At 58.5% G+C, this 69,313-nt stretch overlaps 3 protein-coding genes across 3 annotated transcripts in view; 2 read left to right on the top strand and 1 right to left on the bottom strand.

Moving 5' to 3' along the window:
• The window catches only part of GPC1 (glypican 1), a gene marked incomplete at both ends in the record, with an annotated part of 21,357 nt that extends 5,401 nt beyond the window's left edge, over nucleotides 1–15,956 (top strand). Inside the window, 8 exons of the mRNA XM_080720019.1 lie at nucleotides 11,006–11,164; nucleotides 12,611–13,002; nucleotides 13,600–13,765; nucleotides 14,574–14,704; nucleotides 14,796–14,915; nucleotides 15,021–15,154; nucleotides 15,289–15,464; nucleotides 15,724–15,956. Coding sequence (XP_080576145.1) covers nucleotides 11,006–11,164; nucleotides 12,611–13,002; nucleotides 13,600–13,765; nucleotides 14,574–14,704; nucleotides 14,796–14,915; nucleotides 15,021–15,154; nucleotides 15,289–15,464; nucleotides 15,724–15,956 — 1,511 coding nt within the window. The remainder of the gene's footprint in view (nucleotides 1–11,005; nucleotides 11,165–12,610; nucleotides 13,003–13,599; nucleotides 13,766–14,573; nucleotides 14,705–14,795; nucleotides 14,916–15,020; nucleotides 15,155–15,288; nucleotides 15,465–15,723) is intronic.
• Nucleotides 15,957–29,442: 13,486 nt separating this feature from the next.
• On the bottom strand, nucleotides 29,443–62,180 carry ANKMY1 (ankyrin repeat and MYND domain containing 1; the record flags this gene model as incomplete). The annotated part of the gene is made up of 19 exons (XM_080720063.1): nucleotides 29,443–29,489; nucleotides 30,443–30,603; nucleotides 31,225–31,294; nucleotides 35,643–35,808; nucleotides 36,048–36,161; nucleotides 43,440–43,571; nucleotides 43,922–44,029; nucleotides 45,889–46,029; nucleotides 47,000–47,140; nucleotides 48,065–48,236; nucleotides 48,907–49,361; nucleotides 50,062–50,214; nucleotides 50,283–50,441; nucleotides 50,791–51,007; nucleotides 54,110–54,582; nucleotides 55,065–55,208; nucleotides 58,013–58,205; nucleotides 61,615–61,756; nucleotides 62,123–62,180. The coding sequence occupies 19 exons, from the start codon at nucleotides 62,178–62,180 to the stop codon at nucleotides 29,443–29,445; spliced, it is 3,246 nt and encodes a 1,081-aa protein (XP_080576189.1).
• Nucleotides 62,181–67,218: 5,038 nt separating this feature from the next.
• Nucleotides 67,219–68,675, top strand: DUSP28 (dual specificity phosphatase 28; the record flags this gene model as incomplete). The annotated part of the gene is made up of 4 exons (XM_080720062.1): nucleotides 67,219–67,611; nucleotides 67,998–68,128; nucleotides 68,289–68,443; nucleotides 68,590–68,675. The coding sequence occupies 4 exons, from the start codon at nucleotides 67,219–67,221 to the stop codon at nucleotides 68,673–68,675; spliced, it is 765 nt and encodes a 254-aa protein (XP_080576188.1).
• Between the last annotated feature and the right edge of the window lie 638 nt (nucleotides 68,676–69,313).

Here is a 69,313-nt window from a genome sequence, read left to right as displayed (position 1 = left end):
CAGTCGGCCTCGCAGGTCAGCCCGTCAGCCCTGCGTGTGGCCTACAAGTGGACAGACTAGCAGGAGTTGGCTGTTGAGGGAGGCCCCTCTTCCCTCCTACCGCCCAGAGTGGGCAGGATGGGGACCGAGCACACCTTGGGGAAACTGAGTGCCAGGGAGGGCTTCCTGGGATCAGGGCAGAGCTATGGCTGGAGGCCTGCCACCTAGCTGGCCCTCGCCCCGGACCAAGCTCACCCCAATGCCCACAGGGGCAGAGGGTACCCAAGCTACCTCGGGCTGAGGGCCCTGGAGTGGGGCTGGCCCATAGGCAGGGAGCTGTGTCCAGACTGCAGGGTGTGCTCAGGCCAAAGGGTGGAGCTGGGCCCAGGACAGACTCCTGGGTGTCCGGAGGGGCCAGGGCTGGAAGGGGCCAGAGGGTGTGGGGCTGTGGACAAGGCCCAAGGCAAAGCCACAAGAGAACATGGGCAGGCTGGCCAGCTGGCTGGCTGAGAAGACAGAGGTCCCAGCCGACCACACCCAGGCAGCCCTCCCCAGGTCAGAGCCGGCCCTTCTGGTGGCCACGAGCTAGCGCCTTAGCCCTGCTGCCCGCCTGCTTGTGAGGGACAAGGGGTGCCAGTCACCCTGGAAGTCATGGGACCTTCATCCTGCCCCTGACCTCCCAGAAGGTCTAGCGAGAAATGTGGCTGGGGCTTCCAGGCCCCAATCCTGCAGCCCATGGCCAGGCAGACCCACCCACTCCTAAGCCTTGGTTATTCCCCGGCTAGACGGCTCTGCACAGCGGGTTCAGGCTGCAGTACCATGGGACAGGATGGGATGGGTTGGCCACCCTCCCTCCCAGGGACTGAGGCCCGAGACACGCAGGGCAGCTCTGAGCCCTGCAGGCAGCCCCATGTGGGTGCCACCACTGTCCTGTGACTGAGGCCACCTGTGGTCCTCTGGACTGTCTCTGTGGTGAGCCTGTGTGACGTCCAAGCGTGTCCTCAGGTGTCTGTGCCACGAGTGCCCATTGGAGGCTGCCGGGGCCCTGGGAATATATCCCACCCATCTGTGGCCATTTGCCAGGCCCTGGGGACAAGGCTGACGCCACCCTCAGCCAGGGTTGGCTCAGGCGTGTACACGTTTGCTGTTGTCATGGAGCTGGGGACACGCTGGACCACACGGGTGTTTGAAAGGGACAAGGCTCTGTCCTAATGGGCCCCACAGTGCTGCCGTGGGTGGGGCCACAGCCAGGACTTTGCTGTGTCCTGACGTCCTCCCTCCCAGTAACTTGACACCTGGGATTGGTGCAGGATTCTGAGTCAGACAACCTTCGCTTCCTGGGGTAATGGGGTCCCAGTTAGGAGCTATGATCAGGGATGTGGGGGCGCCTGGCATTTGCTGGTGCTGGGGTCAGGGGCTCCCCGAGAAGCACTCATCCGGGACTCAAGGGTGCCCTGGGAGGGTCCAGAGGATGGCCAGCTGGTGACAGGCTGGGTGTGGCAGTGTAAGCCAGGGGTCACCAAGTGGGATGCAGTGAGGGCTGCAGCCGGCTGCCAAGAGCTCCTGAGTGTGGTAGAAGGAGGCTGACCTCAACCAGCAGGCTCACCCCCACACCAGGGCCGCAGGACTGGGCTTGGCCACGTTGGCGTCACCGAAGGCATCCCGTCTCTACGTCTGTGGCACACACTTGTGGCTCCGAGCGGCGTTGGCATCACCGCCAGCTTTCCCAGGACAGCGTGTTCCTGGGAAGAGAGCGTGTCGCAGTTTGTTCTGTAACATTCCAGTGACGGGGTTTCCACCTTGGTCCTCTGTTTAGCTTTACTCAAAACCAAGTGACATTCTGGGAAGGGGCCTGCAGCCATCTCCTGTTGGTACGGGCCACGGCTCAGAGCTCAGGGGCCCTGGGCAGCAAGCCTGGGGGCACCTGGGGGTCTGCGGCCAGGAGATGCTGCCACCGCCGAGGGTCGGAGCTGAGCAGGGAGCGAGGCCCCAGCCCCTGCGTGGTAGGTCGCTAGGGATCGCAGGCCCTCTGAGCCCCGAGGTGCGGCTCCTCCTTGGGCTCCTACTGTGCGCCGGGCACTGTTTTTGGTGCTGAAACAGAGCGGCCTATGAAAGTGCTCCCCTCCTCGGTGGTGCACCAGCCGCCGAGGTTTTCTGAGATCAGCCTTGCTGGACCACAGGCCACACGTCACACAGCAGTGGGAAGAGAACCACAGGTGCACACAGCGCCTGCGTGTGAGGTTTGCAGTCGGGGGCCCACAGGGACGCAGCCCCCACCCCCGGGCTCAACTGGAAAGACCAGAGGACAGGCTGGGCCCCAGATGCAGCTGAGCCGCTGCCTGAAGCTTGCTGGCCACCCCAGGCTCAGCACACAGGCGCATCCTGTGCACCTGACAGGCCTCTTCCCTGCCCAAGGGGCCTGGCCTCCACACCAGCAGTCAGCAGCCGAGACCCAGAGTGTTGGAGCAGCAGTCCCGGAAGGACCAGAGACCTGGATGGGGCTGGAGGCGGGCTAGAGCTTTGCATCCTCGAGGGGGTCTGGGATGTCGCCCCCTACCGTGGGACTGAAGCCCTAGTGCCTCTCTAGCACCTGGGGCGGCCCTGGAAGTTGGAGCAGCTGAGGTTGTGGCCGACCCTGGAGCCATTCTGGGCAGGTGTGACTGGGGGTCCATTATGAGCCAGGGCCTCTGCACAGAGACCCCTAGAGCTGCCCTCCAGGACCCTCTGTCTGGAGGGGGCGGGGCGGACGGTCAGTGTGGAATTGAGGAAGGAGGGTACCAGAAGGGCTGCTCAGAAGAGGCGGCACCTGAACAGAGGCTGAGAGAGGGCGGGGTCTCGAGATGCTTGCCTTTGTCCTTATGGCAGTCGACACAGCTCTGAGGGAGTGGCCTGCCAGGCTAGTGGATAAAACTATACCCTTGGCCGAGGGACATGTCTTAAGGAGAGAGGCCTGCTTCCAAGTAGAGATTACCCTCGAGAGTCCAAAGCCTGGTCAGCCGGACCCCGCTAACCTGCCTGGATTAAGGGCACGTCTGCAGTCTTTTGCTGTGTGACCTTGGGCGGCTTGCTGAACCTCTCAGTGTCTGCTGTGTGTTGCGTAGGGAGCACCTGTCAGGTAGGGAGGCCTGTTCTTTTCTACAAGTCCTGGCTTCCACAAGGCCAGTGGTGGGCGGGGACCCCAGGCAGGAGGGCTCAGGCTCCAGGAGGGGGAGGTTCCTGCTGGAGGAGGACCTGCTGCTGTCACCTGGAAGTCACGTTGGCCATCCGTGTGCAGAGTCAGGCCAGGGTTTGGACAGCTCCGGCAGAGGCTCCTCCTCAGGCTCGGTTGGCCTTGATGCTGTCCCTTGGACACTGTGGGACTGGAACTGGTTCCCCTCAGCCACCTGCCGCCAGGGGACTGCCTTGGCCATATACCACCCACCCCTTACCCTGCTTCCCGTGTCCCTGATCCTGCGTCCCATGCACAGGTGGGGCCATGGTACCAGGTGTGACCCTGTCTCCACTGGGACTTAGGTGTGAATGTCCCTGAGAGGGGCTGAGGGCTTGGGGAAGGGTCCCAGGTCCACCTGCTCCCCGGACCTCCAAAGCCCACAGAGGCCAGATCCCACCTTCAGGAACACCAGGCATGCTTGGCCGGAAGCCCTGGGTGCTGGCTGGGGCTGGGGCTGGGAAGGCTCTTCCCCGTGTTAGGTTGGTAACTGTTGGGAGTGGCTGGGCCTGAGTTCCCCTGCATGGTCTTGCAAGCCCCTGCCAGTAAAGGCCACAGGGCTGGCCACACCTGGCTCCAGACAAGGCCCAGGAGGCCCTGGTTTTGCAGGAGAGGCCTTGTGTCCACACCTGGAACTGCTGCCAAGCCTGGGACTCACTCCCTTCCCTCCAGGGATGGTGGGGAAGCGCTCAGGCAGGGCAAGGAGTTGGTGGGCATGGGTCAGGAGAACTGAGAAGGCGGGCGAGCCGCTGGACCAGGGCCTGCCTTCCAGGCTAGTGCAAGGGGCTGTGGGATACAGTGTCCTGGGGAACCATGGAGCCACGCTTGACTTCACAGCCCCAAAGTCCTGCAAGGTGGAGCAGGCCAACACAGGACACCCAGTTCCACTGGAGGTGGACAGTCACCCTTGTAGCGTTGGGTGTCCCGACTGTTTTAACTCCAGAGAAGGAACACGCATATCCACGTATTTAGCTAAATACGTTTGTCCCAGTTATTTTTTGGGGGGGGAGAGGGACATTTTTGTGAAAAAATATGCATGCAGTAAAATTACCGTACCTGCCCCTGCGTGCATGGTTCCATGGTGCTGAGCACAGTCAAATGCTGTGAATTCCCACCCATCCATCCATCCAACAGAACCTGGCCTCTTGTAAAACTAAAGCTGCCGGTGCAGCTCTCCCCCAGCCCCAGCCATCCTCTGCGTCTGAGTGACTCCCCCAGGGACCTCGCCAGGCGGGGCACGGCGCTCGCCCCCTGTGACCGGCTTCCTTCCCTGAGCACGCGTTCCTGAGGCCCACCCAGCGGTGCGTGCGGCAGGGTCCCGTTTTCAGGATGAATACCGTTCCGTTCTTTGTTCATTCTGCTGCTCACAGACATCTGGTTCCACCTTTTCACCATCGCAAAAGCTGCAAACACTGTTTAAGTGTCTGCTCGGATTCCTGATCTCAGTTCTTTGAGGCTGAATCCTTCTAAAAAGTAATTCATGGTTCATCTGAAATTCAGACACCACCCGTGTGGGTAGGGTATCTGCCTCCCTCCCCCAGTGTGCCTGCAGGAAGGCGGGGCGGGGCTGCAACTCAGAAGCCCACACAGCTGCCTCTCCGGGCGGGCACAGGGGAAGCGAGCATGTGGGCACCTGCTCCAGCCTAGGAATTCCCCTGGGACAGGAATCAAGGGAGGCCGCGGTGGGAAAGTGGGGAGATGAGGGCTCTTTGGCACAGCCCCTCCTGGCCAGTGACCTTGGCGCCCGCCACTGTGGCCCCTGCGTGTCGCTGTTAGTGAAATGGGGAAGCCAGGGAGATGTTGCAGGCCTGTAGAGGGCGCCGACCCTGGCATGGCACAGAGCCCACCACGGAGCCCTGGGGGCCAGGCTTCCCCCGCACCACAGGCGGCTATACTAACGGTACCTGCTTAAGGGAGAGGCCCAAGTCTACCGTGAGGGTGGGCCTCATTCCTTGGAATGCCCCCACCGGGCAGAGATTCTCCTGTCAAACATCTGTATGTATTTATTCATTGCTCTGCCTGGCCTGGGTGTTGGGTAGAGGCAGGAGAGAGGGAGGTCAGAGCTGGGCTGGGCTTCAGCCCAGAGGGACCTGGATGCTTCCTGGGGCGGGGCAGGCGAGGAGGAGGACGCAGTAAGAGGTGACTGCTGCGGGGCACCTCACCTTCACCTGCTCTGGCCTGTGTTTAGGGAGCCTGTGCTGTGTCTGCTCCAGGTTCTGGTGCGGCCGATCTGTTTACACACCTCTACCTGGTTCGCATTCACAGGGCAGATGGTTGGGCCTTCTGCAGTTCTAGAGTGTCCTGTGTGCCCATGGTGGAGGCGGCAGGCGCCGTGCATCTCGTGCATCTCGTAGGCCTCCCCAGCTGCTCCATGGCCCCAGCGGTGGGCGGGTGGGCAGGCTAGAGGGGAGAGCCATGCAGAGCACCCCTCCCCACCTGCATTCCCACCCAGCCCCTGCCTAGCTGTTGAGGATGGGCTCAGGTGAGTACCTCTGCAGTTGGCTGGGCTGGGGATGAGAAACCAGGGCTGACCATGGCCTGGTGGGCAGAGCCTCGGGGAGCACCGCACCCCGGCGGCGAGGAGTGGCCCTGCAGCCAAGACACAAGCCCACAGGCATGGCACAAACACCTGGTGTTCTGCAGGCTGGAGGTTGCCTGGCTTCATCCGGCTGGGCCTTCTGCTCTGCCAAGAGACCCCCCACCCCAGCCCCGTGTTTGCAAGGAGGACGGCCTGCCCAGGGGTCCCAGAGCAGGGTGCAGCAGCTTAGAGGGTGGCCTTTCAAGCCTCCTTTGGTTTCTTAGGTGTGTGGCCAGTGTGGTCAGGGACCGCTGTTCCACAGCTGTCTGCCCAGCAGGCCTCTGTGTCCCCAGGTGCAGGCTGGGTGGGGGGCTGAGGGACCCAGTTGCTGCAGAGAGGCGCTGGAGTGGGGGGTGGGGCTGTGCCAGCCCAGGGCCCACGGGGAGCAGAGGGTGCTGGTGGAGAGCCGACGCCTGGTGTTCCAGGAGGGGCACGGTGACTGGACAAGCAGACAGGCCTGGGCAGGAGAGTGTGGCCAGGTAGGGTTTGGTATTTGAGAGAGGAAGCAGATGAGGGTGTTAGAGCCGGCGTGTGTGGGCTGGAGGGTGAGTGGTGGTGGGTGCTCAGACGGCAGTGAGAGCCGGTGTTCACCGGAGAGGGTCCTGGCTCTCCATCCCGCAGAGCCAGCGACCCCCATAGCCCTCCCACGAGAGGCCAGCTCCCCGAGCGCCCCGTGCGGGGCAGGAGCGAGGGTGGGCAGCGGGAGGGTCTGCCGGGGCTAGGGCGGCCCCTGCCCGCGGCTGCCAGGGCGACGAAGGCAGGCGGTGCCGACGCTGCGGGGCGGGTGCGGGAGGAGGCGCGTCCCCGCGCTGGGAGCCGCCCTCGGCGAGCGCGCCGGTGCGCTGCGGCACAGCCCTCCATCCCGACCACGCCGACGCCCGCCCGCTGCCCGCTCGGTCCTCCCGGGCTGCCAGTGGGTCCTGTGGGCCCCGGGCGCCCGCACCGGAGCCGCGCCTGCCCCGAGCCGCCGTCGCCAAGGTCCCGGGTTCCGAGCCGCGGCCCGGAGGGCGCCCCAGCTGGGAGCCAGGCTGAACGCCCCCCGCGCCCGCGCCGCCATCCCTCCCCAGCCCCCGCGTCGGGTCTCCCCTCCTTGCCGCCGCCCCCCGCACCCCCGTCCGCGGCCGCCCTCCCGCAGCTGCCCCTCCCCCGCTGCCGCGCCCACTGCGGCCAGCCCCTTCCCGCCCGCGCCGCCGCAGCCGCGCCCCCTCCCCGCCGCCCGCAGCGCGCCGCAGTGCCGCCCGCGCCTGCGCCTGCCGCGGTCCTCGGTCCCTGGCCGAGGGCGAGCGCCAGCCTGGCGGGCAGCCGCAGGTGTGGCCGAGCCTTTGTTAAGATGCCGGGGCCCACCTGGCGCTCGCTCTGGGGCCGGAGCCTGCGGCCCGGGAGATGGAACCTCCCGCCCAGCGGTGGGGCCGCTGCTGATGGACGCCCCTCGGTTCGGGTCCCTGCAGGATGGAGGCTCCTCACCGCCGAAGGGCCGCGGTGACCTGCCATTGGGTGAAGAGGGGGTGGGGAGGGGTGGGGACCAGGAGGGGTGGGCACGCTGGCAGTGCAGCCCCGAGGGGCTTGGGGGGAGGGGAGACGCGGTCCAGACGTCTGCCCCCAGCGGGTCTCACAGGCCAGCTTCCTGGGCAGACAGCAGGTGGTCAAGGGTGATACCCACGGGAAGTGGCCAGGGCGCTGGCATCTTGGGCGGGTTGGTGTGGGGTCCCCCGGAGCCTGGGCAGTGGTGGTCCCCAGGAAACCAGGGCCACTGCCAGTGCTCCTGGAAGGCTGCCGCATGCTCCATGGGGACCCTGTGGCCACTGCAGGTGGGTGGGGCCCAGGAGCAGAATGGACTGCGGAAGCCTCTGCCCACAGCCGGCACCCGCCAGGCAGAAGGGCCCTGGCAGGGCTCCGGAGCTGGGTGGGGGTGGGGGCGAGGGCCGGAGTCCTGGGGTGTTCTGGCCGGTGGCTGGAGCTGTCGGCACAGTGCGCTCCTGCAGTGGCAGGCGGGGCAGCCAGCTGTCCACCCTGAACCGCAGCGTTGTAGTAGTGGGGCAAGCCTCTCGGAGCTGCACAGGGAGTGGGCGTTCCAGTCTGCACCCGCTCTCGTGAGCACTGGAGCTTCTGGAGGAAAGCTTGGCAGGGCGCCATCACTGCGCAGTCTCCTTGGAAGGCTCCGGGGCACTGGGACAGGCGGCTGCCCAGCCGGACCTGGGTAAACGAGGTCTGTGTCTGCCATCTGGCCGATGACTGCGGTCCGGACAGGGGTCTTGGCCAAGGCCTTGGGGTGACTTGGGATGCCGGGGAGAGGGGGTGAGGCTGCAGCTTGCGGTCGCAGCCTAGAGTGGGCAGGTGGCAGGAGGGTGTGCGCCTGCCCTTCGAGGAGTCCAAGCCACAGGCTGGTGGGGAGAGGAAGGAAGCGGCCATGGGCTCTGGGTGCTGGAGGCAGTGTGGTGTCCTGAGCAGGAGCCTGGGAACCGGGAGGCTTCCGAGCTGGAGGCAGGGTCTGGGGTGGGGACAAGCCCGCAATGAATAAACAACCCCCCCAGAGGAAAAAAATCAAACCTGCAGGTGTGCGCCAGAGGGTCCCCAAGATTAGGGAAGGGGAGTTACAGAAGGATAAAGACGACTAGCAAATTCAGCCAAGGGGTCAGGAAAGAAGGGGACATTTGCTGGCCCAGCAGGGGAGGGTGATGGCGACGCCTCCCCTGGGGCTGGAGTGGAAGGGGACTGCTGGTGGGCTCACCCCTAAGATGGAAAACACCTGCCTCAGGGTTCTGAGGGGGGCAGGGGCCAGGCAGGGAGGGGATGGGGCAGCAGAGTTGATGGAGCCTGCCTTTCGGACGTTCGACACCAACCTGCAGGCCCAGGTCTGAGCTGGGCAAGGGCTCAGCGGACAGAAGCCGAGCCTTGAGCTCCAGCAGGGAGCTCTGCCATGCAGGCAGCCTCGGGGCAGCCTGGCCCAGCCTGCCCGGGGCCCTCAGGCCGGCGCCCGGGTTCTGGCTCCGTGTCTTCACTCCCGTGTTCGTCCGAGGAGGGAGGGAGGGACGGGGGCTGTGCTGGGGCGGCCGGAACAGCGCAGGTCACCCGGGCTGGCTGGGCGAGGCGGCCAGGCAGGGCCAGGGGCTGCTGGGGGCGCAGGAGGAGGAGCCCCACCCAGGTCCTGTGGGGAGTGCCCGTATTGCTCTGGTGTCTGTCCTCACTTCTCCGTCTCCTCCGAGCCTTTTTCTGTGGTCTTCGAGGTAGAGGGGCTGGGGGTGGGCCCAGAGGGAGGGGCTCAGTGGGCAGAGCCAGCAGGGCACTGCCCACCACGGCCTCCTAGTGCCGTAGTCACCACACCTCCAGCCCGAGGATGCGCGGCCTGCGCACCTGCTGCCCGTGGTCTGCCAGCCTGGCCTTGGGCCCTGGTCACAGCTGAGCCCAGGCTATTGCCTAAAGCCCCACGCTGACGCCTGCAGCCTCCTCCCAGGGCTGTTCCCTAGCTCACTGCCCAGCCCAGCCTACAGTGTGGGCCCTCACCCAGGAAGCCCCCCACCCCCGCTACAGAAGGGCCATGTCCTTGGCCGGCATGGGACAGAAGGAACCGAAGACCTCCTTCAGGAGGCGCCCCTATCACCAACAGCTAGCTCTCAGGGGCTCGTCCTGGCGGAATGGCCTTGACCACGGCTTGGGGAAGATGAGGGGGACCTGCCCCCTCTGAATCCTGCTCCTGCTGGCTGATGGATGCTCTCATGCCCAGCCCTCCTGCCTCCAGAGGCCTTTCCTCCCAGGCAGGAAGGGGAAGGTGGGGGTACCCCTTGTCTTTTCTACCTGGCTGTGAGGCCCCCAGAGCAGGCTAGACCTAGCCAGCTCCGCCTGGCTCCTAGGGCACAGAGCCCCTTGGGGAGGCTTGGGGGGCAGGGAACGGGGCTGCTCAGGTGGACTTCCTATTGGGGGTGGCCAGCAGGTACCTCCCTCACCTGCAGCCTCCCTGGTACACCTCACACAGCAGCCCCCTTTCTTTTGAGCCCCTCTATGGGCCCTGGGGCACTGAGGCTGTGAGGTGGAGGCTCCCTCCTGAATGGCCTGGGATGAGCATCCTAGCCTCCTCGGAACAGTGAGAGGAAAAGCCCCAGCTTGAGACTTGAGAAAGCAGGAGCGCCCTGGGGCAGGGCCCGGCAGACCCTACACGCCCTCATGTGGCCCCCCCAGTGGCTGCCCAGAGCTCTGGCCTGCCTGTCCACAGCCAAGGCTCATGACCCATGGCAGCAGGTCCCTGAGTCTCATCTCCCAGCAGAGCAGCGCCCACCAGATGGCTGCCCCTCTGGCTCAGAGCCCTCTACTCCGGGAGATGGACATCCGTCAGCCTCTTGCCCTGGAGCTCCAGGCCCCAGAGGTCAAGCTCGTCCCTCCCTGTCTTCCCACACCCCGGGCTGCCAGCTCCAGGCTCTCACTGCAGTTGTGAGCACTGGACCTCACCAGCTCTGGGCCCCTGTGCAGCAGCTCATTCTAAGGACTGTCCTGGCCACCCTGCGAACCTCCTTCTACCCCAGCTCCTGTCCCGCCAGGACCCCTGCCTCCTCCTCTCCTCCAAGCCTGGCCAGGAGGCACCAGGGGCAGTCCCTCCCCCAGGCTTAGGCTGGGACAGAGTGGCTAGGACCTGCAGGGGCGTGAACGCAGGTAGCTTGGTCCCTCGCTAGACCAAGAGACCTAATCTATGAAAGCCTCGGCTTCCTTATGTATAACACACACCCGTCCCTGGTATTAAATTCCCTAGTGTGTGCTCACAGGGCTCTGTGCTGTGCATTCTGGGGTTGAGCTACACCCAGCGCCTGCCCACATCCTGGGAAGGCCAGCTTGTCTCGGGTGCCTCCGCCAAGTCCTGCATGGAGCCCCCACAAGCAGAGCCCCACCTGGGACTGAAAATAGAGGAGAGGGCCCAGCAAGGACCCCGAGGGGCAGTGGCTAGTGTCCAGCAGGGCCGAGGCCTTGGGCAAAGTTCTGCGGTCCCTGCTTGTGGCTCTTGTCTGCCCCAGAGCCTCCCGTCACTCCTCCAAGGTTCCAGTGGGTGCCTGGCTTTGGCCAGTGCAGAGCTGTCCTCACAGGGCGCCCAGCTGTTGGTGGGATGGTGTGGGGAGACAGAGGCCTGGACTCCTCCTCCCTCCCCAGCTCTGCTCTGGGCGCCAGGGCTCCCCAGCCTTACCTCTGCGTCTGCCCAGGGCCCTTCATCTGAGCTGGGGCAGCCTCCCGGCCCCTCCTCACGCCTGCCCTCCCCACAGGTGAGCACTTGCGGATCTGCCCCCAGGGCTACACCTGCTGTACCAGCGAGATGGAGGAGAACCTGGCCAACCGCAGCCGCGCCGAGCTGGAGACAGCGCTCCGGGACAGCACCCGCGCCCTGCAGACCATGCTGGCTGCCCAGCTGCGAGGCATCGACGGTGAGCATGGGCTGGGGGCGGGCCTCGGGCCTCCGCAGAGGGTGAGGCTGGAACGTGACTGGCCGGAGCAGAAGCCTGCCCTCCCACTCAGGCTTGAGCAGGGGCCAAGTGAGTCCCCGAGTGGTCCGTATCCCCCCGTGAGTGGAGCCTTTGAGGAACAACAGGGCTGCCCTCGGGGGCTCCTTGTGCCTGGCAGGGCCCCTCAGCACCTGCAGAGGGCCAGCTCTGCACCCACATCTTGCCTGTCTCCATCCAGGGCGCCCTTGGAGGCTGGGTACCCCAGGCTGCCATCCTTGTAGCCAGTGAGTCCTGGAGGCCGCCCCTCGGCCTTTTGCAACCGGGAGCAGGAATAGCTGGAGCAGGGACCCCTGTGGGCCTCTGGAGGCTGTGGGCATCACTCTTCCGCCCCTCACTGAACCCAGGCCCAGAGCGGCAGCCCTAAGCAGCCAGTGGCAGTGTGACATGACCCCCCAGGCACCTCCAGCAGGACAAGGTGTCCCCCAGTGATCTCTGAGCTGAGGTAGCTGGGCAGAGGTGCTGTCCCTGCAGCCGAAGGACAAGAACTGTGAGCCTGGCACTCTGGGGCCAGCCGCAGCGGCTTCCTCTGGCTGCGCAGTGGGTCTCCCTTTCATGACCTGCCCCTCCCTGTGCACTGCAGCGTGGCCTCCCAGGTTCCCTGGGATGTCTCCCATCGCCGGGACAGGCACCCTGAGGAGCCACATGCCTGCTGGGCCTCAGCTCAGGGGTCGTGACACGGAGCAGCTGCAGCCCCGGCACCTGGCATGGGGGGAGAGGTGGCCCCAGCTCTGGGGAGAGTCTGCACAGTTAGGGATGGTAAAGTCTCACTTCTGTCCAGGCCCCATCCCAGGCACATGGGGCACAAGGGCATTTCCCTAAGCTACAGCACATGCTCACAGCTGTCTCCAAGTCCCCAGAAGGCGCCTACCTGAGGCTCTGGGCTGCAGGGGTGTGCCAAGCCTGGGCAGGGAGGGAGAGAGGCCGCCACACCGGAAGCACGGGGTGGGGCATAGAGGGCAGATAAGAAAGTAGGGTCGCTCTGGCCCCTCCTGCCGTGGGGCTCACCCACCTGCAGCCCTCTGGGAGTCCCCAGTGGGTCACCAAGTCCGAGAGAATTCACTGCTCAAGGCTCAGCTTGAAAATGGCCACTGGAGCCACAGCGGAGGCCTGAGGGCTCGGGGCCTGTGATCACCAAGAGAGGACCCCGCCTGGGCCTTGTGCCCCATCAGGAGGGCAAGGTCTGAGGAGCCCTGTGGTGGAGGCCCGTGGGACCCAGGCAGTCTTTGCAGCTGGGTGTCCAGCCCTGATGAGCACATGAGCTGGGCCCTAAGGAGCAGCAGGCTCCCTGCCCAGCCAGCTTCCAGGTGGTTGGGGGGATGGACAGGCAGCAGGAGTCCTGCAGGCCTCACGCCCCTCCCCTGTGTGCAGACCACTTCCAGAGCCTGCTGAACGACTCGGAGCGCGTGCTGCAGGACGCCTTCCCCGGCGCCTTCGGGGACCTGTACACGCAGAACACCCGGGTCTTCCGGGACCTGTACGCCGAGCTGCGCCTCTACTACCGCGGGGCCAACCTGCACCTGGAGGAGACGCTGGCTGAGTTCTGGGCCCGGCTGCTCGAGCGCCTCTTCAGGCAGCTGCACCCACAGCTGCAGCTGCCCGACGAGTACCTGGACTGCCTGGGCAAGCAGGCTGACACCCTGCGGCCCTTCGGGGAGGCCCCGCGTGAGCTACGCCTGCGGGCCACCCGCGCCTTCGTGGCAGCTCGCGCCTTCGTGCAGGGCCTGGGTGTGGCCGGCGACGTGGTCCGGAAGGTGGCCCAGGTGCGCACGCAGCCCCGAGCTCTGCCCCAGGGGCTCCTCGTCCCACTGTCCCCAAGCCTCCTGGTCCAGCCCCACAGCTGCCGTTCTTCCGCATCAGCCACAGCCAGTGGCACGTACCTGCCGCCATGACCCCGCCCCCGCCATGACACACACACACACACACCCCGCAGAGGGCCTGCGGCTGGATGCCAGGGCTGGCTGTGGGGCTCAGGGCAGATAGGAGATTCGAGAAAACGATGTGCATAGGGCCTGAGCAGTCTGGGACTCCTCAGGCCTGGCCAGCCAGTGGAGCCTCTGCATGGGACAGCATCTGCCTGGCCCACGGGGGAGGTTGCAGGCGGACCCGGATGTGAGCTGTCCCCTCCAGCCAGGCTCCCTGACAGGTTACCATCCCGTCCTGAGCCTCAGCTTCCTTCCCTGTGTGATCGCGGCATTCCCATTGCCAGGCGAGCAGAGAGCCCAGGACAGTCCTGGTCACCAGAGTGGCCAGCTAGGTCCGTCAGGGTCCCAGTGCTCGTGGGCGCAGAGCCAAGACCCCTCGTGTCGGGCTGAGGCACGGCAGCCTGCCGGCGTGCTCACAGGGCCTTCGCTCCCCAGGTGCCCCTGGGCCCCGAGTGCTCTCGGGCCGTCATGAAGCTGGTCTACTGTGCACACTGCCTGGGGGTCCCCGGCGCCCGGCCCTGCCCCGACTACTGCAGAAACGTGCTCAAGGGCTGCCTGGCCAACCAGGCGGACCTGGACGCCGAGTGGAGGAACCTCCTAGGTGAGCCCTCTCCTGGCCTGGGGACCTGGACCGGGGCCGCCTGGGGGCTGTGGGCTTGAGGGCAGATTCCTTTTCCACATCCCATGGGTCTGTGAGTCCTGTCCTGCCTCACCGAGCAAGCGCTTCAACACGCATACGTGCCACGTGTGTGGTATAAAGTGGGACAGCACATGTATGAGCTAACATGTATGCACTAGCAGGTGGGAGCCAGCACGAGAAGCATACATAGGCACCTCACAGTGGGCCAGTGTCCTTGCACACTGAGCTGGGTGTGCATGCCCGCACACATGTAGATGTGCATGTCTGCTGATGTGAGGTGGGTTAGTGTGCTTCATGTGAGTATTCTGTGCCGATATCATGGGCCAACATATTTGTGTTTATGTACATGTGATGGCATGATATGAACCAACAAGAAAACATACCAGCATGTATAAAATGTACACATAGCATGTGCTAGTGTGCACATGTGAACACACTCAAGGTAGCATGTACATGCTGGCATGGGGCAAGCCGGTGTATGTGTACAGATGTGCACAGCCTGACATGTACTGGGCCAGCCAGCATGTCAGTGCCGTGTGAGCTAATGTGGACACACCCGAGGCTAAGCGGGCCGGCAGATTACGCCCCTGTGTGTCCATGTGAGCCTGTGCCCCTGGGCATGTGTGAGGTGGGCACCGTGCTCGCAGGTGCTGCAAGCCGCACACCTAAGAGCAAGCCAGACCCCAGTGCCCTGGGGTCCCCGGCCTGGTGCTGCCAAGGCCGTGCTGTTAACCTGCACCCGGGGCTGTGTGCGCATTGCCGCCCGCAGACTCCATGGTGCTCATCACTGACAAGTTCTGGGGCCCGTCGGGTGCGGAGAGCGTCATCGGCAGCGTGCACACGTGGCTGGCAGAGGCCATCGGCACCCTCCAGGACAACAGGGACGCGCTCACGGCCAAGGTGCGGGCGGGAGGGCTGGAGAAGCATGGGGTGGGGCGCCTAGACTCGCCCACCCGGCCCAACACGCCAAGGTCCTGCGGTGCCTCCCCAGGTCATCCAGGGCTGTGGGAACCCCAGGGTCAACCCCCAGGGTTCTGGGCCTGAGGAGAAGCGGCGCCGGGGCAAGCTGGCACTGCAGGAGAAGCCCCCCACGGGCACGCTGGAGAAGCTGGTGAGTGGCCTTCAGCCGGCCGCGGCAGCACCTGGGAGCAGGGTAGGGGCAGGACGGGCAGTGCAGGCAGGCTGCTGAGTGCCTGTGCCAACTGCTGCCCGCCAGGTCTCTGAGGCCAAGGCCCAGCTCCGTGACGTGCAGGACTTCTGGACCAGCCTCCCAGGGACTCTGTGCAGCGAGAAGATGGCCGTGAGCTCGGCCAGTGACGACCGCTGCTGGAACGGGCTGGCCAAGGGCCGGTGAGTGGCCGGGCGGGCAGCCACGCCGAGGTGGAGGCCCACCGGTGTCTGGACTTGGGGGTGGGGCGTGTCTCTCAAGGGCAGGCCCCCTTGCCAGCCAGTCAGTGACCTGGGCTCGGCCCGCCCTGCCCCAGGTACCTGCCCGAGGTGATGGGCGATGGCCTGGCCAATCAGATCAACAACCCTGAAGTGGAGGTGGACATCACCAAGCCCGACATGACCATCCGGCAGCAGATCATGCAGCTGAAGATCATGACCAACCGGCTGCGGGGTGCCCACAGCGGCAATGACGTGGACTTCCAGGATGCCAGTGAGGGCCCGCCCAGGCCGGGGTGGGGGCTCCGGGGTGCTGACGGCGTGGGGGTCAGCAAGGGTGCTGCTGCTGGGGGGTGGGTGCCCAACTCCGTGTCCAGGCAGGGATGGGAGGGCCAGTGCAAGCGGAGCCGTCTACAGGCTTCCTGCAGGCCAGGCTGCCGTGGCCAGGGTGCCTGGATGCAACTCCCTCAGACAAAGATGCTCAGGTCCCCCAGTGGGTGGGAATGGCTGCTGGAGCCTCTTCTCTTCCCCAGGTGACGAGGGCAGTGGCTCAGGCAGCGGCGGCGGCTGCCTGGACGACGTCTGCGGCCGGAGAGTCGGCAGGAAGAGCTCCAGCTCTCACACGCCCTCGACCCATGCCCTCCCAGGCCTGTCAGAGCGGGAGGGGCAGAAGGCCTCGGCCGCCAGCCTCCCCCAGCCCCGAGCTCTGCTCCTGCTCCTGCTCCTCACCCTGGTCCTCGCAGCAGCCAGGCCTCGGTGGCGGTAACTGCCCACCGCCCCCAGGACCGAGGCCAAGGACTGACTTTGTCCAGATGCGAACAGACCATATTGATCTCCCCTGGGCCTGCAAAGGCTGGGGCAGAACCGGACAGTGGCTCTGTGTGCTGGGTTGACTGCGTGGGGCCCTGGCCCCTGGCCTGGCCTTCCCTGTCACCCTGGCTTTTAATTTTGTATGAGGGTCCTCAGGTCAGCTGGGAGCCAGTGTCCCCAAAAGCCATTGTACTTCAGGGACCTCAGGGGCACCTCTGGCTGCCCGCCCCCTCCCCCTGCACCACCACAGCAGCAGCCTCCCAGGTCCACGGAGGAGGCTGCCTTTAGCAATGCCCCGCGAGCCCGTGCCTTCCTCCCACCTCTCCCTCTGGGGACTCCCCTCTGGCTTCAGACGCAGAAAGCAAGGCCCAACCTCAGCCCCCAGAAGCCGGCAAGGGCTGTGGTGGGGTCCCTGCCAGGCTTCAGCAGGGCCTTTGAGTTTATGCATGTACCTTCCATCTCATGGTGGCTCTGGCTGAGGCCAGGGCTCACCCCAGGGCCCTCGGAGCCCCAGCAGACATGGTCCTCATGGAGGACCTCTTTTGGCATGCCACGCGAGACAAGGTGGCGGCCAGCAGCTGCGGCAGTCGGTATACCCTGTTGTGCTTTTGTTTGGGGCTGGGGTGCTGTTCCCAGTCCACAGGCAAGCAGGGAGGGGCTCTATAGATGGGAACTGCCCCTCACACGCAGGCCCTTTTGGGGCCCAGGTCTGCATGAAGACCCCCACTTTGGGGGAGCAGCCAGCCACTGCTACCCCATCCCGCGCAGACAGGGTGATGCCATGCGTAGGTGCCTGAGGTCATCACCTGGCCTCAGGGTTGCTGCTTGGCTGAACCTTCAGCTCAGGGCACTACAGCCCAGGGGGACACCAGGCCCTTTCCTGCTCTGGCCAGGCACCACCTGTCCCTGCACCCAGTGGCATCTCTGTCCCCCTGAAGCGCTGGAGGGGCTGGGGCCCAGCTTGGAACCCCATACCCTTCCCTGGCCCTGGGACCTGGGTGTGCCCAGCTCACAGAGGCTGACTCAGGGCTCCTCCAAGGCCTGGGATGGTCCTCCCTCCTGGGCCCAGTTTCTAGCAGGCCCTGGGGAGGGGGCTGGCATCCTGTGGGGGAGGAGCCCGAGGGCCAAGGTTGCCAAGCCACCATGGCCAGGGACAGCCCCCCAGAACCAGAAGACTGCTTACTGCGCCCTGTCACTGCGCTAGAGAGGCTTCTACCAGCACCATGGACTGAGGTCTGGCCGCTGGTCAGGCCCCACACGGCCAGGTGTTCTTTGAAATTGCTCCCTGGGGTTGGGCCCAGGTGCTCAGTGCCCTCACACTGTGGCAGCCTTGCTGGTACCACGCAGGCTGGGGTGGCTGAAGCCAGGCCCAACTCAGAGACAGCGAGTGCCCTGCCCCTGCAGGGCACACGACGGCTGGGGCCGCACTGTGCCAGCCCACACATCTCTCTGGACTGGGCGGCCTTGAGCAGTCACTGGTTGGCAGTGGGCAAGACTGCTGTGCCCCCCATGAAGCCCCGCTGCTCAGTGCCAGCGGGCGATGTGTGTTCTTTTGAGTCCTTGTATGAATAAAAGGCTGGAGACCTAGAGCAGGGTGAAGCCTCCTGCTACTGCCCAGAGCCTGCCTCTGTAGCCCTGGTGGAGACTGCCTGTGTGTGTGCGTGTGTGAGCTCAGGAGCCCAGCCGTGCACAGCAGGTATGGATCTGGCACGTAGTGAAGCCAGGAGGGGCGTGAGCCTCACTGCCAGCTGCAGGTGCCCACTGAGCGGGCTCCTGAACATGTCAGTGTCCAGGTCCTGCCCTGAGTGGACCCCTCTGTCCATGACTGAGCATCCTGTGGGGTGCACAGGCGGACAGCCCAGTACACAGAGGCTCAGGTATCTCCCGCAGACCCTGCCTACCCTCTACCTCCCCTGTCCAGAGCCTCTCTGGGTTCACAGAGCACAGCCCTCCCACCCCTAGGAAGTCTGGTTCCTGCCAGGATGCCTGAGTACAGGGACCAGCACTGTCTAGTGGGAGGCCCAGTGCTGTCCCTGGTTCCTCTACACTCCCCGGCAGAGCATCCTGTGTAACCCCTAAGGGTGCGGCCCACCCTGCCCTGAGGAGGGCCCTGTTCCTGTGGGCTTGCACAAAGCCTGGCTCCTGGGCCAACACAGCGGCGCTTAGAGACACTCTATCTTCCAAGTTCGTGCTTTGAATGGGCTGCTTTATCTGGGAGTTGCAGCCTGCACTGGTCTGCCTGGCAGACGTTTCAGTGTTTCTATCATGGACTCCAGAGTGCCAAAGCCCGGCCTGTGTGAGCATCGGTACAGCCCAAGCAGGCCCAGACCCTCGGGGAAGATGCCTCACATGGACGGCTCCCGAGGGGAGGCTCCTCCAAGGCACGGCTTTCCACCACAGGCCTCACTAGGGACACCCGAGTGGCCAGGCCACTGGTGACAAGTGTGCCTCCGCCCACCTGCCCCTCTGCGCTCAGTGGGTGAGGGGAAGTTCTCTCCCAGGCAGCCTCGGGGCTCGGCAAGGCCCCACGAGGACGGCGGTGCCCCCGGAGGCTCACTGGTGGCTGAAGACTGGCTTTGTCTTGTCCATTGGCGTCAGGGGCTTGGACTTCTGGGAACTCGCCTTGCTCTGATGCTTCTGCAAGTTCTTTTTGGGCTGGGACAATTCCACCTTCACTGTTAAAGGAGAGAGGACACAGATGAGCCGGCAGCGGAGCTGTGCAGCCTCCCCTGGGGCAACATGCCCTGTGCCAGGCCCTGGGCTGCTCTCCTCCCCAGGAAGCCGTGCACGTGACCAGCCCATGGGAGGAGCAGAGAGCAGCCCACTCCTCGGCAGCCTTAGCTCCCACAACAGCCACAGACGGGCCAGTGTCTGCAGGACACATATGTGCAAGCACCCCTATAACTTGCACGGACAGCACAGGTACGCCCTGTGCACATGCACACACAAGCTCATGCCACATGTGCACATTCTTGCCCATATCATGCATGTGCACACGTGCTCACCCATCCATACCTGCACACACACATCTCACACACAGACTCAGACACACTCATGTGCTCACACATGGACACATACTGCTCGCACCAAGTGGCTCTAAGTTTTCTTTATACCTGGGAAGAAGGCCCCCTGCAGAGAAGCGCCACTTGTGTTCAGTGCCTTTCGCTAGGCATGGTCAGAGTCCCACCTCTTCCTCATCCTGTGTCCCTGCTGAAGGGCTCCCACCCCTGCTGGTAACTGAAGGCAGGTGCTAAGACAAATGCCAGCCCTCCAAGGGGCAAAGCCTGGGAGAAGCGGCTTGGGCGCGTGGGTAGGGCACTGAGACGCGGCGACAGGCTGCTGGCGCTTGCGCAGGGGACAAGCCAGCGTTCCCTACTGGCCTCACAAGGCGCCCTGGCTGTGTGGAGGGGAGCCGGGTAGCCCTTGCCAAGGACACCTCTCTGCGCATACACAGACCTCTCCCTTGATCCAGGGCCGCCTGGGTCCGCTCACAAAGCGAGACCAGCAAATCTAATACTCCCTGCTTTCATGCAACTTTCCTGCTCATTTCCTGAAGTAAATGAGCAGGACCTCGCCTGGTTCCCAACACAAGCCTGCTCCTATATCCAGACGGGAAAAACACAAAATGAGTCAGCCAAAGATTCACAGTATGTCTCAAAACAGGCCGCATGCACCAGGCAATCAGACAACTTGCTCTGATGTCAGAATTACAAGGAAATTTCCAGGAAATGTCTGGTTTGAACAGATTACTACACAGCGACTGCTAAGATGAACCCATCAACGTTCTAGCAAAAACCAGTTTTTCACACAGTTACTACTTATCTGTAGTTACGGAAGAACTAAACCTCATGGACTAAAAATAACACTGAAACCCTGAGAGGCCACAGTGACTGTAGAAGTCCTCCAGGTGGGTGTGATGGTGCTCCCAGACAGGAGGTGAGCCACAGAAGAGTTCCTGTTGCCCAGGAGGGGCCAAGAGCTCGTGCTGCGGGCGGCGGGGAGGCGGGCATCTCCCATGAAGAACTGTGTGGTGGCAACAGATAGTGAGCCACTGCGAAAGTCCCCGCAGTGTCCACTCACGGTGGGACAGTGTGAGATTCAGAGATGGACAGAGCCGCAAAGCTCCAGTGAGAGGAGCCCAGAACCTTAAAATACAACATGTCAAAGCCGTCCACTCCCCAGATCCAGACCCAGGAACTTCAGGTGAGGGGCAAACCGAAATGGTCCAGAGAGTAAGAGTTTGTGTTAGGAGACATAGACACCATGGAGCAGTCTTTGTGGGAGCATACAGATATGTGAATTGTGCACGTCCACAAAAGGTGAAAAGACAGGCACACGCCTAGGAAGTTTATCAAAGAGATAATGGCTGAAAGCTACCGGAATTTGATTTGGTATAGATAGAAACGTTTGGATTCACAAAGCTTAAAAGCTTCCGATTGCCAGGCGTGGTGGGGCTTGTCATCCCTGATCTCTGCCAGGCGTGGTAGTGCACGCTTGTGATCCCCGCGCTTGGGAGGCGGAGACAGGAGGAGTGCGCAGGTTCAAAGTCAGCTGCGCTGGCTTAAGAGACCCTGTTTCCAACTAAAAATATAAAATAGGTCTGGGAGTGTAGCCCGGGGGTAGAAGGGCTTCCAGGAACCCCAGTACCACGACACACACACACACAAAAAAAAGCTTCCAATCAAGACTAACTCAGAGAATATCCTGAGACACATTATAATCGAACTCAAAAGTAAAAAACAAAGATGGGATCTAAAATTCAGAAAGAAGAGGGGCTAGGAGAAAAGGGCGACTAGAACGCAGCACATCTCGGTAGCTGTGACGAAAGAAAGAACAAGACACATCACATACACGGAACCTTCATAAGGCTATCATGAGGGTCTCCAACAGAAACCTTATGAAGGAGGAGGATGATACGTTCAGTGCCCTAAAAAAGAAAACAAGGATACTTTATCTGACAAAGCCATTATTCAGAAATCAGTGAGAGATACTTTCAGGCATAAAACAGCTGTAGGAGCTCATCAATACTACATCTGTTTTACAAGGAATATTCAAGGGAGTTATTCAAGTTGAAATGATACTAAGTAATAGGTGGAAACCTGCAACTATACTACCCATAGGAAAAGGCAAATGTTAGTCACATTCAGAATACTACAATACTTAATGCTGGTATATAAATCACTTTTAATACTAGAACAAAAAGAAAAATATTAAAAACATAACTACAATAATTCCTTAATTGATACACAATATAAAAAGATAAAGTATAAAAAAAATAGGGCTGGGGTGCAGCTTGGAGGTAGAATGCCCCTGGCTTCCATCCCCAATACCACAAAAACAAAAAAAGATAAAGTGTGACTTCAATAGTATAAAATGTTGGGGTAAGGAATTAAAGTGCAGAATGTTTATATGCAGTTGAAAAGTTCTCAGTTTAAAACAACTTTATAACTTTAAGATGTTTTATTATTTGTTATTAATAAATGGAAGCCTCATAATAACCACAACTAGATACAAAGAAGGTAGAGATATAAACATACTACTTCAACAAATCATAAAAAGAGGAAGAACAAAGAAACTAAAAATATAAAACACCCATCAAACTTGTAATAGTAAAAAATTCTTGCCTATCAATAATAACTTTAAATGTTAAGTGGATTAAGTTATCCAATCAAATGATACAGAAAGAATGTCTTTTAAAAATAGAGACCCGCCAGGTGTGGTGGCGCACGCTTGTAATCCCTGCGCTTGGGAGGCTGAGACAGGAGGATCGCACAGGTTCAAAGCCAGCCTCAGCTACTTAGTGAAGCTCTGAGCAACTTAGTGAGACCCTGTCTCAAAATAAAGAATAAAAAATAGGGCATGGGGTGTGGCTCAGAGGTCAAAGGCCCCTGGGTTCCATCCCCAGACCCACAAAAATTAAAAGGATATAACAATTGGGAAAAAAAAAAAAAAAATATATATATATATATATATATATATATATATATATATATATATACCCTAAATACATAGAGAAGATAAAAATAGATCTTAAGGGCGATGTGGACAGCAGGGAGGTTCAGGTGGACACTCTGGCACGTGCTCGCAACCCGGCCACTCAGTAGGCTAAGGGAGACAGTCCCGAGTCTGAGGCCACCTGAGGAGCCCATCTCAGAGTGCTTGCCTCGCACGAGTGAGGCTCTGGGTTCAAACCCCAGGACCACACAAAAGAAAATAAGAAAGATTCAATACCACACATGCAACAATAAATAGATGCACAAACAAAAATATGTTTTTTCAGGAAACTTGAATAATACTAAAGAGAAAATGGACCTAGCCAATATGTGCAGAGCATTTCATCTGACCTCTGAAGACACATTCCCTAAAGCACACACAGAACGTTCTCCAGGATAGGTCAGATGCTGGGCCACAAAACAAGTCTTAAATGTAAGATTGAATTCCTATCAGGTATCTTTTCTCACCACAATGGTAGGAAACTTGAAACCAGTAACATGTGGATTGAAAAATCTACAAATATGTGGGAACTAACACACTCTCTAGTAACTAATGGGTCAAAGAAGAAATTAAAATGGAATTTGCCGGATGTGGTGGTGCACGCTTGTAATCCTCGTGCTTGGGAGGCGGAGACAGGAGGATCATGCAGGTTGGAAGCCAGCCACGCTGGCTTAAGAGACCCTGTTTCCAAACAAAAATATAAAATGGGTCTGGGAGTGTAGCCCGGAGGTAGAAGGGTTTCCAGGACCCCAGTACCACACACACCAAAAAAAAAAAAAAAACTAAAAGGGAATTTAAAAGTATATTGAGACAAATTAAAATGCAAGCCCAACCTCTAGGAGCTAAAGAACAACAACAAAACAAGCACAAGATAGCACGAAGAAGAGATGGCAGCGGCGCGAGAGAGAAAACAGACCAGGACGAACGAAAAGAGCCACAAAAGCAGCCGATTTGAGGAGACAAGCAACACCGGGACGGCGGCACACGCCTGAGACCCGCCTCTTGGGAGGCCGCGCAGGGCGACGGCACACTCGATGCCAGCTGCCGGCCAACGGTAACTTAGCCAGGCCCTGTTTCAAAATAAGAGAGGAGTGGGCTGTATGTCAGAGGTAGAACACCCTGGGTTCAGACCCAGTATGGAAGAGAGGCAGAGAAGAAGGACTAACAAAGCTTTGGTTAGAGAGGATGCAAATCAAAGTACACAGGGAAGGGGCGGCATTGCCATCGGTACACGCAGGAATACAAAGGAGCCACATGAACACGCGTGCTCAGGGACTACGGCGGACAATTTCACACCAACAAATCGGACAACCTGGAGAGGCCATTAGCGCCTAGGGACAGAGGGCGCATGCGCTCAAGACCCATGGAAAGGCAGGTGTGGGAGGCCGGCCACAGAACACCCAGAACCTCTGCCAGAGAGCGAAGACCTCACACACACGTGCACGTACGTGCTCCATAGCACAGAACCCCAAACCACCAATAAGTGCACAAAGAATGCTCGCCTCCATGTCCATTTGTCATTAAGGAAGCACATACAGAAACTTGCCAAAGGATTGCTCAGTGGCCAGTCTTACAACGGAAAGCAACTCTGCAGCCCATGTGGGGACCCAGACGAGGTCGCGGCACAGCAGAGGCGGCATCTCCAGCTACGTCCTGAGGCCCGGGGCAGGATGGCACCGTGCGCCTGCCCTGAGAGGTGGCAGCTCGGCTCCTTTTTGGTTTTGGCTTTGGTTTTAGCTTAACTTGCAGTGTCCCACCAGGCTGGACCCGGGCATGGTGAGACCCTGAAGCTAATGCCTGCATTTGCGTTAAGAAAAAGAACGGCCGGGCGTGGTGGGCACGCTGGTCATCCCCGCGCTTGGGGGGCGGAGACAGGAGGATTGCGCAGGTTCGAAGCCAGCCGCGTGCACTGGCTTAGGAGACCCTGTTTCCAAATAAAAATGTAAAAATAGGTCTGGGAGCGTAGCCCGGAGGTAGAAGGGCTTCCAGGAACCTCAGTACCACCACCAAAAGGAAAAAAAAAAGAAAAAGAACGTGAACCACAAGCCGACTTAGTGGGAAGGGACGCAGGTGCCGGTGCGGCAGCTTCTCAGTTTCACAGTCAAAGGAAGCCAGGGCCTGGGGCAGGCAGTGCTAGGAGGAAGAAGGAGGGGGCAGGTGCCGCCCCCGGGCTCCCGGGAGCAGCCTCGGCCTGCACGACGCTCTCTCCCCCCCACCCCTCTCCCCAGAGAACACGGGAGGCCTGGGCTTCCACGGGGAACCCTGACACGTAAAGATTCCTCTATCTCCATCACAACCTTTCAGGCCAGAACCCAAGCCCCCTCTCCCTCGCTACGAGCCCCTCTCCTCCCGAGGCTCGCTGACGGCCACCTGCCACCCTCCAGAACAGCAGTGCCCTCTCTGGAGAGGCCAGGTACAGAGGGCGACCCATCTCTCCCGCTCCACGGCCACCTCTGGACCCCGTCTCCCAGGCCTTGTCCTCTCCCAGGACCTGAGGACGAGGCTCTTGTTGGCTCCCTGGTCTAGGGCCCTCTTAGCCTGCCTCCTCCAGAGTCCATCCATCTCAGGCACCACCAGCCAGCGGCCCTGCCCGCAGCCCCTCCTCCAGCTCCCACACCCGTGGCCTGGCCTGAGCCACTGCGTCCCTTCCTGGCCGCCCTCCCCAGGCCTCCGGGACACTTCTCTCTCAACTAACCTAGATCTGTCTGTCTGTCTCTCTGTCTCTCTCTCTCTCCACCCCTGCTAATCTGGCTACCCTGCAGCCTCTGCACCTTGCCACCCTCCCCATCCCCTTCCCATTTCGGGGGGCCCATGCTGGGCAGGCCACTTCTTATCCAGAAGGAAGGGACAAGGCAGCTTGGGCTGGTGCTGAGGACCCCAGAGTCCAGGTGGGTGGGTGGCTGAGGAGGGGGCTGGGGCTCAGGAAAGGCGGGCCAGGGGACCAGAGGAAGGGGCTAGCCTCAGACCTGCCCTCTGCAAACTACCCCTCAACAGCTGTGGGCTGAGCTGCCCCCACTGGGCGCAGCCCCCACAGACTACATTCTGCAAGTGGCCTGGAGGCTCCCCAGGGTTCTAGTGGTGGGAGGGGAGACATCAAGAAAGCAGGCGAGGGAGGGAAGAGGCCGGGTGCAGAGCCTCTGAGCTGTGGGAAGCCCCATTCTGCAGCAGGCCTCCAGCCACAGCCACACCTGGGGAGGTGCCCTGCCAAGGGTAGGCTAGGGCTTGTGGGGGGTCTCCTTCCAGACAGTGGCCTCTGGGGCCGCAGGCATCTCACCGTGAGCATCTCAGGAGCCCTGGGAAGCTGTCCAGGGATGGGCCATGGGGCAGTGCAGCAACATCCCGGAGGGTCTTGGGCACAGGAGGCAGGGCTGTGATCACAGCAGGCTCAGGGAGGCCCTTCCTGGCCTTTGGGTGTACTCCCTTGCTGCCCAGAGGAGAACTCCAGGGGCCTCAGGCCAGCCAGCCTGCCGCCCTACCTCCATCCCCACCCCGCCCACGTGGGCCAGGCCTCCCCCCTCCCTCCTGAGTCTGGGGGAGGGGCAGGACAGTGGTCTCCAAGTCTGCAGGGAGCATCCTTCATCCTGGTCCCCAGGCAACCGGGCTAGAGGTAAGAAGCCAGAAACAAAGCCAGCTGTCAGAGTGGCGGGTCCTGGGGCCGCTCAGGAGGCACTGGCGTGGCAGAGCCTCTGGCAGTGGCTCAGAGGTGCTCCCCACAGAGCCCTGTTGCAGAGCCCTGGGCTGCAGGCCAAACCTGGAGAGCGGGAGAGCAGCGCAGGGCGGGCGGGAGTGCTCCAGGGCCAGCGAGGCCTACGTATATCCATGTACCCTTCCTGACCTGGGAGCACCAGGCCCAGAGCAGAGGCAGCTGGAGCCTGGAGGAAGACTGGCCAGAGAGGCCACTGGTCTCTGATCCAGAAGATTCCTTCCCTCCACCTGCCCCCTGCAGGCCCCGCCCTGATCCAGAAGATTCCCTCCCTCCACCAGGCCCCGCCTAGCCCACCTGCAGTGCCTGAGGATGCTGCCCAGGAAGGGGGACGCTGCCCAGGAGGGGGGATGTGGCCAGCGGGCTGCCAAGGGAAGGGAGGAGGAAGGCGGGGCCACTCCGAGCTGCGGCAGCTCAGAGGGTAGGTGACTACAGGAGGCACCAACAGCGGCTTCGCACCCCAGAGTACAGGGCGTGGTGGAGCCCAGGCCGGACAGCAGCGAGCGGACGAGTGGGGCAGCAGGGAGGCCTCGGGCCCGGCCACGGCTGGTGGACGGGCGCCGGAGAAGCACAGAACAGGGAGGGCGGAAGGGGCACCGTGGCAGAAGGTTCTGGAAGTGGCTCCAGCGGGCTGTGCTTTGAAGGCAGAGCCAACCCACTACCGCACGGGGGGGGGGGGACACGCAAAGCTAGAGAGGAGCCAGAGACGCCCCTGGGAAAGGACATCGCGCGGCAAGCCAGACAGAGGGCCTACCAGGGCGCAGGGAGACATTTTCCAACTTGACAAATGATCCACACTTCATCTGAAAACAAGTAACAGCCGCGAGCAACAGCAGGAGGGGAGGGCGAGGGTTGTCTGTCCAGCAGAGGGGAGGGTGAGGGTTGTCTGTCCAGCAGAGGGGAGGGCGAGGGTTGTCTGTCCAGCAGAGGGGAGGGTGCGGGCGGGCCTGTCCAGCAGGAGGGGAGGGCGAGGGCGGGCCTGTCCAGCAGGAGGGGAGGGCGAGGGTGGACCTGTCCGGCGGGGAGGTGAGGGCTGCAGGTTGGGACCGCAGGGCCTAGGAGCAGCCGGCCACGGCTCTCAGAAGAGGCGCGCGTGCCCACCACCAGGCCAGCTGGTGCTGCTCATTCTTTATGCAAAAATCAATTCCAGTCTGCTTAGAAAACTACAGGTAAAACAATGCATTACAATATTTGTAACAAGCTGGGCATGGTGGCTCACGCTTGTAATCCCAACAAGCCGGTAATTGTATTCTCAGCCCAGGAGGCTGAGACTAGAGGATCACGGTTCGCAAACAACCTCAGCTACTTAGTGAGACCCTCTGCAACTCAGTGAGACCCGGTTTCAAAATAAAGAATAAAAAATAGGGCTGGTAGTGCAGCTTGGAGGTAGAATGCCTCTGGGTTCCATCTCCAGTACCGGGGGCGGGGGGGGGCGGGAGTAACAACCCGGGTGTGGTGGCATACACTTGTGATCCCAGCATTCGGGAGGCTGAGACAGTAGGATCTTGGTTTGAGGACAGCCTCAGCTACTTAGTGAGGCCCTTTGCAACTCAGTGAAACCCTGTTTCAAAATAATCAAAAGTAGGGCTGGGGGTGTCACTCGGAGGTAGAATGCCCCTGAGTTCCATCCCCAGTATGGCAAAAAATAAAAATGAAAAATAATTGTAAGGTCTGAGTAAAGGCTGTCCCTGTTTATAGACTCCCACCTGGGGACTGCTCACTCCACGGCCAGCAGAGCTGACACATTGTAACGCCTCCACATAGCAGCAGCCTGGGCTGCCAGAAGTTTCTTTCCACACAGAAAAGGGCTTCCTATGCTTTAGCATTCTTCCCTGTCAGGAAGCGGGATTGTCTCCAGGGAAAGGAGGCGAGAGGAAGACATGGCCGTCACGTCAGTGTACAGAGATGTCTACACTCACATAGACGTCACTGCTGACAGGACGCAGGGCAGGACCTTCCCAGGAGCGCTCAGCACAGGACTGAAGCCAGCACGCTCTCACCAGCAAGTGTAGCTCGCTGGAGGTTAACTGAGGGATTCCAGGCCAAGGATCTGCTTGACCGTCCCACAGAACTGAGCCATGGAGTGGCTGGAGTGAGGCCTGTGGGCACCGGGCAGATGCTTGGGTCAGCACACAGCCTAGTGACCTTGCACCCCAGGAGTGATGGGACCTGCAGGGCATCAGGGGAGTGGACGTCACAAGACTGACCACACAGCCAGGATCAGAGGTCAGTGGAGGGGTGTGAGAATGTGCACACATGTGCAAGCCATGCCAGGGATGCTCACGTACATGTGCAGGTCCCCACAAAGTGGGAAAGAGCGCTCCTGCCTCCCCACCGCCACGTTCAAAGGGCGTGCTCCGCCTCAGGGCCCACGGCTTCCTGGCCCTCCTGCCCAGTCTCCTCCAAGCAGGAAGCACACGCTCCGTGTGTGATCAGAATGATAGTGTGGCATGCAGGGGCGCCTCCACTTTCAGCTCACACACCTGTGTCAGGCCTGCGTGCCACGGCCTGGGACTCACATGTGGGACTGGAGGACCCCGAGGCTGGCAATGACCATTTCTGGTGTCGGGACAACTGGCGTCTCCATTTGCCTTTTTCTTATATTTGACTTATAGAATGAAATATGACTTCAAAATGAGCACCTACTACATGCTTCATTACTAACTGCGGGGTGGAATTGGGGGCGCACATACCCACACAGCCACTGACACAGGCAGTGGTGCCCCACCCTGAGCCCCTCACCAGCCAAGTGCCAGGCTGGCAACTCGGGTGCAGAGGGCTGGAGATCAACCTCTGCCGGGAGCCCCGGAAAAGCCCCCACAGGCCGAGCTCCAGGGAGGATGGCTCCTTCCTCTGCCCAGGCACCACCCTCTCCCCTTAAATTCAGCCCTGCCTGAGACATCCCCAGGGAGCCTCCGCCTGGGGAGCCACTGGAGTCAGGTAACACCAAGGCTGCCGCAGCCTGGCCAGCAGGAGGCCATCCCCGTTGGGTCCTCGCCTGCGTAGCTCCAACTCCTTCAGCCTGACCCCCTTTCCTGCTGCTTCTCCCTCCAGCCCCACCCTCAGCCACTCTGCTCTCGGCAGCACAACACCTGGATCCCCAAAACTCACCTCCTTGCTCTGAGGACACGCCTCTCCCCATCCTGTCTACCCCCAGGCCTCCAGGTGGAGCAGGTGCCACCTCGCCCCTTCAAAATGAAGGCCGGCTAAACCTCCCACACCCTCGTCTACACTGCATGGCTCCAGTCCTCTCCCGCTCCCCAACCACAGAGATTTCCAAGTATACCATACACACGCAGAACACCCCTGGCACACGGGCACACACTCAGCAAGCACGCGGCATGAGCAGACACCCTGGACCCTGCATGGAGCCTGAGCCCAGGGAAAGGCCTGGGACACTGGGAACGCCCTTGAGCGGGCTCCCGGGAACACGGTCCTGGCCCTCTGCCCTGTCCACCCTGGACTCTTCCCATCCCCAAGGACAAGGAGCAGCTCCAGCCAGGCCCCGTGGGAGGCCAACGAGGCGGCAGACCGGCACCCACACACAGCCTGGTCCTGAGCCTCCCGCAGGTGGCCAAGCGGGCACAGACTGGTGAACACACCATGCCTTTATTGTGAAGTCAGAAGACGCCACGGCCATGCTGCTCCAACGTGCAGGCTTCCTGCGGTTGGCACGGAGGCCCGGCAGCTGGAGCTGGCCCAGGGCAGTGAGCCGGGCGGGCCCGCCCCCACTGCGCGCCGCTCCTCACTCGGAAGTGTCCTCCCTCCAGTACTCTTCCTCCAGCTGGGGCACTGGAGGAGGGAGAGGCAAGGGGAGGTGGGTGGCTGCCTGGCCAGGGCAGAGCCTCCAGCGCCAGGTAAGGGCCGCAGACTTAAGAGCTGGCTCACTCGGCATGGCCTCTCCCCCCCACACCCCCAGGCCCCGGAGGTCAGGCCTGCAACCACGCACCCCTCGGCTCCAGTCAGCGCTGCAGGCGCCATCTGCTACCAGGTCTAGTGTTCTGTGGTCATCCTCACGATGGGCCCCCAGCCTCAGGCCCCGTCCTGGGTCTGCAAGCTGAGGGGCCCTGGGCAGATTCCAGGTGCACCCCCATTGCAGGGGCCTGTCACTAAGAGCCCAGCTCACAGAGGGTGAATCAGAGACGCACAGCAAATGGCTCCAGGACAGGTCTGAGGGCAGGGTGTCCCCAGGGAAGGGCAAGGCCCTGGGAGGAACACACACACACACACGAACACACAAGCAATGCATGCACGCATGCACATGCTTGCATAAGTGTCCACGCACACACACATGAACACACGCACACACATACACACTTGTGTGCACACACACTGTGCCCTCCCAGCGCCAGGCCTGGGGTGGCATCTCCCCCCCAGGCCCCCTGCTGCTGCTCAGTGGCCAGGGGAGGAGGGGCTGAGAGCAGGCTGCTTCTAGAGGCAGGCACCAGGCCACACAGGCGGGGCGTCCAAGAGCGGGCTGGAAGGAAGCTTCCAGAAGGCCGAGGCCAGGTGCCCTGTGGTCCACGGGGACCCATGACAGCGACCCCAGGTGTCCCAGCCCTCAGACATCCTGTCACCGCTCTGCAGAGGCCCAGGAAGCGGGGCTGGGCTGGCTCCTACCCACCTGGCCTGCCCCCCACTGGGCCAGCTGGCAGTTCTGGGAAAGCACCCTGCACCCCAAGGGCTCTCGGGTCCAAGGGCCACCCGCAGGTGCCTCGCTCCCTGGCTTCCCGGGGTGGACCTACCCATGGCGACCAGGTCGCTGCACTCCTTCCTGTGGAACTCAGACCAGGCCTTGGTCTTGCAGTATTTGCTGCAGGTCAGGATCCCGTAGCAGCGGGTGCAGGGCGAGAGGCGGACGCCAATGGAGCGGCCGCACTGGCTGCAGAACTTGAAGAAGGGGAGGCTGCGACAGAGGGGCGCGGTCGGCGGCCACCCGCAGTCAGCGACCGGGCCCTCCACGGGGCCGCTGCCTGCCGCACCTGCTGGAGCTCCCCACCACACAGACGGCCGCCTCCCGCAGACGAAGGCCTGAACCTGGGGAGGACGGCAGCTCGGCGCTAGCTAGGCCCGGAAGCTGCTCTGTGCTGCCCTGAAGAGCCGGGCCAGCGGCCAGTGGGCACCCGCTGGGGGCTGTCACATGGCCACAAGCTTGGGGTCCAAGGAGGCTCGCTAGCACACAGATCTGAGGGCCTGTGTTTGGGGTCAGAAGGAAAGCGCCAACCTCCTGCGCCCCAGTCACCTGCCTGCCCCTTCGCCTGGCCCCTGGCCCCCTCCCTCACAGAGGCTGCGCCTGTGGAGAGAGTGCCAGCATGTGAGAGCAGCTGAGCCTGGGCTCCAGCCTGCTGTGCCAGGGGAGGCAGCTGCCCCTGCAGGACCAGAGCCCTCTGCGGCCTGCCAGGCAGCCATCTTGCCTGGAACCAAGGCAGGGAGCAGGGTGAGCAGGGCTGCCTAGCCCCCGGGGCAGAGGAAACGGAGGTTCCGGGACAGGCAGCAGGGCCCACGGAGGACGGCCCCGCCCACTCACTGCTCCTTGGTGGTCGTCTTGGCCAGGGTAGCGACCCTCTTTTTCAGCCTGTGGGTGGGAGCCAGCTCCGCTGCAGAGAGAGGCCCACGTCAGGGCACTCCGAGCTCTCCACCCTGTCGTGCCCACCTATCTGTAGCCTCCTGCAGGGCCTGCACCACCACAAGCACATGCTCCCCACTGTCACACCATCCCTGGCCGCCAGGCAGCGAGAAGGCTCTCCTGGCCCACCTAGCGGCACCCTACTTTTCTCTAAGGACCTATTCCTCTCCCCTCCCGGGCTGGTAGTGGCTTCTTGTTTGCTTAATGACCAGCAGAACTCACACTGTGGCTCCTAACGCTGCCTCTTGAGAGGGCCGCCTGGCAAGACAGTGGTTTGGACAGAGCTCTCCCCGGCCGGCCTGCCCTGAGCACACCCACTGTGGTTCTGCCGGTTGCTGCTTGCTCCAGGGGCTTGATCCTGCCCCAAAGACTGACCCAACTATCCAGGGCTCCATGAAAGGAGGTCAGGTCTAGGATGTGCTCTGGCCACAAGAGGACTCTTTTGAGCCACCTCTCCCAGCTTTCTCCAGCAGCAGGCCAGATTGTAATTTAGCCTATCTGTCCGACATGGAGGCCAGCCTTCGTTCTCCCACCGGCCCTCACAAACTTAGTGGCTGAGGGACCATCGGGCCGGAACTTCTCCACGCTCAGGTGCAGTGACGTCTCTTCCCAGGCATAGATTCAGAGCATGCTCTCCAGGCACCTCTCGAGCCACGGTTCTGAAGGTGGTGGTGAAGAGGATGACGCACCCCTCTCGGGGACACCCCACTTTAGGAGCTGAGCACCCGCCTGGGGCAGCAGTCCCAGGGCTCCTCAGATTGCCTCTCCAACACAGAGCTATGCCACACCAACAGGGACCATGGTGACCAGAGCCCAGGATTCTCAGCGGCACTGAGCTCAGGGTTGAATTTCTGTCCCACAAATGGGGGCTGAGTATAGATTGGAGCCTCGCCCCCAGCCAGATGGGGGACATGCTGAGGCTGGAAGCCGGCTCAGTAATGGGAGTGGCCGACACACGTCTCTCCTAGAAAGACAGCCTCCTCCTAGGGGTTTCACGACTGCACCAGTATGGAGTGGAATTTCTGCCTTCTGAGCCAGGAGGGTGAAGAGGGGGAGTGGGTCTTGTTTTAAAACCATACACCACGCACACACGCTCACTCTCGCTCTCGCTCTCTCTCTGTCCTGATTTGGTCACTTTTCTTGAATAAACACCCTTAAATAGTTGGGTGTTTGTTTTTATAATTTTCGACTGTCTCTCTGGGGACTGGGTCTGCAGACCACCACCTGCAGTTGTGCCAACGATAAACTCCCCATGTTACTTTATATGACGGCACCTCAGTCTAATAGGACAAGAGAGAAGCATGCGTCTGTCCCGTCGCGTGTGGCCGCCTTTCCTGGTGCTCTGTGTGTGGACTTGAACTTCTGCCTGGACTCGCCTGCTTTCACTCAAAACTCTCATTTGGATTTTTTACAAGGTGGTCTGTTTTTAGGAATGAATGAATTTTCTCAGATTTTTTTTTTTTTTAATCTGGGCTTCATTTCTATTTTTCTTCTTTCTTTTTGTGGTACTGTGGATGGAACCTAGGGGCATTCTACCTCCAAGCTACACCCCCAGCCCTATTATTTATTCTTAACTTTGAAACAGGGTCTCACTGAGTTGCAAAGGGCCTCACCAAGTAGCTGAGGCTGTCCGCAAACCGCGATCCTCTAGTCTCAGCCTCCCGAATGCTGGGATTACAAGCGTGCGCCACCACGCCCGGCTTGGGCTTCATTTCCTAGAGACAGTTTTGCTGGGTATGAGAATCCTGGTAAAGCATCCTTTGATGAGAAGCCCACTGTTACCCTCACTGGGCTTCCGTGGTGTATAACAAATCATTCTTCTCCTCCTCTCCTCGAGACTTCCTCCTGGTCCTTGGCGTCCTGGCATTTTATGAGGATGCGTCTGTGGATATCTGCATTCATTCTTCTTGAAATCTGATGCCTTCTCAGAGGTACTGATCCACACTTTGAGCACACTTGCGAGCGAGGTTTCAGGCCAGCGTTTCTTTGAATACGTTCCTGGTGCTCTCTCTCCCTTTCTCTGTGGTAACCCCACTCCATAGCTCCCCACATTCCCCGAGCCTGTCCATCCTCCGCTCTGCTCTCCCATCTGTTACTCAGGATTGTGCCGGTCCTGCTGTCTTTAGATTTGCCATTTTCTCTTTTCTGCCTCAGCTGGACTTGGAGATTGTGCTGATTTTGAAGTCCAGAATTTCCTCTGTTCTTTTGTGATCCTTTCTATCTCTTTGTTGACAGTCTGAACTTGACAAGACGTCACCGTCATACCCTTTCTTTGCTTCTTTAGTTCCCTGACCATGTTTAGGATGGCTACATCGAAATTTTTCCCTGTTAAATCTGACATTTGGTCCCTCTGACTGGCAGTTTCTGTGACTTGTCTGTCCCCAACCCTGGGGTATGTGTGATATTTTCCTATTTCTTTGCATGTCTTTGCATGTCCCATAATTAATTGCATATTGAAAGCTGTGTGTGTGTAAGTGTGTATGTGTGTGTGTGTGCGCGCATGTGTGTGTGTATGTGTGTGTGTGTGCGCATGTGTGTGTGTGTGTGTGTAATGTTGCTAGAAATTATAGCCAGCCATTCTACCCCTGAGCTACATTCCCAAACCTTTTTTTATTTTTTATTTTGAAAAAAGTCTCGCTAAGTTGCTGAAGTTGACCTCAAACTGTGATTCTCCTGTCTCAGCCTCCCAAATACTAGGATTACAGGCATGTCCCAACATGCCCAGCAGAAAAACTACATTGTAGATAATATACATTATATATAAAAACTGCACTGTATGTATATTATCTACAATGTAGTTGTATAACGGAGCTATGTGCAGTGTAGATGACATACACTATCTACAATGTCAGCATTTTAGATACACAGTTCCCTTTAGACGTTAATCAGCTGCTGCAGTGAGCAGCCCCAGGTCTGGCCTCCCTCCCCCGCGCTGCTGCTGTCCTTTGTCTTCTTGGGCCAGTGGGCTGGTTTTGTGAAGTCTCGGTCCCCATCCCACAGCACAAAGCGCCTGATGTTGACCCTATGGTCACCGGGGTTGACCGTGGCAGGCACAGACCCATCTCACAGTGTCTGTGACCATCCCCACATGTGAGCTCTGCTAGTGTGGGCAGATTGCTCCGCTGGTTTCAAAAAATGTTTGAGAACATACGTTGCCCTCAGACTAATCCAGTCACTTAGAGGTCTTCATTGTCCAGTCCATGGCCTCACTGGATCTGCCAACTCCAACTGCCTCTCCCCAATAGGCCTGAACTTGCCAGTGCTCTGCTCAGAACTGTGCAGGGTGGCCCTCCTCTGGGCAAACTTGGAGCCGAGGCCCTAGAGTGGTGTGGCCGATGGGAGGCATCCCTGTGAGGGCTGCCCTTGCTCAGGGCCCACTCCCTGGCGGGACGGAGGGGAGGCTCAGGCTTTCTCCCTCACCTCCTGGGCCTGGGTCTGCTGCCTCTGAGCTGGGGCAGGATGATGAGAGCCCCGCATCCTCGGTGGCACCACACCTGTGGCAGAGCCCGTGTGCTACACACAGGGGCTGTGTGAGCAGAGGCCCACTCCAGCACACAGGCCGGGACACAGACTCAGAGCAGTACGTGTATGAAACAGGGATGGGAGGCCATGCCTGTGCTGGGGGAAGGGAGTGTGTGGACGGGCAGGATGGAGGCAGAGGGGCCCCCAGGTTGGTGGCCCTGTGTCTGGTACAGGATGGCCACGTTGGCATGGCTGGGTGGTGAGTGTGGATGTACGGTTGATATACAGGAGCAGGTCCTGGGGGATGGAACAGGGTGTCAGTATGTGGGAACAGGTGGCTCTGGGGGACTGATGTGAGCGTGGTCGGGGTATGTGTGGGCTGGGATGGGAGCAGGTGGGCTTGGGGATGGCTCCACACAGGGTGGGTGCAGGGCTGTCAGCATGTGATGGGGGCGTGTGGTTGGCAGCAACTGTGGGTGTCTAGATGCAGGGTGTGAGTGGGCAGGGGGGCAGACATCATGAGCATGTGAAGACCAGTGGCTTCATGGGGAGGGCTGCAGGCTCTGTGAGGTGGACACTGGGGGCAGCTGGCTGGGTGAGTGGACTGGGAGAGGGTTGGCATGTGTATAGTGGCAGATGTGCTGCTTTTGTTGTGTGAATTGGGGCACATGCGTGTGGGCGTGGGTGGGGTGGGCAAGGTGTTGGGGGCCGGGGGGGTGGGTAAGCGTAGGTGGCTGATGGCGGTAGTGTCTGCAGGTGCCTGGGGTGTCTGTGGGTGCGGTGGTCTGAAGGCCTGCGAGGGCAGCCCATGTGGTGCGTGCGGGGAGGGTGTGGAGAGGCGGGGCGCGTGGGCCTACCTCTCTTGCTCAGGTAGAGCACCCGAGCGTCCCACTGGCGCTCCTTGGCGAGGACGGCGTTGCGCAGCTGCAGCCCCATGTACTCCAGAAGCTTCTTCCGGGCCAGGAAGGTCTCCCGCTCCGAGGGCAGCAGCGCGTGGAAGGGGCAGTGGGCAATCTTCCGGTCCTGGAGCACACGGGAGGTGACCGTAGCTCCTGGGCTGCCTCCCCACCCGCTGGGACAGCGGGCTGCCCGGTGACTGGATGAGCGGGCCGCCCCTCTGTCCTGGGTGCCTGAAGACACAGCCTCCCTGCCTCCCTCCCTCCCTCCCTCCCTCTCACACACACACACGCACACACACACACACATGCACACACACATGTGACCGCAGCGCCGCCCCGGGCCCTGCCCAGGACACAGCGCACCTGGTAGAATTTGAAGTAGCCGTAGTCCACAGCCGTGCCCACTGCCACCTTGTCACCCTGTGTGAGCGTCACGGGGCTCAGGATGTCGGCCCCGTGGCTGAGGAGCCGGTCTATCTGTGGAGGACAGAGCCCAGCGCCCCGTGAGGCCATGAGGAGGGACTGGCTCCCACCGGCCGTGTGCATGCAGATCATGAGGCCCACGGCTGCCAGGCCCGGCGACACACTCCCAAGATGGCCTGACAGCCGCCACGGACACCACCCCAGGAGCAGTGCAGGGGCACCCAGAAGGGCTGCAGCACCTGCATTCCGCACGGACGCCACCTGCCAGGTGTTCAGGAGAGCCAGAGATAGGGTAGACAGGGTGACCTCGGGGACCAGAGTGAGGGTCAGCCTTGCCCGGGAGCCCCCAGACCACAGCCGCCCTTCTGAGGCCTGGGCTGGGAGGGGTCTGAAGTGGATGCCAGGAGGGCCTCATTCCTCCTCATATCTCAGAGGGAGTGCCCAGGGAGACAGCGGATGCAGTGTGTGTGTGTGTGTGTGTGTGTGTAGCAAGCACAAGGCCCTGGGTTCTATCCTTGCACAGGAGGAGGAGGAGGAAGAGGAAGAGGAGGAGAAGGAGGAGGAAGAGGGGGAGGAGGGGGAGGAGGAGGAGGAGAGCAAAGCGTGGTCAGCAGGCAGCACTGATGGGCAGGTGCCGGAGCCAGCCGGCAAAAGCACAGGTTCCAAAGAGAGGAGTGAGGATGAAAGAATTCAATTCTAAGAATTTAATTCAAAGAATTTTAATTCTAGCATGGAAGGATCACCAGTCCACTCCCGGGTCGATATCTCTACTGGCCGATCCTGGGTTTATTTCTCTTGTGGTATTTATACAGTTTCAGGTCAATCACTACCCTCGTGCTATCACCACCTGATCTTCTCTCAGACCTTAATTACTTTGAACCCTCCATAACCCCAAACCTTGTTGACTTTGGGCGAAGGACAGTTAGCTGAGTGAAGGACAGTCAGAAGTATTCTTTTAGTAAAGATAAGAGAAGACCTTAATGGCTCCCCACAGACAGGTCGGTGGGCAGTGGAATAGCCCTTGCACCCCACACCGCCTTGACTAGCAGAGGACACTGGGCCTCCCTTGGTCCCGGCCCTGGGATGTCACTGGGCAGTGGGGCCTGGCAGTGGCACTGGCTGCTCCTCGCTCAGGGCCCGTCTCTTAGCACCATAGCTACACTGCCCTGCTCCTTCACACCCACGGCCCGGCATCCCAGGAGCAGCTCCTGGCAAAATCCCTGGCAACCTCACATCCCCACCCCCGCATCTGTGGCTCCTCCCGGCCCGCCTACAGGACCTGGCCTCAGGAAGCCAGCGGGGGCATCCATGACCCCAGAAAACATGTGGCCCAGCATTGACTTGCAGCCCTCAACCCCTCCCCTGCAGTCACCACCCACCGCTGCCCGTCCCTCACCGGGATGTCCCCTCCCTGGGGCTCTTGCTGCCCTGGGTGGCCACGGCATCCATGAGAACCAAGAACACAGCTACTGTTCCCAAACTGGCTGCTCTGTCAGCAAGCCAAGCGGCCCAGCTACCATGCTGGCACTGGCCAACTCCACCCCGGCAGGGCCAGCCCCTCGTGAACCTTCTTCAGCCGCCACGGCAGCCAGCAGCTGGCTTCTGACAGGGACATGGAACCCACAGGCCCTGCCATCCCCGGACCCAGCTGGCAACCGGCCCTGTCCTCCATGCCTCTTTATTTTTTTTATATTTATTTATTTACTTATGATACTGGGGATGGAGCCCAGGGGCATTCTATCTCTGAGCTACACCCCAGTCCTATTTTTCAGTCTTTTTATTTTTCGAAACAGCTAAGTAGTTGAGGCTGTCCGTGAACTATGATCCTCAGGTCTCAGCCTCCCGAATGTTGTGATTACAGGCGTGCACCACCACGCCTGGCTTATTTATTTATTTATTTATTTATTTATTTATTTATTTATTTTGCAGTACTGGGGATAGAACTCAGGGGCATTCTACCTCCTAGCTACACCACCAAACTATTTTTTATTCTTTATTTTTTTATGTGTGTGAGGTACTGGGGGTGGAACCCAGGGGCTTTTCTACCTCCAGGCTATACTCCCAGACCTATTTTATACTTTATTTGGGAACAGGGTCTCACTAAGTTGCTGAGAGCCTCACCCAGTAGTTGAGGCTGGCTTCAAATCTGTGTTATTCTCCTGTCTCAGCCTCCCAAGCTCTGGGATTACAAGTGTGCACCACCACATCTGGCTTTATTCTTTATTATTAATATTTTTTTTATTTGACGGTACTGGGGTTCCTGGAAAACCTTCTACCTCCGGGCTACACTCACAGACCTATTTTATATTTTTATTTGGAAACAGGGTCTCTTAAACCAGCGAAGCTGGCTTTGAACCAGCGTGATCCTCCTGTCTCCACCTCCCAAGCGCGGGGATTACAAGAGTGCACACAACGCCCAGCTTATTCTTTATTTTTTTTAAAACAGGTCTCATTGAGTTGCAGAGGGCCTTGCTAAGTAGCTGAGGCTGTCTGTGAACCATGATCCTCCAGTCCCAGCCTCCCAAATGCTGGATTACAAGTGTGCACCACCACACCCAGCTTCCACACCTCTTTAATTGTTGGAACACTCCAGAAACAGGTCCTGCCTGAGGGCTTGGCCTCCAGGGCCACCAGACCACCACCTCGTGCCTCCCAGGGAGAAGGCTAGGACGTCTCCTGTGGAAGGAAGTAGCCAGCCCAGGCGGAGCCACCCCAAGGCATGCGCGGAAGAGCCACAGCCCAATCCACCCCGGCTCCCTCTGCTGGATCCAGGGGAGTCTGAAGCCCTGTATCAGAGCAGACCCTGCCCAGAGGGCTGGCTGGACGTGTCCATGAGAAAAGCCTTGTCCTCCGTGGCTACAGAAGAGTCCCAGTGAGGCGGGACGTCCTATGTGCCTGGCCGGTGAGGAGTGTGTTCCAAGTGGCTGTCCAGAAGCCAGCACAGCCCTGTGGTGGTCACGGGATACAGAGGCAGGAGCAGATAGCATGATTCCCTGTCCCCTTAAGGAGGCTGGTCCTGGGCAGCCTCACTGTCCCTCAGAGAAGGAGCAAGTCTTAGGTTTTCATTTCCATGGCATCTCTAGAAAACCCACCATCACAGCAAGGTGGTGGCCTGGGGTCCTGACCCAGTACTCCCTCTCGGGCCCAGCTCCCACAGTGAGCACAGGGCTGTGGCCAGGAATGACAGCCCATGAGGAAAGAGAGAAGGGATGTCACATGCCAAGGCCCTGTGTGATGGAATGAGTGGTGTCCCCCAACCACGGTACCACGAACATGACTTTATTTGGAAATAGGTCTTTGCAAATAATCGAGTTGAGATGAAAACATTCCGGGGCTCCCTAAGCCAGCATGACTGCTATCTGTAATAAAAGGGACATTTGAGATTAGAGACAGACGGGTAGAGAGAGACACCAAGTAGGACGAGGCAGAGCTTGGCAGGGCCCCAAGGCCTCCAGGCCCCAGGAAGCCAGCCTGCCCACACCCGCATCTTGAAGCTCAGACTCTGGGTTCTCATTCAAGAACCAGTTGTGTCGTATGTCACTGAAATAGCAGGCTTTGTGTATCCGGGACAGCAGGAAGAGGCAGGAGACAGGTGTCCCCAGGCCCAGCCGCCGAGGCCTCTAGCAAGAAGGCCTGTCACCAGGCCTTATCTATTCAGAGGTTTGTTTTCAGAATATCCAGACCAAATCTAGACAAGCCACACTCAGAAACTTGGAGGTAAAAACATTACAAGGAAATAATCCCAATGTCCCCACCAGCAGGGTGTTGGAATCCTGCACGTCAGAACCAAACCAGGAGAACATTTCAGAGTGTGATAGTCAGTAAAAGGTTCCGAGGCCCTTTATTTTTTTTTCTTTTGCTGTACTGGGGGTTAAACCCAGAGGCATTCTACCTCTGAGCTACACCCCCAGCCCTATTTTTTTATTCTTTATTTTGAAACATCTCACTGAGTTGCAAAGGGCCTCACTAAGTAGTAGCTGAGGCTGTCTGCGAACCATGATCCTCCTTTTTCAGCCTCCCAAATGCTGGGATTACAAGCATGCGCCACCACGCCCAGCCAAGACCATTATCTTAACCTGAAAGAATAACAGAGAAAAAGCAGAGAAAAAGACTTCTGCAGCAGGCTACTGAAAACAATGTGAAAATCCTAACTAAAACTATAAACACGGGTGTATTCATTTCAAGTCACTCCTCCATGCCAGTCTGGTATGGAGTTATATTTCTATTTTCTGTATTTCTATCTTTCTAATAAACTTCTTTAAATCTTAAATTTATTTAAAAATAAATAAATAAATAAATAAATAAAACTATAAACACAGCCCTGAAGCTTCATCAATCAGGTTTGGTGCTGACTTCCTGGGTACAATGCCAGACACACACACACACACACACACACACACACACACACACACACGGGCAAATGGGAATTTGTGAAAATTTAAAACCATGTGCATCAAAAGACTGCTAACAGAGCGAACGCCACAGAGTGGGGGAAACGTGTGCAAGCCGCATATCTGGTCAGGGATGATATTCAGAACATACCGAGAACTCATAATACACAACAGCAGCAACAACAACAAAACCAGACTGGAAAACAGGCAAATGACTTGAAGAAATGCTTCTCCAACACAGACACACACATGGCTGATCAGCTCAGGGAGAGATGTTCAGCCTCGCCAGCCACCAGGGAAACGTGAGCCCCGATGGGAAGCTGCCCCAACCCCGGCCAGTCGGCGGCCACTGTCAAGACACCAGCAAGCGCTGGCGGGGCTGTGGAGAGCCTGGGACCGCGCACACTGCGTGGTGGTGGGGTGAAATGGTGCAACTGCTGCAGAAAATGGTGTGCTGTGCAGATACCAGCTACAGCCACGCCCTCTCGGCATCTGCATGCAAATTATTCATGCAGTCCATAGGCAAAATCTCAACGTGAGAAATAGCCCCGAGAGAAGGTGTGGTCGCTGGCTGAAAGTACACTCCACTTTTAGATATTCTTTCATAACTATTATTCTTTTAGTATTCTTTTAACTCTCCACTTGAATTGCTCCGGTGGTGTAAGATCAGGACTGTGAGAGAAACTGAGTCCGTGGAAAATAAAATTTCTGGTAATTTGTCCAAACCTCTAAATGTCATTGGCTTTGTTCAAATGGTAATAAAACCTAGTTAGAAATTAGATGCCGTGGTGGCATTCCAGTCAGTAATTACAAACGCAGATTTCCCCTCAATCTCTGACCTTCAACCTAATCACTAACTAACCTAGAGGGGGAGGCGACCCGATGCCTCTATTTACCCCTCTCTTTGTGATCCTGCCCAGATACGGGAAGACAAACGTTGGGTGTGACATCAAAGCAACCCAGTTTATGAGCAACTAATACTGCCAATACAATGGAGCCGAAGGCTAGGAAGATTCTTGACCTTTACACCCAGTATGAGCCCTGCCCGAGATGGGAGGGGCGCCACGTGGCCCAGGAAAGGATATTGCAAAGGGTCTGAGAAAGGAATATGGATTATTTATAAGATGAATAGGTCTCTAATAAGTTTATCGTTTGAGGAAAAGTGCTTCACAGCTAAGGAAGTATATCTGACAACTAAATCTAAACACTACATGGTATTTTTGGTGTTTGTCTGCCAAACTGTGTTGTGAGTTTGCTTAAGCTTTCAGATTTTAGAAGGTAAGACGGCAACACCTGAGAAAACTCTATCACATCCACCTGAATCACCACATCTCCCCATGCCTGCCATATGGACTGAGCCCTAAAGATGGAAAGTTCCAAAAAAGTTAAAGAAGATTCCCCAAGAGACCTCCAAGCCTTGGGCGTGCCCGTTTCTTCTGGGAGATTGCATTTTGGAACTGCCTGTCTGCAAGATCTGGGAGAAGATCCGGAGTTAATCTTTTGAAAGCCGAAAGCCCAGACTAGTTTTTTACCTTTGTTTACATGTTATTCACTATTGTTTTACAGTGATTGCATTCCCCTCCTTTTCTCTTATTATTAACTTCACTGGTGAAGGGTATATATTTTTCTGGGTTCTTGTAATAAAGTGTCATTAGCTCAAGAAGCTCTTGTCCATGACAGGTTCTTTCCAAGAAGCGCCGCAAATAGGAACTTAAAGAAATTTATTTCCTAGAAGGGAAAGAATCGCTGCAGATAAGAGGCTGCAGTACGTCACCCTATCCTCCCCCATCTTTTCTGAGATCCTCGATTGCGAGTGGGATCATCCCAGTCCCGACTGAGCCGGTTTGCGGCAGTGCTGGGTCTTCGAAAGATTACACACTGCTGTACGATCAAGCAATCTGGGCACATAACCCAAAGAATTGAAAGCAGGGACTCCACGGGGTATGGTGGTGCATGCTTGTCATCCAGGACTTGGGAAGAGGACCCTCGGGACCGTGGGCCTGGGGGTGGCGGATATGGAGTCCTTGGATTGTTCCTTCCCAAGGTTTCTGTGAGTTTTAAAAAATTACAGCCAGTAGAGCTGGGCGTGGTGGCGCACGCTTGTAATCCCCGCACTTGGGAGGCTGAGACAGGTTCAAAGCCAGCCTCAGCTCCTTAGTGAGGCTCCCAGCAACTTAGTGAGACCCTGTTTCCAAATAAAGTATAAAATAGGTCTGGGAGTATAGCCTGAAGGTAGAAAGCCCCTGGGTTCCACCCTCAGTACCACACACACACAAAAAATTACAGTGAGTAAATCGATATAAGAAATCAATACGTCGGGTCCAGGAGAGAACTCAGGCCACGGGGCACTGATGTGTCACGATGCACAGCAGGGATCCGGCGGCATGCCAAGGCAGGGAGTTGTGAGCTCCAGGACTCCCAGGACAGAGCCAGATAAACAAGAGAGACGGCCTCCCTCGCTGAGGCTGCTGGGAGTAGACGTCGCACCTGGGCTGGGCACCACTACTGCCCGAGTCCAGGACAGGACAGTAATAATTCCCCCAGAGTGCTAGCAACACCCAGCCCAAGGGGCAGGCGGCTCCTCCACTCCACAGCGCGGCCTCACCCATCCCAGCCTCTGTGTGCGCAGGACTGCATCCCCTCCGCGTGTCTGTCTGCCCCAGGGCCTGCTCTATTCAGGTGGGCTTAGGGACTGTCCAGACTTCCCAGGTCCCGAAAGCCTGGGAAGTAGGACCCTGCACCCAGCCCAGGCCCAGAGACTGGGCCTGCCCTCCAAGCACCAGGTCCTTATTTATTTGACTTTAGCCAGGACGGGGTCTCGGGTGGCCCAGCCTGCCCCACCCCCACCCTACCCTTCACGTCCCTGCCCCAGGCCCATCTACCCTTCCTGCCCCACTCCACGTACCCCAGGCCCAGGCCCCTGGCCCCTCGGCCTTCTCACCAGTGCGATCTTATTGTCCGTGCTCCTCTGATGCTCGTAGGCCAGGTCAGAGACAACACATAGCGCGCTGCCCAGGCCTCTGGTCAGGGGCAGGTTGGGGTCAGCTCCATGGGCCAGGAGCTCCTTCACGATCTAGACAGACACAGGCCCTCAGTGGCCTCATGCCACCTCCCCTTACGCTGGCCTCCCTGTGGCCACCCCGCACACTCTGCCATCCCACACAGGACCTTGCTGGCCAAAGGGTCTCTGGGCCTGGCTCAGCCGGGCTCCCGTCCTCTGTGGGACAGGCCCTGTGTGCCCTCTCTCCGAGCCCCTTCTCTTATCTTAGCCTGGGACGATGTCGCACAGGGCCTGTGGGCACGTGGAGCACTTGGGAGCAGGGATGTTTTGTTGGAAACCCGCTGCCACTGCAGAGCCAGCCCGCCACAGCAGGTGCTGGGGGCACTTAACTGGGGACGGCCCTGGAGGGGGAGTACGCTCACCAGGTCGTTCCCGCTGGCGATGGACAGGGAGAGCGGGGAGTGGCCACTCCACAGCGCGTTGGTGTTCGCTCTGTGGGAGAGGAGGAGCCGGACTACATTCCTGGCACACTGCGGGGAGGTGGAAGCGTGTCGGGTTAGAGCAGCGCCCACTGCAGGGCACCGGACAGCGGGCACCACAGTGGAGGCTGCTCCACGCTCTCACCCACACAGCAGCTGCGGGCAGGGACTGTGCCACCTCGGCTGGCGGGAGGTGTGGGTAGCTGCTGGACCCCAGACTGAGACGTTTCCTAAACATCGCTCCTTTCCAGAGGGAGAGCCGAGGGACTCGGGTGTGCGCAGCCATGAAAGTTTGTTTCCAAAGGACAGGGAGGCCGGCCCGTGAGGACGGTAGCAAGGCCAATGCTGACAGGGAGGCCGCCCGTGAGGAGGGTAGCAAGGCCAATGCTGACAGGGAGGCCGGCCCGTGAGGACGGTAGCAAGGCCAATGCTGACAGGGAGGCCGGCCCGTGAGGAGGGTAGCAAGGCCAATGCTGACAGGGAGGCCGCCCGTGAGGACGGTAGCAAGGCCAATGCTGACAGCGCAACAGAGGAACCTTCCTTCGGGGCGTGGTGCTGCCGGCCGGCCCCTGACCTGCTGGACCGTGCCGGACGCTGGCCAAGCTCCAGCCCAGGCCCGCCCACTCCGCTGCCCTCTGCTTCCCCCAGGGCTCCCCTCTATTTCCTCCACTGTGGCAGCTTCTCCTCTCGAGCTGCCACTTGGAGTGTGCTGCTGAGACTACCCCTGGATGTGGCCAGCCCAGGGTGGGGACCCAGCCTCCATAGCTACGCCCCCGCCCCACAGCCCCACTGGCCAATGAGGCGCCCCTGGAGCCACAGGGGGGTCTTGGGGAAGTTCTCTTCCTCCTTCCTCTCCCTGCTGCGATGCCCTCACTGCTGCCATCGCCTGGGTGGTCTCTGACCGATGCTAGGGCCACAGTTCATGTCCCCTGACTTCGTAGGCCCAAAGTCTTTCCAGACCCAGAGCCTGGGGAAGGACACACTGCAGGTGTGGGCCAGCACGGTGTGCAAAGCCTGGCCTGGCAGTGGGATCCTGGGACCTGCATCCTCGCCTCCCCGGCCCTCTAGGAGACCAGGCCAGCCTGGCCTGTGCTGCCCAGCTCCCGCCCTGCATCAGTGTCTGCCCCACACGGGGACCCTCACACCCCCTCGCCTGCACGCTGGGACCACTTAGCTGCCGCCTGTGCAGAGGCAAGCTGCCCGCCCTGCCACACGGGCCTGGGCGGGTAAACTGAGGCACGGCCCTGCACCACTTCCCACATCTGCCTGGCCGCTCGGCCTCCCTCGCTGGGCACTAATCCCGGGCTGGGGACACTGCCCTGGGCTCTGGACACTGGGGCTGCTTGGAGGCTCCTGGTCAGAGACAACATGGAGGTACAGGCACGGCAGCACAGGGCAGTCCCGGCTCAGGACCGAGGTCCCAGCCCGCCTGGGTCCTGTGGGCAGACTGACCTCACAACAGCACAGCCAAGGCCACACACGGCGCAGCCACAAATGCTGGCCGGGGCCCTTCCACACCTGAGCTCTGAACAATGCCCACCGCCCTTTTAATCTGTTATATTGTATTCCCTTTGGAAAAGGCAAATGTGGCCCATTCCGCTGACCGTGAGCCCCACTGAGGCAGGACTGCAGTTCAGACGGACTGGGGAGGGGCTGGCATGTCCAGGGCCTGTCACCTGCCAGAGCTGCTGTTCTGCCCAGAGCCAACACACACATGCAAGCACACACGCGCATACACGCTGTGCCCAAGCATCACACACACTACTGACTCACGTGCACGCTCATACAGATGTGCTCCCAGGACACGCACGCAGCACACGGCTCCGACACAGGACCCCAGAGGCTCTGGGCACAGGCCTCCCTCGCTCACTCCGGGCCCGGCACCGGAGGGGCAGGCCGCGGACACTCACCTTCTTGTTGTCCTCCCGCTCACAGGCCACGTGCAGAGGGGTCCTGCCGCCCTCCTCGGTGACGTAGGAGCGCACGGTGTAGTAGGTGCTGGGCGGGCCAGGCTCATTGTTGAGCTTCAGGCTGGAGGGCAGCGTGTCCAGCTGTGTGAGAGCAGGGGCTCGAGAGCTGTCCCCTCCGCTCGGAGACCCTCGGCCCTAGCCAGCCAGGTGGGCCGGAGCCCACACCCCTGTGCCAGAGAACGCTTGCTTCCTTCAGGCAGGGGGTCTGCAGATTCACCCCAGAGCCCTCTTAGCACCCTGCTTTCTGCAGGAGTGAGGGCCACCGTGCACCCTCCATCAGGGGCTCCCCCGAGCCCTGCTCCCCATCACCCAGCATGCCCCAGGGGCTGCAGGAGACTGTAGGGGGTTCAGGGGCCGGCATGCCCAGGGCCTGTCACCTGCCAGAGCTGCTGTTTCTGCCCAGAGCAACACACATGCACGCACACACACACGTGCACGCACACACACACGTGCATGCACACCTTGCCCAAGCACTGTGCGTGCGTAATGGCCCCTGTTCTGGGTTTAGCTCTGCAGAGGAAGTAAACTGTGGGCTGACAGTGCATGGCTGGGGTCTTTTAGACCCTAGAGGGGCTCTAAAAGCAGCAGACAGCCTTGGGATGTGGCCTTACAGCTGGAGGATGTCACAGCATAGTGTGAACGGTGGGTAGGAGCCCACCTGGACCCCCATACCTCAGCACGGCTGTGCCCAAGCCCCACCTCCAGCCTCCCAGAGGCTGCTGCAGCGGGGCACTGTGGGAAGCCACGCCAAGGCATCACACTGTCCTGCAGTGCGGGGACTCACAGCCCCTGAAGGGGTGTCCACCCAACCAGCCTGCGGCCCTGGAGACCGGGACCCAAGCCCTTGGTGCTGCCTACCAAGTTGTCCGGGTGTGTGCACTGACTGCTGATAAAAGGGGCCGGGCCTGGCTGGTCACCTCTGCCCAAGGACAGGGACGCAAACTAAGGGTAGACGCACATCCCTGACTCCTGGAGCTCAGAGCCTGCTCAGGGCTAGGTCACCCGATCTGGGCCCCCTCCCCCAACCCCGGCACCAGGCAGCTAGCTGTACCTTGCAGGGCTTGTATACGTCATCCTGGTCAGCCGCCCTGGCGTCCACACAGGTGACGGCGTGGAGCAGCAGCTCTGTGATCCTGACACCCTCCTCCCCAGGAATGGCAGCTGCGATGTGCAGTGGGGTCAGGGCCTTCATCTGCAGAGGAAGTGGCAGCAGGGGTGAGGCTGAGTCCTGGAGCCAGGCGGGTGGAGGGAGGGCGACGGGAGACGGTGCCGCCCTGGCCACAGGCCCAAAGCAATGACACTGCAGACTTCCGAACCAGAGCTACAGGAAGGTTCCCTTCAGAAGCCATCTGCCTTCTGCAGTTCATTCTGGTAACCTGGCACTAGTATAATGGGCAAAAGCCCAGCCTCACTACCTACAGAAGAAACGCAGCGTTCAACCATGCCAGGGCACCACAACTACCACGGGGAGGGCAGCTCTGGGGGCCCAGGCCGCGGGAACAAGGGGACCAGCCAGCTGGGGACACTCAATGGACTCAAGGTGGTCCTGGGACAGCAGACTTGTACCTGCTGCAGCCAGCGAGACCACCCGGTGTGCCGCAGGAGTGTGTGCAGCTCCAGCAGGCTTACCCATGGTGCCTTGGTCTCAGCAAAGATGCCAGCAAGGTCAGATACCCATCTACCAGACGGGCAAAGGAATGGCTACCCAAGCCCAGACAGACACACAGACACTTTGTACTGCTGGTATGCAAACTCCCCGAGCCATATGGCCGTGTGAGACCAAGCGAAGCCTGGAGTGGCCGGCACGCGGCAGGGCAGCCCAGGCCTCGCACCCACGGCCTCCTCCCAGGGTCTGAGCACCGCCGAAGCTCTCAACCCGGGACTTTTATTTTAATTTTTCAAGTTTGGTGCACACAATCTTAGCACCCTGTCATTGACACCTCCCAGACCCAGCAGTCGTTTGCAAGGAGGGCCAGCTCCCTGCCACGTGCAAGCCAGCGCATCCGGTGCTCTGACCTGGCCCTGAGGAGCTGCGGGCTTGAGTGCAGAGGGGCCTGGGCTTCTGCAGCTGTCCTGAGCCCACACACTGGCCCCTCCCCAGCCGCCAGGCTCCTACCTGCAGGGGGTACTGGATATCAGTCCTGGCTCCCTTCTCCAGCAGCAGCCTCACCCCGTCCACATCCCCAGCCTTCACAGCAAAGAACAGGGCCTGCATGGGCACGCTGCACAGGTTGGGGTCAGCACCTCGGCGCAGCAGCAGCTGGATGGTCAGCCACCGGCTCCTTTGTCTGCAGGGACCAGCGAGACACAGTCACGAGGTGAGTAGGTGCCCGGTGGTCACGGCACAGGTTGCCTGGGCGGGCGGGGCAGATGCTCCCTGAGTGGAGGACGCTCTGGAGGGTACTGACCCAGAGACACCCCAAGCCCCGACATTCATCATGCTTTCTGAAAATAGCCAAAGTCAATGCCCTCCCAAGACCCCGGTCCCTACTCGGCAGCCCAGCAATGCCGCCACCGGCAAGCCATCCTCGCTTGGGAGACCCCGCTGTTGCCCACTATGCTGAAGAGTGGGGCAGGTCACTTAGCCCTGCTGGGGCCACTCCTGAGACAGGGTAAAGTGGGGTCCGCTGCTCCTGGGGTGACAGCACCCAGGCCTGTGTCTGGCAGGAAAGTGCATACCGCAGCCCACATCCTTCAGCACACACAGACACACACACAGCACATACATGTACACAAATGCACATATAATCCATGCAGGCCCACATACTACACACATGAACATTACACATACATGCAGGCACGCAGACACCACACCACACACATACACACATCACACACACACAGGAACACACCACGTACTCCGTCGCTAACCCTGCAGCTTCATCAGGCGCTGGCGGAGCGCCCCCTTGCGGTCTGCAGGAGCAGCCCCCTCCCCCAGCCCGCACAGCGGCCACTCACTCCGCAAGGGTCTGCGCCATCTTCCGCATGGTGCCCTTGTCCACGCGGGGGGGGATCTGCAGCAGGCTGTAGGCCTGCGCGCTCTTCTCCAGGATGTCTCTCGAGAGCCGGATGGAGTAGTTGTGCAGGCAGAGGTTGGACTCGAAGTTCGTCTCGTTGCTGCCCAGGGTGCACCTGTCCAGGTTCTCCAGCGCGTCCTCCAGCCCTCTGTCCACGCCCGCGAGGCTGCCCTTCGTGGAGAGGGACTCCTCCTTCTGCAGGCTGCTCCTGGAGCTCAGGGGCTCCGGGGGCCGGGCGCCCTGGGCCAAGCCGTCCTCCTGGCTGCCCACGCTGGGCAGCAGTGACGTCCGCTCCTCGAGGCTATGGACAGATGGGGCTGCCTCGTAGGTGGAGTCCATATACATCCCCGCGGACAACAGCGAAATCTTTGGGGCCACTGGGGGCTTAGGAGGCTCCTGTGCAAAGTACCAGGAAAGAGAAAGTCGTTATCAGAAGAAAGAGGAAATGGAAACACGCGTTCAAAAGCAGTTTCCAATGGGGACCGACACCCGTGGCCTGAGGCACACGCCAAGCACCAGAGCCAGAGGACCGACACACATCCGCACCGCACTTCCCCACAACCTCAGCGAAGGCCGAGACCCCTGAGGCCAAGCTGGCCACAGCCCGGGGCTCCTGAGCTCGCAGATGGGCTGTCCAGAACAAGCCGCACGCTGCTTGTGAGGAGGAGGGACCCGGGGCAGATGCCTCGCTCCGGTGCTCTAGACCAACTACTAGCAGAAAGGATGTTTTTAAATGCTTGAGACCAACAAAATACATTACCAAGACTGACTGAACTTGTTTTAGGGTTTTTTGTTTTTGTTTTTTTGTGGGTCCGGGGATGGAACCCAAGGGCATTCTACCTCTGAGCTACAACCCCTGCCCTATTTTTTATTCTTCATTTTGAAACCGGGTCTCACTGAGTTGCAAAGGGCCTAAGTAGCTGAGGCTGTCCATGAACCGCGATCCTCCGGTCTCAGCCTCCCGAATACTGGGATTACAAGCGTGCACCACCACACCCGGCTTGTTTTAGGTTTTTACTGTGGCTACTCCCAAGACGCAAATTATGGATGCAGCTCATGCCAAGACCTATATTTCTGTATTTCTGCCAAATGGCACTGCTCCCGGGCTGCTTTCTTTCATGCCACAATTCTCAAAGTGCGGCCCCTGGACCCACAGCATCAGCGCCTCCAGGAACCTGTCAGAGCACAGGCTGGTGGGCACGCCTCGAGCATTTTGGTGATGTGCTATCACCAGCCGTGCCCCTGGCTCCTAAGAGACACATGTCCCTGCGCAGCCATGGCATCCACAGAGAGTGGAGAGGGGCTTCCGGGGCTGACCTGGGGCACAGTCCTCTCGGCCACGTTGGGCTTGAAGGACCCGCTGGGGTAGTAGAGGATGACGCTCATGCTGAGCGGCGTGAGGCCCTCGTCCGTGCGCTTGTTCACGTCGGCCCCGTGGTCCAGGAGGAGGTTGACAATGTCATTGTGACAGTGGACCTGGAGGGAGACGAGGCCAGCATGTGAGGCCAGCAAGTGCCCCCAACGAAGGGCCGGGAGGCTGCCCCGGAGCTTGCCATCTGTGTGAGGCCACGCCAGCCCGGGCAGGTGCAGGCGCCGCTGAGCTCAGTGAGGGGACAGTCAGGATGTGACAGGAGGATCAACGCCCCAGGCCCTGCTCCCCACCCCGTGACCTGGGGCTGTGCCAGGTGAGGAGCAGGTGTGGTCCCATGGCGCGCTCCGTGGGCCTCCGCAGAGGAGGCCATTCGGCCCACCATGAGAGTACGTGACGGGGCCCTCTCAGGTCAGCACCCCACCTCCACATCCACCAGATGGGGCAGCGGCTTACCACAGCCGCAGCCAGCACAGTGTAGCCCTTCACATCAGCCACATCGGCGTAGGCAAGGTTGTCTTGCAGGATCCCGTAAATCCAGTCATGGTCCCCTTCCTCAGCCTTCAGGATCATATCCTTGGAGAGCTGCTCCTTGGGCCCGCAGCGTGCAAAGGCGCTGCGGCGCCCCTCCATGATGGCACCCATGTTCCAGCTGGTGTGAGCCTTCTTGTTCCTGGCAAAACAACAGGCCTCTGTGGTGTTACCCCAGGCTCTGAGCTGCCTGAGACCTTCCATGAGCGGGGCCGGAGCAGCCTCCCTGCCCAGTGCCCCCTGGGCTCTGCCTGCAGTCTGTGTCTTGGGTGCCCTAAGTCCCAGCGGCTGGGTTTCCAGCCAGTCACGACCAGGCTGAAGGACACAGTGGTGGTAACCTGTTATTTGGGGTAAGGATGCCTGTCCTAGCAAAAATGTGCCTGCTGCAAGGGAACCCTGTGCAACTCTAATTCATTCCGGTCACTTGTGTCCGCTGGGCAACAGTAACTCAAAGCAGGGGCCTCAGGTAGGTAGGAGGTCGGCGCACATATGGGTCCAGTGCTCAGCACCAAGCCCCCACAACCTACCCTCTGCTCATTTGCTTTCATGTTTGAGTAGACATACACCACACAACACAACACTGAAGCCTCCTGCACACACAGAACTAAATCCCTTTTGCAGTCAAGAACCCATGGATTAGCCAGGCATGGTGGCGCACACTTGTAATCCCAGCACTTTGGAGGCTGAGACAGGAGGATCACACAGATTTGAAGCCAGCCTCAGCTACTTAGTGAGGCTCTCAGCAACTTAGTGAGACCCTGTTTCCAAATAAAGTATAAAATAGGTCTGGGAGTGTAGCCTGGAGGTAGAAAAGCCCCTGGGTTCCACCCTCAGTACCACACACAAACAAAAAAAGAACCCATGGATTTATGAAAACTTCTGTACCCAACAGTTTTCAATGATTAGGGGCTCAGTTACTGTTTTCACAGTAAATAAATGGAATTGGAGCTTAAAGGTTGATCACACGGCCACATGGGTGGATGGATGGATGGATGGATGGATGATTAGAAGAGATGGATGGTTGTATGGATGGATGGAATGATAGTTGCATGGATGGATGGATGTATAGTTGGTTGCATGGATGTGTGGCTGAGTGGGTGAATGCTTGGATGGAAGAATGGATGCAGAGACAGAATAATGGATGAAGGGACTGACAGGTGGGTCCATGGAAGTACGGTGGAATTGATGAATTCTGGAGGATGGACGGGTCAATAACTAATGGATGGATGGATGGATAGATGCAGTCATAGATGGATGAATAGTTGCATGAACGAAATAATGGTTGCATAGATGAATGGATGGATGGTTCGATGGAAACATCATCAGTGGGTGTAGGTAGTTTGATGGATTAATCATTGTATGGGTGGAATGATCATTACATGGATAGATAGACACTTGAATGAATAGGCACTTGGATGGCTGGTAGAAAGGACTCACAGATGGACAGAAAAATGGGTGAATGGACGGTTGGACAGATGGATGATGCTTTGGATCAGTGGATGGAGGGAGGGACGGAAGGATGGAGGGAGGGATGGATGGAGGGAGGAAGGGAGGGATGGAGGGAGGGATGGAGGGAGGGATGGATGGAGGGAGGAAGGGAGGGATGGAGGGAGGGATGGAGGAAGGGATGGAGGGGTGGAGGGAGGGATGGAGCGATGAAGGAATGGATGGAGGGAGGGAGAGAGGGATGGAGGGAGGAATGGAGGGGTGGAAGGAGGGATGGAGCAATGGAGGAATGGAGGGAGGGAGGGAGGGAGGGATGGAGGGATGGAGGGATGGAGGGATGGAGGGAGGAAGGTAGAAAGGAAAGGGAGTTGTTTAATGAAATAATGGTTGCATGGATGGATGCATGTATAGATGGTTGGATGGATGAATGGATGGATGCAGAGATGGATACTTGTATGTATTGATAGACAGTAAAGCAGCCATTTATTGTCATGAAATATATGTGTGTGTTCAGTTTAGAGATTCGGGTGGCAATGTTTAGAAAAAGGATTAAAAGGTTCTTGAGTATTTTTACTTAAAATATTAAGTAATTTAGCCAGGCATGATGGCGCACGCTTGTAATCCCTACGCTTGGGAGGCTGAGACAGGAGGATCGCACAGGTTCAAAGCCAGCCTCAGCTGGCTTAAGAGATACTGTTTCCAAATAAAATATAAGCCAGGCAGTGGTAGTGCACACTTGTATCCCCGCGCTTGGGAGACTGAGACAGGAGGATTGCGCAGGTTTAAAGTCAACCTTAGCTACATAGTGAGGCTCTCAGCAACTTAGCGAGACCCTATTTCCAAATTAAATATAAAATAGGTCTGGGAGTGTAACCCGGAGGTAGAAGGCCTCTGGGTTCCATCCCCAGTACCACCAAAAAATAAAATAAAATATAAAAAAGGCCTGGTGTAGCCCAGAGGTAGAAGGCCCCGGGTCTTATCCCCAATACCACCAAATATATATATATATATATATATATATATATATATATATATATAGATATAGATATAGATATATAGATATATATGTAGTAGTTTTACTTCAGTGGGTGCTATCTTCCCTGTGGTAGGAGGGCTCTTGGAGACTAAAGAGCAGCTTTGTGTTCACTGCCCTTGGAAAGGCCAGGGGTCTGGTCAGCCTGCAGGCCTCTTATTACCCTGCACTCCACCGCTGGCCTTTGGCCCGAACCTGCTTTAACATGTGGTAATAACAACAAATCCTGTCTCTCCATATTGAGCCTGGACAGGGACTTGGTCCACAGAACACATAATCATGGCCATGAGCCTGGGTTCAGAGCACACTACCTCTGATCTACAGAAGAAAGGTACACAGGCCCAAACCAAGATTTTTTTTCTCTCAGCTCACAAGTTCATCCTAAGCCACATTCTCTTCCAGTGTCCCACACAGATTCAGGACTACCCACGTGCCAAGCAAGCTCCAGCCACTCCTTTCCCAGAGAGGGGCAAGTGGGATCCTGGAATCCCCGTTCCCCTGCTCAGCCGGAAATGGACCCACAGCTCTCCTTGGCTCCCGGCACTCAGGAAGCCTGTCCAGGCTGACAAGCATGCACGTTCTCTTCACCTCATTCTCGGGTTGCATCAGTCACTTAAGAGGGGCACGCCTACCTTCACCTGCTGAACAGTGCTGAGAATTATCTGGGCCTTGGCAACATCCCAGGCTGGAAGACCTCAGCATCCCAGCCAGAGGGAACACCTACCCAGTGAGGGGCCCAGCATGAGGAAAAAGGAGACTGGTCACCTGAACTTGTAAGTTTGCTTCTGGATTTTGACCAATAAAGGCGTCTCATTTGTTATAAACCAGGGCTCTCCATCCTCCACGAATGGTGGGACTTCGTTGATGAAGACGCGGGCGTCCAGCTCTCTGCGGAAGGAGTCCGTCATGGGCAGGTGGTCGTTGTCGGTGGAGTAGGTGTGCATCTCCGGGGGAAGCGTCAAGTCATCATCCAGGAGAAGCCGCTTGTACTCGTAGAAGAAGGGGTCCTGCTCCTCGGGCGGGCCCCGCTCCGTTTTCTCCCCCTCTAGGAGGCTGAGCCTCTTGCGGGAGCGCGTGAGGAAGGCCGAGAACTCAGGGTAGTTGAGCAGAGAGAAGCTGCTGGGAGTCTCCGTGCACAGCTTGAGGAGGTGCTCACGGAACCACAGCCCAACATCCTGGCTGCCATCCGGGTAGGTCTCTATGCCCGGCCCGAACCGCTCGTCCGCCCTATACAGCCCCTACGAGGAAAGCCCCCAGGGCCGAGGGAGACCTCTCAGTAGACTGAATCAGACATTCAACACACGGTCAACACTCGGGGTCAGATGTGCCAGGCAGTGGGCCAGACAGGAGAGCAGGTGCTTCGTATCGAGCTTCCCTGGACACCTGGACTCAGGACGGCCAGAGGGGCAGGGGCCCAGACGAGGGGAGGTCTCCCTGAGAAGAAGGCAGGGACATGACCCTAGGCTTGGGGGTGAAGGCCACAGGGTAGCTTCACTCCAGGAGTCTTCCACAGATAGACATAGGTGGCCCACCCCTCACCTGGACACAGGTGGCCCCACCCCTCACTGGACATCCATGGCCCCACCCCTCACCTGGACACCCATGGTCCTGCCCCTCACCTGGACACCCATGGCCCCGCCCCTCACCTGGACACCCATGGCCCCGCCCCTCACCTGGACACCCATGGCCCCGCCCCTCACCTGGATGCAGGTTCCCCTACCTGGAAGAGCTTTGTCTTCATGTACATGGTCCCATAGCCTTCTCGGTGGCTGAGGTAAAACATGCCCGTGAAACTGGAGCCATCTGGCCACACGTAGGTGCCCCAGCCATGGCAGTGGTCATGGTAAAACTGCCCGTGGTAAGACTGTGAGGCGGAGAGGTGAGTAAGGTGCTGCCCTCAGTGCCCAGACACCACAGGCTGCTCTGAGTTGGCCTCCACCCCTGGCCAGCTGTGAAGGGGCCACGGCCCAAGCTGGGCTCCTGCAAGTCCAGGTGGCCACACACGATCAGCGTGGGGCATGCCAGGCAGGCAGCGGTGCCCACCTCTGTTCAGGAGGGGTCTGGGTGGCAATGCTACACCAGGAGGTGGGCCTACCTGTCCCTATACTGACAGGCAGGGCCACCTGGTGCGGGCAAGACCCCTCCGCACTCAGGAGCCCTGGCCCCAGTCAGGTCACAGGTACCAGCTAGTTGGGCAGGGCAGCGCGGGGTGGGAGGGTGTGAGCCCTGGCTGGGAACAGGGTGGCACTGATTTATGACACCTCGCTCCTGGCACTCATGGGGAGGGGCCCCACAGTGTCAGGGCTGTTGAAACAGGACACTCTCCACTGCTGGAGGGCAGGTGCCTCCCCCCTTTCAGAAGCGGCTGGGCCAGGGCTCTGGGGTGACCAACCCACACACAGCAGACTGCCCCCTCTGCCCACAGCAAACTGTCTTCCCTGCAGAGATGAGCCCCCCGTGACCCACTCAGCCCTAAGCCAGGCCCACATTCTGCTGGGACTCCCTTCCAGCACTGTGTGCAACGCCTCAGGGGCTGGCCAGTGGGGGAAGGGTCAGTCCTCCCCATGGAGGTGGACGGTCTCATGGGGTCATTAGAACCCCCTGATCCAGCCCTGACTGAGGCTCCACTACCCCTAAACTCTTAGGCCCTTCTGAGTTTCAGCTGCATCGACTGGGTTCTGATGGTGTCTCTAGGCAGAGCAGCAGTGGGCTGAGGCCGCCCTTGGCTCAGGCGTATCTGATCTGGGGACACTGCAGCAGCCACCCAGAGTCCACAGGAGCAGAACAATCCTAAGTGGTGAATCATGAGTGGACTCAGCCCCTCACGCGTCCGCTCACGAGAGACCTCCACGTCAGCCTCAGCCTCAGAGCACAAGCTGGCAGGAGCGCATCTGTGCCTTGCTCTGCACCCCTGGGCCCTCAGAACCGACACTGTGCGTGCTGTTTCAGAAAGACTGTACGGAGCTCACGCCCGCCTGGGGCGGCCCTCCTGGCCTCCTCTGGCGAACAAGCTGCCACTGTTGGACAGACGTCCAGCCGTCCCGCACCAGGGTCATGAAGCGGCCCCCTACCTGATGCTCACCTGCAGTGCCCTCCCTTCCCAGGGACTGTGAAACGTGAGCCCTGCAGGAAGGCGCCCAAGTGAAAAAGAATGCAGCAGGACTTAAGTGCAGCGCCATAGCAATGTGCATCTCAGCCTGACCTCGTCACCAGGCCTCTGCCTGGGCAGGGGTGCACACGCCCAGACTGGGAGAACTTCGGAATACTGCATGGACGGGGAGGCGACCCGAGCCCCCAGACACAGCGCAGGCCCCAGCTCTGCCACCCTCTCAGCGTGCACAAGCAGCTTTGGCTGTGGTGTCCGTCTGGGGCCCTGAGCCCAGCAAGTCTCCCCCGAGGTCCAGGGTGCGGCTCTGCACAGGTTCAAGAGCACCTTCATCTTATCTTAGGGATATAGGCTGCCGGATCCCAGTACTTGGGAGGTGTAGACAGGAGAATCATAGGGTCAAGGCCAGCCTCAGCTACCTTGTGAGGCCCTCTGCAACTTAGTGAGACCCTGTTTTAAAATAAGGAATAAGAGATGGGGCTGGGGGTGTAGTTGGGAGGTAGAATGTCCCTGGGTTCAATCCCCAGTACTACAAAAAAAGAAAAAAAATGTGGGCTGCTAGCTGTTTATTTGCTTATTTATTTATTTATTGTGTGTGTGGTACTGGGGGTGGAACCCAGGGGCTTTTCTATCTCTGGGCTATACTCCCAGACCTTTTTTATATTTTATTTGGAAACAGGGTCTCACTAAGTTGCTGAGGCTGGCTTCGAACCTGTGCGATCCTCCTGTCTCAGCCTCTCAAACGCTGGGATTACAAGTATGCACTACCACGCCCAGCTTAGCTGTTTAGTCTTACACAAGACAACTTTACCATAGCAGAGACACAAGTCACTGCAGTAATCCCAATTTTAAAATGTTTGCCAGCCGGGCATGGTGGTACACATTTGTAATCCTAATACTTGGGAGGCTGAGACAAGAGAATCAAAGGTTTGAAGTCAGCCTCAGCTACTTAGTGAGGCCCTTCACAATTTAGTGAGACCCTGTTTCAAAATAAAGAATAAAAAATCAGGCCAGGCGTGGTGGCGCACACTTGTAATCCCAGCATTTGGGAGGCTGACTGGAGGATCGCGGTTTGTGGACAGCCTCAGGTACTTAGTGAGGCCCTCCGCAACTCAGTGAGACCCTGTTTCAAAATAAAGAATAAAAAGAATTGGGCAGAGGTGTAGCTCGGAGGTCAAATGCCTCTGGGTTCCATCCCCAGACCTGAAAAAAAAAAAAAAATCGGGGTAGGGATTTTTGTAGCGCAGAAGTAGAGTGCCCCTGGGTTAAATTCCCAGCAAAACACACACACGCGCGCGCGCGCGCACACACACACACACACACACACACACACACACACACACAAATTTTCCTAGACTAAGACTTCATCTTGAGTCACAGGTTGGCAAACCTCACTCTGTGGGCCCCAGGAAGCTACGCACAGCCTCCAGGAGTCCGTGGTGACTTTCCCCTGGTCATTCTCAGGTAGGACAGGGGTTGGTCTACATTCTTCCTGTTGATGGGTCCAGGCCCCGGACCCCAGCCCCCGGGGCAGGAGTGGGAGCAGCGCTGAAGGCACCTACCTCACCTGTGGGCCAAGAGAACTCTCCGTACCCAAGCTTCACATTGAGCCCGAACTGCCCTCGGTACACACAGCCGTCCTGCCACTCCTGCACACCGTGGACCAGCTGCACATAGGCCTCCTTCAGGTCCTGCCCCCTCAGGGGGCCCTCGGACTCCTCTTCCTCCTCCTCCCCAAAGGTCAGAGGCCCATCCCTGGGGAGACAGAGAGAGGAGGGAGGGCAACAACCGCTACAGCATCCAAAGAGTGACTGCGCGCCCAGCACCGTCCACCATCTCAACTCACCCTCAACACAGCCTGAGGCAGGTGCTCATGCCACGGGCAGGGACACCGAGACCTGGAGGGCTCAGTGACTGCCCAGGGCTATGCATACCCGGGGCTGATGCCACTGGCTCCACAACTGGGACCGGGTGGCCTGCTGCCCAGCAGAAGTGGCCACGGCAGGGTCTCCTCTCTCAAGGCATGTCAGCCACAGGCTGGGCAGGACACAGACGCTCAGCCTCCACTTATCAGCCCAGGGAAGGCCCGAGAACAGTAGGACGGACAGGGTTGGACAGGTGGACAGAGGCAGGATGGGTGCTGGACAGAAACCACCTCCAGGGTTAGAGCTGCAGGAGAGGGATTTTCCAGGAGGCAGAGCACTGGGGATTGAACCTCTGAGCTATACCTTTGAAACAGGGTCCTGCAGAGTCTCTGGATCTGGCCTCAAACCTGTGATTTTCCTGTCTCAGTGTCCCAAGTACTGGGATCACAGGCATGCACCACCAGGCCTGGCAGCCCTTTTTATTTTTTTATTTTACGGCAGGGCCTAGCTAAGTTGCCATGGGCTGCCCTTGAGTTTGTGATCCTCCTGTTTCAGCCTCCTGAGTCACTGAGATTACAGGTGTACACCAATGGGCTAGAATTAACAGATGAATTTTGCGGTACACAATCATATGTGTGTACAAGGTGGATCTGCTTCTTTTCTGTTCTTGCTATATAAAGCTACACATCAGCCGGGAGAGATGGCACACGCTTGTAATCCCCATGTTTGGGAGGCTGAGACAGGAGCATTGCACAGGTTCAAATCCAGCCTCGGCCACTTAGTGAGGCTCTCAGCAATTTAGTGAGACCCTGATTCCAAATAAAATATAAAATAGGTCTTGGAGTATAGCCCGGAGGTAGGAAGCCTCTGGGTTCCACCCCCAGTACCACCAAAAAAAAAAAAAAAAAAAAAGGCTACACATTTGTTGGACGTGGTGGCACCTGCTTGTAATCACAGTACTTGGAAGGCCAACAGAATCATCGCAGGTTCAATGCTAGCCTCAGCAACTTGGTGAGACTCTGTTCCAAAAATAAAAGAATAATCCAGGCGTGGTGGTGCACACTTGTATTCCCAGCATTCGGGAGGCTGAGACAGGAGGATCACGGTTCATGGACAGCCTCAATTACTACTTAGTGAGGCCCTTTGCAACTCAGTGAGACCCTGTTTCAAAATAAAGAATAAAAAATAGGGCTGGGGGTGTAGCTCAGAGATAGAATGTCCCTGGGTTCCATCCCAGTATCACACACAAAAAAAAAAAAATTAAAAGGGATGGGGGTGTAGCCCAGAGGTTGGATTCCCCAGAGTTCAATCTCTAGTACCAAAAGAAAGGGACAAGCCCTAACTTAGACATGGATTCCAACCCTGCACACAAGCCCCTCTCTGTCTTCCTCTCCATTCTCTGAGGGATGCAGTGCACTGATATCTCTGAGACAGAGCCCATCCCAGAGTCCACCGGGCTGCCAGCACTTGGCCTGGGAATTCTGACTCTGACCCCTCTCCCAGCCAGCCCTCCAATGCTAGTCTTGGGCCATGGAGCTCAGCCTGGCATCTGCTCGACAAAGAAGGGCCCCAGCTGCTGAGAACAGTCTCTGGCATGTTGTTGCAGGTATAGAGAGAGAAGCCAGGGAGACGGACACCCAAACGCAACAGGATAGAGGCACATGTGGCTTTTTATAGCTTGTTTGCCTGTTCTTACGGCCCTAAACTCCAGTACTGCAGATGTGACCTTACTGGAGATACAATCTTTACAGAGGTAATTTTGTGTACGGTGCTGGGGATTAAACCCAGGGGCATTCAACTTCTGAGCTCTACTCCAAGCACTATTTTATTTTTTTATTTTTATTTTGAAACAGGGTTTCACTAAGTTTCAAAGGGCCTCACAAGTAGCTGAGGCTGGCCAGGAACCTGCAATCCTCCTGTCTCGGCCTCTGAATACTAGGATAACAGGCATGCACCACCATGCCCGGCTGGCGATCTTTATTTACTATTTAATTTCTTTTTTGTCATACTGGGGATGGAATGCAGAAGTGTTCTAACTCCAGACTATGCCCCCAGGCCTAAGCCTGCGTGCATGCACGTGTGTGTGTGTGTGTGTGTGTGTGTGTGTGTGTGTGTTTTACTGGGCATGGAACCCAGGAGCGTTCTATCTCTGAGGTACACACCCAGCCCATTTTTTATTCTATTTATTTATTTATTTATTTTTGCATTACTGGGGATGGAACCCAGGGGCATTCTACCTCCAAGCTACACCCTCAGCCCTATTTTTTTTTATTATTCTTTATTTTGAAACAGGGCCTCACAGAGTCGCAAAGGGCCTCACTAAGTAATAGCTGAGGCTGTCCACAAACCGCGATCCTCCTGTCTCAGCCTCCCAAATGCTGGGGTTACAAGTGTGCCCACCACGCTTGGCTCTGCCTTATCTCTTTTACTTGGAAGCAGGGTCCTGCTGAGTTGCTGAGGCTGGCTTCATGCCTATGATGCTCCCGTCTCAGCCTCCCAAGCACTGGGATTACAGGCGCGCACACCACACCCGGCTCTTGTTTGTCCTTTTCGGCAAAGAAAGACTCAAAAAGTAGCTGAGGACGAGTTCTGGAGGTGGTCGACGGCACAGTTAGTCCTACATATGAACTGCCGGGCTGTCGCAGTGGGAATTAGCTGGGGAAAACACAAGGCTCCAGAGATCTAGACACACACTGGGGTGAGAGCTTGAAATGTTGAAAAATTTCACTACCAATAACTACTGGAAAATCTCATGTGACTTGCACTGGTATTTCTATTAGACAGTGTTGTCTAGGCCGCAGAGTTCCAAACTTATTGGCTTACCCCCCTTTTCAGGAAAAAGAAATTCCTCAGAACCCTCCTGAGGCACTTCTGCCACCCCGTCCTCTTTATTCAATGCCTCTCAGCTGCACCCAAGGCTACTACTGCCCCCTGGGTTCTCCAAACAGCCCCCCTTATGGCCAACTTTGGAAATGAAAATAAAATCAAAATCAGTCCAGTGTAACAAAAAACATTGCCAAGTGTTACCAATAGGTTGACTGCTAGCAGAGAAAAAACCTAGTGGGAGTGGGAGTGTGTGTGTGTGTGTGTGTGTGTGTGTGTGTGTGTGTGTTGGGGATTTATTTAAGTCAGGGGCCTTCTACCTCTGAGCTACCCTCCCCCACCCGGACCTTTTTATTTTTTTTATTTTGAAACATTAAGTTGCAGGTGTGGGGGCCCACTAAGTTGGTGAGGATGGCCACAAACCTACACTCCTCCCGTCTCAGCTTCCTAAATACTGGGGTTACAGCCATGCCTACCACACCCAGCTCATTGGGGACTTTTTAACGGCCATGTCCACAGCAAATGAGAAACGCATTCTAAAAGCCTTGGCAATGGCCGCTACAGAGGTCATCTCCAGAGTGAGGTCAGTAGGCAGGCTCCAGTCCAGTGACTGGTGTCCTCATAAGAAGGAGTCTGGACACAGCAAGGCTCAGGCAGGGGGAGGATGTGACCAGACAGGGGGAGGCCATGGAAGTCAAGAAGGAAGAAGCCACCTGCCGCACCGTGACCTGGGACTTCAGGCCTCCAAAGAGACAACAAACCTTTTGTTTGAGCGTCCCAGGCTGCAGTGCCTCGGTACAGTATGAGCTACTTAGCATGCCTGTATCTCTTTAACATGGGACAGGTATTACTTGTTTAATAAAAATAATATTAACAATGGAGAAATATAACCTGTAAGGGGAATAGGAGTAATAGAAATTATGAGACTTTTTCTCTCGAAAGAAATGGGAATGATTTTGAGGACAGTCAAGGAAATCCCAGTACCAGTCAGCTGTAAGGCCCAATACAGGGGCACTAGACAGCCCCCCCGGCTCTGCCACATCGGGTGCGGGGCCTAGGTAGGTTCCTGGCCCCCTCAGCACTCAGCTTCTTCCTCTGTAAAGTATGGACGGTGTCAGCCTGCTGGGCGCCTATAACAAAGTGCCACAGGCTTGGGGCAGGGAGGATCCTGCACAGACACTGACCACGCCTTGCTGTGACCGTACATGGCAGAGAGAGAGGGTGAGGAGAAAGGGGGCTCTGGTCCCGCTTCCTCTTGGGACAGGACACTAATCCATCATGGGGCCCCATCCTCATGACCTCATCGAAGCCTACTCACCTCCAAAGGACCCCAACCCAGATGCCACCCACCCTGGGGTTAGAGGTTCACTCTGTGAACTCTGAGGTAGACAGCTGCTAGTCGGTAACAGGGGCGAGCACAGCGGGACTGCAGGTGGATTTCAGGGAGGCGCCAGGCAAGGCCGAGGGCAGCACGGGACCCAGAGCGGGCCTGGTATTCACAGCACAGCAGGGAAGGCGCTGCGCCCGCCGCAGGGGAGCCGTCCCCTCCAACGCTAGGCGAAGGGCATTCAAAGTCACTTCCTCTGCTGTTGCTGATAGAACGCTGAGGCGCTTCTATCTTTCTAGAGGCTAGTTTTCTGGGAGGAGTAAAACAACCTTGGGCGAATTTTTAAGGCCCGCCTGAACTGCACAGCCCAGCCCACTCTGGGCCCCTGGGCCCGGGCCGGGCCTCCCTGCCAGAGGGCCCCCGTGCACCTTTCGGTGAAGTAGGTGTACGTGTAGCTGTCCAGGGATCCCCGGCCCTCGGCGGGGGACTGGTCACTCTGCCCGTCCAGCGTGGCTCGGAGCTGTAAGCCTCCAAGGCTTTGTAGTCCGTGTCTCCTACTCAAACCTGGAAGAAACCGGGGGACCACAATTCGCGCTCAGGCTCTTCCCGAGGGCAGGGGCACCTGGGGATCCGCCCACAGCCCCTCGGGGGACCTCGGGGGAATCAAGCACCCCAGCCTCGGACCCCGTCTCCCGGCTGAGAAACCAACAACCAGGCTCCGAGAGCTCCCACTCGACCGCACTCAGGCCGCCAGGAGGGGTCACCCAGCTTAGACCGGGTTGCCCAGAGCTTCGGGTTTCCTAGGAGACGGCCCCTCCCGCGCCACGCCCCCCCGCTCCACCCTGGTCCCGCTTACACACCAAGCCGCTCACGACTCCAACCAATCCCCTTGCCCTCTCAGCCCAGCCCCACCCCCGGCATCTGGCCACGCCCCCTCCCCCGCTCTGGCCCTCCACCAATCCCCTTGCCCTCTCAGCCCAGCCCCACCCCCGGCATCTGGCCACGCCCCCACCCCGCTCTGGCCCTCCACCAATCCCCGCGCCCTCTCAGTTTAGGCCCCGACCCCCACCCCGACTCCGCCCCATGTTCTCGCCCTCCACCAATCCCCGCACCCTCTCAGCCCAGCCCCACCCCCGGCATCTGGCCACGCCTCCTCCCCGCTCTCGCCCTCCACCAATCCCCGCGCCCTCTCAGCCCAGCCCCAGCATCCGGCCACGCCCTCGCCCCGCTCTCCTTCCACCAATCCTCGCGCCCTCTCAGATCAAGCCCCGCCCCCGTAATCCGGTCACGCCCACCCAATCCCGCCCTGCACCAATCCCGGAGCCCTCCTAACCCAGGCCCCGCCCCGCCCTCGCCGCCCGGGGACCATCTCCGCAGCCTGGAGCCTGAGTGTGCCCCTCGACACCGCGGGTGAGTCTGGGCCAGGTTCGGCCAGCAGCCGGGAGGAGACAGCTTGCCGGGAGCCGAGGCCCGAGGTCACAGCCGGGACGCGAGGCTAAGACTTGATGGAGCCCTGCTTGACTGCAAAGCTGTGCTTTGGGCTTGAGTGAATGTGTGTAGAGCCGCGGCCTTGCGGGGAAGACAAGAGAGGCCGGGGGGAGAGGGAACCCCTGGGCAGGACTTTAAAAGATACGCTGGAGTCTGCGTCCGAGGCGCGTTGCCGGAGCTGGATCGGGGGTGCAGAGGAGCTGCGAAGACCCCGGCCCCCTGCAGCAAGAGCAGCCCTCTGAGGCGAGGCTGGGGTTCTCACCAGAACCAGAGAAAGGAGGAAGAGAAGCCCACGGCCAGCCTTCCCCGCTGGTGAGCTTTCCAGGCAGACAACTGAGCTAGGATTCTGGAGGATGCGGGGAGCCTCCTGCAGCTCCCAGTTCCTGGGTCTCTTCTCCCTTGGCCCCCTCAGCCCCTTGGTGCCCACTTTGGGGGGGGGCAGGAATCCAATGTGAAATGCTGAGGTTTTGCTTCCATTTATAAAATATATGCACTGACAGCTTTAAAACTGGGCAAAGATTTAAGTGCTCTCCACAAATTAATACAGTGCTACAAAGACTATTTCCAGAGCAATGGTTTCATGTGTTGCTATTCAGGAGATACTTAAGGTTAGTTTTTAAGTTTGTGTAGCTGGTCACCTGAATCCCAGTTCTTGGGGGACTGAGACAGGACGATCCAGGTTTGAGGACAGCCTCAGCAACTTAGGCTCTCAGCAACCTAGTGAGACCCTCGTTCCAAAGAACGAGGGCTGGGGTGTAGCTTGGAGCCAGAAAGCCCCTTGGTTCAATCTCAATATCATCAAAAGAAAAAGTTTGTAGTAATTGATAAGCCTGGTAAATGCAGCAAATTCATAATTTTATAACCAGAGCCTGTGAATTAGCACAACTTGCTGAATCAGGACGGACCTCTACAAAAACGCCACTCCAGAAGCAACGTCGATGTACACTGAGGGCTGGAGAAAGGCTCCGAGGAGGCTGCTTCCACGTGCAAAACCAGAGGAAGGTGGCAACAAGGCGAAGGGGTCCCGAGCACACTTGGCCACCAGGCTACCAGCTCAGTGGGGCTCACGTGTCATGAGGCTGTGAAGCGAGCATCCACCTCCAGCACACCCCAAGGCCCCTGCGAAGGTCTATGCAGAAGGGGCTTCAGGCTGGGTCTGACTCGGTGACCCCAGCTCTCCCATCTCTTCTCTCACTCAAAGCTACCACCTCTTTTCACCCCAAAGAAGGAAGAGACTTGCAAACTCCTTTCCTGTTGGTCCGGATTAGAGTCCAGGCCTATTACTGGAGCAGTTACGGGGTGTGGGCTTCTCTGGTTTGCAGGAGTAATTAAAATCTGCTCCTGGAGCTGGGGGGCAGGGAACCTCCACCTCATTGGATGGCACTCACAAACTCTAGGGAAAAGGCGAATTCTATTCCCTCCCCATCCTAGGAAAGCAGGATCCTTCCTCAGGGTGGAGGAAGAGGAAATGGATGTTAAGTCGGTCTCTGATGGACTTATGAATACCAATCTCTGAAGCCCCACATTGGGCTAGCCAGAGTATGTCACGGGAAAACATGACAATTTTGTAGGGTTCTTGGCTTCCAAGGCAGAAAAGAATTTCAGCATGCACCAGTTAAAGAAAAGACAGAGATTTTACTTAACCTTTTATTTATTTTATTTTTTGTCATACGGGGATGGAACCCAGGGACATTGTACCTCCAAGCTACACCCCCAGCCGTATTTTTTGGTCTTTTTATTTTTTATTAATTTATTGGTGATACTGGGGATGGAACCCAGAGGCTTTCTACCTCCAGGCTATACTCCCAGACCTACTTTTTATATTGAAAACAGGATCTCACTAAGTTGCTAAGGCTGGCTTCAAACCTGTGCGATCCTCCTGTCTCAGCCTCCCAAGTACAGGGATTACAAGCATGCGCCACCACGCCCGGCTAGTCTTTTTATTTGAAACAGGGTCTCACTGAGTTGCAAAGGGCCTCGCTAAGTAGCTGAGGCTGTCCAGGAACCACAATCCCCAGTCGGTCGCCACCTCCTGAATGCTGGGATTACAAGGGTACTTCACCACGCCCCGCTCAGAGGTTTCATTTAAGAAATTAATGGATTCAAGGTGGAAAGCAGGCCATCTTAAGAGGTGAGAGCATCTGGGCAAGAGACTCTTTGTGGCTTTTTCAGATCTTTTATAGAACCTCCACAAGCAGGTGGATGGGGTCCCACACATGAGGTCTGGACTTCTTAGTCTTCAGGTTCCCTTGTCAACGAGGGGTTGTTGCGTGGCTGGTGTCCAACCTTTGTCCTCATAAACCGTTTACTAAGCATCTCAGGTGGGGAGAGAGGCCCTTGTGATTAAGGGTGTGGCTCACTGAGGCTTCTGCCTAAGACATAACACACCCTATGGGATTTTAAAACTCTATTTTTCTTTCTTTCCCAATTCGTCTCCTTTCTACCTCACTTTATTTCGTCTTTCCTTCCATAGTAAGCTTGCAGTCAGAAAACCAGACTGCATATATTTATCTTCAACTTAGAGGTAGTCCAGGTTGCAATAAAGACCTGACAGTTACCAATGACTGGCAGAAAGGAGCCACTGGAGATCATGGAGAGAGACCACTTTTGTCAGACTTACATAAGACTAGGTTGGGGGTAATGGAGAATTTCTTGCAAAACGGTTATAAATCTTAAGTAAAAGAAATCAACCAGAAAAGTTACTATTAGAATAAACTGAAACTGCAATTAATTGCCTATGAGGCTGTGAGACATTGGCTTTTCATTGAAACTATTCTTTGATAAACCTGAATACTTTGAAAACCAATTTAAGAGGTCGTCTTAAACGCCAACGTCATAAACACTAAATGATTCTAAATAACTTAAAAGTTACAGTGCTCACCTCAAAAGCTAAGAAAAATAAAAATAACAGAAGAAATTCTGGTCTATGATGAAGAGTTCATGGCTGTTTTACATCAATCATGTTTTACAATAAAAAGAAAAATAAGGGCCATGTACCAGGCAGCAGGTACGTCGTGTAAAGGACACAGGACAACAGGTGACCTTCTACCAACAGCTGAAGGGCCAGCGGCGTGGCTTTTAGCAAAGTCCTGGACAGGATCAGTGCTGCAGCCAATCAGGTGCTAAAGGTGGGTCCAGCCCCGCCCAGGCCTCGGCCAGTCAAAGAGCGAAAGGGAGGCCCCGCCCAGGCCGCGGCCAATCCGGAGCCGGGACCCAGGCGTGGGCGGGGCGCCCGCCTGAGTGGACTCTCAGGGCGGAGGCGGCGATGGGCCCGGGGGCAGCCGCCCGGCTCGGGGTGGCCGAGCCCGCGCCGCCGCCGTTCGAGCGCGTGGCCGCGGGGCTCTTCCTCGGGAGCGCGCGCGCTGCGGGAGCCACAGACCTGCTAGTGCGCGCGGGCGTCACGCTGTGCGTCAACGTCTCCCGCCAGCAGCCCGGCCCGCGCGCGCCCGGCGTGGCCGAGCTGCGCGTGCCCGTGTTCGACGACCCGGCTGAGGACTTGCTGGCACACCTGGAGCCCGCCTGCGCCGCCATGGAGGCCGCGGTGCGCGCCGGCGGCGCCTGCCTGGTCTACTGCAAGAACGGCCGCAGCCGCTCGGCCGCCGTCTGCACCGCCTACCTCATGCGGCACCGCGGGCTCAGCCTGGAGCGTGCCTTCCAGGTGGGGACTTCCGGCGTGGGGCGGGTCTCCCCGGGGCGCGGCACGCCTGGGGGCGGGACTTCCGGGGCAGGGCGCGCTGGGGGCGGGCCCTCCCGGGGCGGGGCGCGCTGGGGGCGGGGCGTTCTGGGGCGGGCCTTCCCGGGGCGGGGCGTGCTGGGGGCGGGTCTTACCGGGGCGGGGCGCGCTGGGGGCGGGGCGTTCTGGGGCGGGCCTTCCCGGGGCGGGGCGTGCTGGGGGCGGGTCTTACCGGGGCGGGGCGCGCTGGGGGCGGGTCTTCCCGGGGCGGGGCGCGCTGGGGCGGGCCTTCCGGGCGGAGCCGGGCTTCTCTGTCCCGGGTTCCTCTGGGGCCGAAGTTGCTAAGCTTTCCAGTTGCTTCCTGTTTGCAGACAGTGAAAGCGGCCCGCCCGGTAGCTGAACCGAACCCGGGTTTTTGGTCTCAGCTCGAGAAGTACGAGCAGACCCTCCAGGCCCAGACCCGCCTACCTCGGGAGCCCATCGACCCCAGCAGCGGGCGGCGGTGATCCCAGTGAGCCGCATCCTTTGTACCTGCAGCGGCCCAGAAGGGCGACTGCTCCGATCCGATGCAGACCCGTGCCCCTCTCCCTCACTACCGCTGCACAGCGTCCACTTTTCCTCGTTGCATCTCACCAGCTCTGACCAGAGCTGCTCACGTTTAGGGAACCTCCCGCAGGCCAGCTGCTGCGTGCAGCCGGAGACCCTCTCTGGCCTCCAGCACCTCCCCCTGGCCCCTTCTCAGAGCTGACCACCGACTCCACCGGCAGGGGGCTGAGCGTCTTCCGTGTTCAGGCATGCAGCTCCCGCGTGGACAGAAGTGAGTGGCACACCACGGAAGAGGGCCAGCCTGTTTGAACAGTGTGCCGGCCCTAGCTTCAGGCAGCCACAGTGGTGCTGAGCGTGCCCACCCTCCCCTGCGTGGAGGCTGGCTCATCAGCCGCGTTGACTTCTCCTGTAATTCAGACACGACCTCTTCCGGACTACCTGTGGTCTTCAGATTTAGTCACAACCCACACTCCTTAAATAAGATAGTGGGCAAAGAGAGCTGAACTCTGATGTGAATTGCAGATGCTGTAGCCATTGGGTAGCTACAGGCAGTGAATAAAGTGCCATAGTGGTGATCATTTCCCTGAGCCGCCTCTTGATTCCATCCTGCCCTCATCCGGAGCCCCAGCTGCTCCTGGGCTCTGCGCTGTGCCTGGGGACCCGGAGGTGCATTGGTGCCACAACCTTGCTGCCTGCGCCACTGAGCCCGGGGCATCCAGAAGCCTGCCCGTCGGCAGCACAGCCCCACTGCCCCTGGAAGTTTGGTTCAGTCACCCCACCCTCAGCCCCTGTTTGCCTAGGAGGAGCCCAAGTGGTGTGGGAAGCCATTAAGGTTTTCCCCTAAAAGAATACTTCTGACTCAGCTGACTGTCCTTCGCCCAGAGTCAACAAGGTTTGAGGTCATAAAGGTTCAAGTAAAAGGTCTGAGAGATCAGGTGGTGATGGCACGAGGGTGCTGATTGACCTACCTGTAATGTATGTGCTTGGGTCTGTATTGTATTCCGGTGGTGGTGGCCCGAGGATATGATTGACTTGTACTCTATTAAAACCTCAAGAAAAACAAACCCATTGTCGGCCCAAGAGAGAATACTGACCCAGGAGTAGTCGTCGACCAGTAGAGATACTGACCCAGGAGCAGGGG

The sequence above is a fragment of the Muscardinus avellanarius genome, assembly GCF_963383645.1.
Source record: "Muscardinus avellanarius genome assembly, chromosome: 2".
NCBI classification, from domain to species: domain Eukaryota; kingdom Metazoa; phylum Chordata; class Mammalia; order Rodentia; family Gliridae; genus Muscardinus; species Muscardinus avellanarius.
Note: the sequence above shows the minus strand (reverse complement) of the source record. Positions and strands in the feature narration are given on the sequence as shown.